The sequence below is a fragment of the Amblyomma mixtum genome, chromosome 5 (assembly GCF_055824585.1).
Source record: "Amblyomma mixtum isolate Tamu chromosome 5, ASM5582458v1, whole genome shotgun sequence".
Lineage (NCBI taxonomy): Eukaryota > Metazoa > Arthropoda > Arachnida > Ixodida > Ixodidae > Amblyomma > Amblyomma mixtum.
The window spans coordinates 70,371,952-70,443,524 of record NC_143016.1 but is presented as its reverse complement, the minus strand read 5'-3'; the positions used below and the strand labels follow the sequence as shown (position 1 = coordinate 70,443,524).

The 71,573-nt window shown below is 46.9% G+C and overlaps 3 protein-coding genes across 4 annotated transcripts; 1 reads left to right on the top strand and 2 right to left on the bottom strand.

Annotated features, from left to right (window-relative positions):
* Positions 1–19,127: 19,127 nt before the first annotated feature.
* LOC149342585 (uncharacterized) lies at positions 19,128–19,784 on the top strand. Its single transcript, XM_089546817.1, has 2 exons — positions 19,128–19,284; positions 19,390–19,784. The coding sequence occupies exons 1-2, from the start codon at positions 19,128–19,130 to the stop codon at positions 19,782–19,784; spliced, it is 552 nt and encodes a 183-aa protein (XP_089402943.1).
* An 11,505-nt stretch (positions 19,785–31,289) lies between these two features.
* Positions 31,290–70,393, bottom strand: LOC149342583 (potassium/sodium hyperpolarization-activated cyclic nucleotide-gated channel 2-like). Of its 2 annotated transcripts, XM_089542192.1 has the most exons (10): positions 70,243–70,393; positions 66,764–66,996; positions 44,798–45,086; positions 44,021–44,184; positions 42,310–42,581; positions 41,001–41,147; positions 40,305–40,523; positions 39,548–39,694; positions 34,325–34,568; positions 31,290–33,537 (listed from the first exon to the last, which is right to left on the bottom strand). In XM_089542192.1, exons 1-10 carry the CDS (start codon positions 70,257–70,259, stop codon positions 33,338–33,340), a joined length of 1,932 nt encoding a protein of 643 aa, XP_089398318.1. In that variant the 5' UTR covers positions 70,260–70,393; the 3' UTR covers positions 31,290–33,337. The 2 variants fall into 2 exon arrangements, with proteins under 2 accessions (XP_089398318.1, XP_089398319.1); XM_089542193.1 differs by lacking the exons at positions 66,764–66,996; positions 70,243–70,393 and adding an exon at positions 46,324–46,493.
* LOC149342584 (uncharacterized) lies at positions 35,321–38,330 on the bottom strand. Its single transcript, XM_089542191.1, has 2 exons — positions 38,134–38,330; positions 35,321–37,984 (listed from the first exon to the last, which is right to left on the bottom strand). Exons 1-2 carry the CDS (start codon positions 38,281–38,283, stop codon positions 35,321–35,323), a joined length of 2,814 nt encoding a protein of 937 aa, XP_089398317.1. The 5' UTR covers positions 38,284–38,330.
* Positions 70,394–71,573: the final 1,180 nt, after the last annotated feature.

Here is a 71,573-nt window from a genome sequence, read left to right as displayed (position 1 = left end):
ATAACATGATTTTGCTTGGTTAGGCCAAATGTGACATACCTGTAGGTGCGCATGCACTAGTTGTGCTTAGTTTAACTTGATTATTAAGGGCTCCGCCTTAAGGGTATAACCCGAAAGCATCAGTGTGTTAATGCCCATGTATGCGGAATTAGTCATTCTCTAGTTTACATTCATAGATCACTGGGAGTTCTCACACCACTCATGGCGCAGTGGTGCAGCGGTTCAGCGATGCGCGCCTGCCCAGTGATGGCAGGTGCTGGCACCGGTGGGGCTTGTGAGACCCAGGTTGCTCTTGCCGAGCAACCTACCACGACCAGTCGTTAATTGAACTACCACCTGCAACAGTGGGCAGTTTGCTCACAATTCGGCGGGCAGGTTGTGGTGACGTCACATGGTCACTTGACCTAGGTGGTCCACCTGCCACCTAAGAGGGCCGCCTAGGTGACACGTGGGGCACGTAGAGCAGGTTGCCCACAACTCAGTGGGCATACAGAGGAACCTCACAGACAATGGCTAAGCGGCTGAGTGGAAGCTCTAGTGCTAACGCCCTAAACTACTGAATAAACAGGAGAAGCAAGCGCGCAAAGTGGGAGGCGCATGAGCTCACACAGGGCCACACGCAGCAACAGTAAAATCCCCAGTTGCCAAGCAACAACCATTTATGGGTCGAAACAATTTAACGTATAATAACCCTAAGCGACCACAAAGGAAAGGACTGCGACGTTAAGCCACGCCATTAGAAAATGAGCCCAGAAGAATGTGACATCTAATGAACCTTGATGGCGCTTTAAGAAACATGTTTTCACTTTATGTACATGCATGTCAGTTAGAGCCAGTACCGCTACCAGTGGTACTTTGAACAGATCCGTTTCCTGACTAATTCTTTTCCCTCTTTATGACTGGCCAGGTGTCGTTGTGGAGTCAAAGTTCATAGTCGTCCACTATTGACGCTCGCCGGCTCTGGCATTGAATGCGGGGGCTAACTAGTGGCGGAAAGGCAAAAAAAAATCAACAGAGGAAGAGACTTCTTACAGATTACACCCTGGAACACAGATTTTGTCTGGTTCCGGCTAGTAACAGCGTTTAATTTACCAAAGTACACAACAACATAACCATAATCAGCAAGCAAGCATCTTGCGCTCACTATAGGACACCTCTGCAAGCATGGCTAATGGCCGCCACGAAAGTCCAAGCTTCAAAGCCCCCGATCTCTGTACTTTCGCCTAACTGCCACTGTCACCGCTGGTTGCCTGCGGCGGGCCAGCAGCACGGCTCAGGACGCGTTCGAATGTCGATGTCCCTCCATCCGCTTCTTCTCAGCCGATGACAAGATGTGGCTGCGTCGGCACCACGACGGGAGCAACAACCTTCCTGGCATGATGGAAGTCCGACGGCGACTCAGGCAGCTGACGTCGCATGCCCGAGCCGATGACGATGGCGACCAGGCAGACGACTGTAAGTATCATCACGACGTACATCACGACGCAGACCATAGCTACGAATTAGAAGCCTTCGTCCAAATGTGTGATGCTTGCCTCCCTTAACCCGTGGGCTGCTTCGCTCTTCAGTGTCGAGGGATGGATTGCTGCTGGTTCTGAGCTTCAATTTCGCGTTGCCAGCGCATTTTCAAGAGACCTCTGGGATACCAGTGACTGTAGTTAGTAGCCTTCTTCTCAAAAGGATGCTCCGGGCTGGTTGGCTGGTCGCTTTAGCCTTCTCGAAATGACACGCTGTTGTTGTTGTTCACCTCGTAGAATGGCGCATGCACTCACGTACCCAACTAGTGAGCTCGTGTCACAGCTGCCTTCGTCCCCTTCTTCATTGCCGTTTGAGGGCTAGAGAGCGGTTTAAGCAGTTGGGTCATTTACCTTGGCTCTACTTCAAAATGTAATGCAGATTAATTCTGAAGCGGCAGGTAAAAAAAGGAGACCATGCATTAGCAGAACGTGAAAAAGAAAGACGAGTATAGAAGTAAATAAAAAAAATCGCAGGAACGTTCACTCAAAGCGATACGAGGTACAGTGAAAGATGGCGCTGTTGCCGTTTCTGCTGTTGTGGTCTGAATGCGATAAGCCATAACCAGAAACGAATAGCGAAGTTCCGAGAAGGGAAGTCCTTGAGGACTTCAAGAACTTCACCTCACCTCACTTCACGACTGACTGACTGACTGAACGACTGACTGAACGACTGATTGATTGATTGATTGATTGATTGATTGATTGATTGATTGATTGATTGATTGATTGATTGATTGAAAACCTTTATTGAGCAAAACAAATAGAGGACTTGGAGAGGTGGGGGTCGGCGTTCTTATTCCTTAATGCCGCTGCCGCCTTGAACCACTCGACCTTCCTGATCATTGCTGCACAGTGCTCTCTCCCACGGCTCAAAATAAACATGTGGCGTTTTTAGGTGTGGTAGTTTACCAAAGCAACCAAATAAGACATGAAAGAATGTTGGCGGTTGCCGCGCACCAGGGGCATGAATTAGGGTATTGGTAAAAGATAAACTAACTGTATAAGTACAGGTTTTTTGCAGCTTGGTTTTTTACATATTAATTTTTAGACCCACCGTTCTGCTCCGCCTGTCTAAGTCATTGATCATACTTTGCAGTTCATGTCCCGAGTGACTTAGCAAGGCAACGTCATTAGCGAATCACAGATTACTAAGGTATTCTCCATTAACTCTTATCACAAACTATTCCCAATCCAGTCATCTGGATACCACGTGTAAACAGGCGGTAAATAGCATTGGCGAGATCGTATCTCCCTGCCTGACAACCTTTCTTATTGGAATTTGATTGCTGACTTTAAGGACGACTATAGCAACTGCGTAGCCGCTATAAATATCTTGCAGTATTTTTACATAACGCTCTTCTACACCCTCATTCCACAATGCCTGCATGACCGCTAAAGTTTCGACTGAGTCAAATTCCTTCTCGTAATCTATAAAGTATTTATACATAGGCCTCATAAAAGCCTCACGTCAGCTACGACCTTGTAACACTGAAAGTCCAGTGCGATGATTGGCACATCTGCGGTTACAAACAGCTAGCGAAATGTACGCCTGAGGCTGGTGTCGAGTGTAACTAACTTCTGATTTATGTCTTTATGATCGGTCTCTTGCCTGCGGTGAGAGGTGGCTAGTCGTGAGGACGCCATTGTTCAGCCAGCATAGGGTCAGGGACGTGGGATAGGCGACTGGTCTTTGGGCCGAAGGCACCGGTCGCCTGCAGTGCACGACCCGACCGTATCTGGCAAAGTAGCAGGGCGGCGGCATTGACGGGCGCGAGGTCAGTAGCGATGGTGGTATCAGTAAAATGTGACGTATGACAATGTTAATAAGGCAAGCTCGCGACTTTGGACGGGTTCGGTTCTTCCGAATAGCACCAACATCGGCAGGAAGCCGCGCATTGTGCTCGGTTAGCTCCTGGTTAACAGTGAGGAGACGCGGACATGCAGCGGCCATCAGCAGCGGCTGCATCTGATGACGGAGAGTCACGAGAGGGCTGAATAGTATCCACGAACGGAAAACCAACGTCCATGATTTTGCCGGCCATTTGTGTCAAAGAGTCGAGTGTCTGTGATGATGCCATGCAAAGCATTATGTTATCTTACTGCAGGACGCGCTGCAGGAACATTTCCCGCAGGAGTGATGTGTCAGTGGCAGTAGGAAGGTCCAAAGCAAGAGCCATCATAAAATGCCGCACATCCATAAGCTTGGGATTGCTGAGCTTCTCTGAAGTGAGCAGTTGCGGGAGACGACACCGCTTTGATTTGGAAGTGCTCTGTATCAGCGAAGTCTTGAAGATGGTCATAAGACCGATCGGTAGACGCGTATCGTAGAATATCTCGGACGACCTCAGCGGTGGTTTGTGTGAATGCATCCATGACGTGGTCGTACACGGTCATCAGGGAACCTAAAAGGAAACTAGATGAACTGAAGAAAGACGACAGAAAGGAAGACACACGCACGATGACTACTGATTCGACTGGACACGACTGGTGACTTCTGAATTGCTGGTATGAGCGAGATGAGAACATTTTTTCTTCACGACTTCTGCTTCATCCTGCAGTCTAATCGTAATAAGCTTTGTTGCATGAAAGTAAATAGCTGTTGAGCATTTCCGGGTGGAGCATTTCCGGAAGCAATAAAGTATGGTTCACTGCTCCGGCCCTTGCTTATGTGATGCCACGCGGATTTCGTAGGCTACGGAGCTCTCCATAGCTGAAATAAGCGACGGAAGTGACACAATAATTACTCATACGTCATATACGTCTGTAGCTGATAATGGCAAGTGCCGAGTAAATGTGGTAAAACTGTGCGTTCCACTCGGTGGGCTCCGCTGCTCATCACTTTCGTACAAAAAGAGTTTTTTTTTTTTGCTACACTTAACACTGTCGGGAGAATTAAGTCGTGAAGAGGGGATGATAAATGGCTGCCAACTAAGCAGCTAATCAGGTCCGAGTGCAGGGAGAATTCATTCCGATGAGTCTTTCGCCTTTCATTAAAGGGTTTCTCTCTCTCTCGCCTGTCGGTAGAAAAGACGCTGCTAACGAAGTTCACGTTAAAATGATGATGATGATGTCCTCACGTTATTTTCTGACGCCTGCTCATCCTCTTCTTCAATCCGGTGCAGTCACAGATCCGGTGCGAACTTTGACTTCTTTACACTGTGCTGTTTGTATCCGCTATGCAACCTAGCCAATCCCCGCCATGGGTATCTGCCATTAAGCCTGAGGACATCATCATCATCATCATCATCATCATCATCATCATCATCATGCACTCTCTACAGCGTCTTTTCATACGGTGGCTCCTATATCAGCTTTTTCGCTTTGTCGGAACGCTGGCTTTACCGTACTAAATAAGCCAGTTTATTCCCCAAACATGTGAATGCATAGACCCATATGAACTTAAACTTGAATAGAAAGATGAAAACAATCACAAGCTTTTGTGGTCGGATTTTTTTGTTCTTTCTTTCTTGTGTTTGTACGTGTGCTGCTTTTCACACTTTTTTTTCATCGCTCCTAGGCTCCCTCGCCACGGGAGCGGACGCAACATTCGAAGAGCTGCTGGAGGGGCTCATGAATTGTGTAGAAATAAATAAAAAAAGAATAATTTGCAGGTTTCAGATAAAAATCACGCAAAACGTGGCTGGTCGACATCTTTAACTTAATTTCTTCTGTTGCTGACTGGGCATTTGAATGAGTAATCTACAACTAGCTTTTGTACACGAAAAAAAATCTCTAAACGAAAGAAATGATAATGAAGAGGCACATACCGGTCGTAGGTATGTGCCATTAAGCCTGAGGACATCATCATCATCATCACTTGAGAAGAAATCCTGGACCGCCCTCGAATTTGAAGACGCTTTTGACAGCCTAGAGGCGGTCAAGAGCCTTTCAATCCTCAAAGGCAAATATAGCATAGATGCATTGAATGGTAACTTTACCGAAGCACGCCCACAGTTCTCAATTCAAGTGGGAAGCTAGGTAAAAGGGGCGGAAGTTGGCAGGCTGAACAACTAGCGTAGTAGACAAGCGCCAAAGCATGCGGGCTTCAGAGCTACAGCGGGATGACCCCGCAATGGCGGTGTTAGGTTTCAAACTGTTCTCTTGTCCTGCTCGAGCAGCCAGGCCTGGCGCTGACTTCGTTCTCAACGGGTGTAGCAAGTGAACGCGAGAGGCGCTACAACAGTTTGGAAGGAAGGTGGAAGTATCACAAGTGTCCTTCTTTCTGTCACTTGCGGAAGTCTATAGAGACGTTATATGTTTAGCCCCCCCCCCGCCCCCTCCCCCTCTTTCCCCCCCCAAAAAGTAAAGATACAGACCGTTTTTAATTATTTCATCTGCGGCAATGAACCCGCTTTTCAATGCCAGGTGGCGCCGTAGTCAATCCACCTCGTGGGTGCGTGCCACGTGCACGTGAGCTGAAGAAGCTCTGCAGCGAAAGGTCAAGTTTCGATTCTATCGCTGTGTGGCCGATTCCCCTAGTGGTTATGCGTAATTAACCAAGGACCAACAACGACGAGATTGCGTGGACTCCTCTCAGCTATGAATGGAGCCCAGAATGGCAAGCCCGAGACTTCCGCCGTCGCAGCTTCCCCCATCGACGCTCATGTAGTGCATCTATGTTCCAGCAGCCAAGTGCTCTCGGCCATCACGGCTAGCGCACTCTTGACGTTTCTCGTCGTCGCACTCTTCTTGGGCTACAAGCGACTGCGGGTACCCTCTGCAGAGGACAACAAATCTGCCTTTTACTGTGGAGACGAATTAGGTGTGATCATACCGCTACTCAACAAAAGCGTTGACCCCTGCGTTGACTTCCAGAGCTACGTTTGTTCACACGCGGGTGAACCGAGTTCACCTTACATGGCGCCGGCATTCAGGACCGCCACCGCTTGGAAGCTCATCGAAGGCGTCCAAATGGCAGTTGACAAAGGCAGAACCAGCGAGACGCTGTCGTCACTGCAGAACACCTACTGGAGGTGGCGTCAGCGAGGCATACAAGAACGCGTCGCTGATTTTACAATGGCCCTACTTCAGGCGAGCAACATCACCACGTCGATGACCACGTCGCAAGTGGTGCACCTGCTCGCGGAAATGAGCCTAAGATACGGCTTGCCGGCTGTCTTATCCTTCGACGGCGCGTACCCATCCTGCCCACAGCCTTCGACCACCGTAAGTCTCGGAACCAAAACGCACTGCCTAGAGACGCAAAATCCGCGAGAGGCGATTGCTTTAGCAGTTCGCGAGTTCAACAAAGCGCTCAACAGCACAGTGGACGTCGATGACGTCTTGACTGTGGACAATGCAGTGAAAGCTCTCTTTGGAAGAACTGCAGCCAGGGAAGCCCCTTCACAAGCTGTTGAGAATGTATCAATACGCGGCGTCCACAAGGCCCAGTGGAGGTCTATAATGAACGACCTACTCTTCTCAACGCTCCCTAATGTGACCATACTGTCGACAAGAAATTCGGACCAACTCGACCTGCTGATTCATTTCCTCGCCAACGCCTCACACCAGCCGGCTAGCATTGCGTATGCCATTATTTGCACGGCCATGAACACAATTGCAGCTGCAGAGGCAGAAATGCTGTCGCAGAGTCCATGGCGCAGGAGAATAACAAGCGGATTCCTAGACATGTGTGAGCTGGACGACATTATAAAAGCTGAATCACTGTGGAGCCCTGCGGCCGACGAACGCATCCGGGATACGTTTTCGAACATACTACAGGAAATTTCGTCTACGGCTTCGAAATCTTCTTGGCCTTTTGACATTAATAACGTGACATTACTTGTTGAAGGGCTGAATCGAGTGAAACTTTTGCTACCCAAAGATATTTCGATATCTGAACTTTCATTCCCAACTTTGTCAAAGTCCTTCGCAATGAGCTTGCTGGCCGTTCGTTCGCATATTTTTGACATCAGACGCGCTAAGGTTGCGCGCAATATCCCTGACAAAGCGGAGCTTTTCTTGCCCATGGTCTTCAGACGCGAAAACGTCATCTACATTCCTGCGAACCTATACTTGTTCCTCGGGCCTCGCTCGTCACGAGACTGGACTTTCGACCTTGCAGACTTGGCCGTCGGCCTGGCCACTGAACTGTGGTCTTTTCTACTGGACTTCTCACTGTCCGAAAAGGAAGGAGGAAACATCGCACCAGCTTACGCGTGCGTCAACAAATCCCACTTTAACAACAGCCTGGATGAGGAAACAATGGTGACTGCATTTCAGACTGTGCTGGGTCTTGCGTCTACAGTCGCTTTAGGCAACCTCGAGGATTGGCACAAGAGCTGCAGCTTCTACAATGACCGCTTTTCGAAGGCGCAGGTGTTTTTCCTCTACTGGGCCTACAACCACTGCGCAGTGCCGTCGAATGCGTCGTCAGTAAATGCGATAAACGTTGCCTTGAGAAACGCTCCACTATTCGCTGAGGCGTTTTCGTGCGGGCCCTCCACAGCTATGGATCAACGGTTGTGGTGTCCGAAAATTGTAACTGAATAATTGCTCGGTACCTTGTGTTTTGCGTAGTAAATATCGCCGAATACCATTCTATTTCCATCCATTCTGTCTTTGATGAACCGCCGCTGAACCTTCTATGGAACGAATATATATGAAAAAAAAAAAGCGCTCTGACTGGCACCTCATTGCAAGCGACGTTAAGTTAGCACGTAACACTAAAAATTAGCCGAGCCGACGACTCCGCTTCTCGGAATGCGATCTTTGAGCGCAGCTACCTAGAGCCGCCTCCATTGGGTATTGAGTGTCCCGTATAGGGTTCCCTAGGTTCGTTTACCGCAGCAGATGCGGTACACGAACCTATAGGCAACCGTATACGGGGCAATCAACACCAAATGGAGGCGGTTCTAGGTTTCGATTTGAGCAGCGTGCACAGCCTACTGCCACAGCCATACAGTTAATATGCCACAGCTCGCAGCGCGCTACTGTGGCGCCATCTGCCGCGGGCGACACATACGTTACTGATGACGTCATCGGCGAGCGGGCGACGGCGCGCTGCTCTGATGCCGCAGGTCTGCTTCAGGAATCAGTATGCTACCATCGTACACTCCTCCTGCACTTTCCTCCGTTGCGCTCCGCGCTCGTCTACGCCAAGCAGGGTTGCCGTCGGGAATTTTTCAAAAAGAGCCAGAACTGAAGCTAAAAGTAGCCAAAAGTAGCCACGCCACCTGATCTTGGCGCCAAATTTGTAGTCAAGTAGAAAAGAACCATTATTATAAGCCACTTTTATTAATGAACAATAAATATCATTTTGAATCAACCCAAGAACACAGAGTAAATAAAGAGCACGGAATTTTGGGCCTCTTGCTCGGCCTTCAAGTACCAGGTACGTTGCAAATAAATAAAAGCTCAGTCCGCGTAGTTTATCTAGAGTAGATAGTGTTCTTGCCGGAGTAATTTTGGCACATTCTATTCAATCCCTCAGCAGGAACTTTAAACGATGATGCTGTTTTTTCTTGGAGTCGTAGCCCAAATTTGATTCGCAGAATCGCCATAAGCAAGTCCAGCTTCATTTTGTTACGGATCTCTCTTTTCGTCAAGTTCACTCAAGAGAACACGCGCTCTGCATCAGCATTAGAAATTGGAAGGAAAAATTTTCAGTGCTCCTTGCGCCAGGTGTTGAAAAGGGCATTCGCCGCAAGTGTCTTTGTACGATGCCGCTGCGTTCCAGAAAGTCAAACATGATGTGCGATCAAGTGCTCCGCTAATTCTCTCCTGCTAGCGTATTTCAGACTCCAGTTCGTTGGAGGAATATATGCGTCGAGGACGCGCGCACGCATCAAGGCGACCAGGACAGCAGTGAGGACAGCAAAGCTTGGAAATAATTGTTCTTTTCTGTTTTTGCTTGCTATTGTATATGCAATCGCAAAAAAAAATGGCTAGTAAATGCGCCAAAATAGAAGTTCAAAGTAGCCAGAAAGTAGCCAAGGAGCCAGCGTGAAATTTTCATCGCCAGATGGGGTCGAAAAGTAGCCAATTTGGCGCAAAGTAGCCACCAACGGCAACCCTGACGCCAAGGCACGTCGCTGAACCCGAGAACGGTCGCCTTAGTGCTGCGTTTTAAAATAGACTACGCTAAGGCATTTCAACTCGTGCTTCGCGTTGCGTAACGGAAATAGGAAGACTTGATGCCTTTATGCGGAAGCGTAGATATGACTTTTGGTTTGGTAAGTTTGAAACACTAATTATTGCTATAGTAGGATACAACTTAAAAAAACAGCACTTGCTAACACTGGGCCGCGGTCCGCGGCGTCTTGTATTACTTCGCTGGCCAGTCGCAACAGTAAACGAAGAAATCTTTTTAATGTTTGACTATATCAAACAATCCGTGTACCAAAATTCTAAGAGCTCATAATTTTTTTCCATGCGATAAATTTCTTATTTAGGTAACAAGAAACGTATAAGCAGCGGACTGCTTTTTCGTCGTGGAGGAATTCTGTGCGCAGAGGCTGAATCTGGGCGGAGCTTGACTGCAGACTTAAGCTGTATCCGACTATAGGTAATGTCTCCGAACAGCTGGATCGCAGAAGCGTTGTCTATATTTTCACGGCTAACTGCGGGAGGAGACACATTAGAGCACTCCGCAATCGGACAAGAGCGGAAGTAAATTGTTTCCCAACGTCGTTTACATACAGAGAGGCAGACAGGGCGGTGCATTAACGAGCGACTCAGGGAGTATGCAAATAAAGTTAAGAACAGCACAGACAAAGGGACGCACCTTGCGTCCCATCTTAGTTCTTGCCGCAATTGCACACCGCGACTTGACGAGACCGTTACACTAGGAAAAAGCAAAAATGAACACGCGCGGTTGGCTTTGGAAGCTTTCCACATAAAGGAAAACGCAGTAGACTGTATCAGTGATACGTCCGTGGCGCTGTACGTAGCTGAAATCAATTTTTTGCGTTCCCGTCTGCGTTAACAGCCCTTGGCATGACTATTATTGTTAAAGATTGCGTTTGAGCATGCGTGGCCAGGTGTATAAGTATGCGCTCCCAAGAAGAAGTAAACAGTTGTTAGTGCGCTTGTGTGTGTCTCTGTCTTTTCTTCGTGGTTCATCCCTTGGTTGCGCAACCTACACCTTCACAACATTATGTACCAACTAGACCCAACGGAAGTTTAATTGATGTACTGCAGCAGCTCTGGGCGGGAAGGCGAAAAGCGCCCTTGCCCCCCCTTTTTTTGTCTAGTTTCGAAGAACGTGACCAACGGTGATTTTCGGTGGTGAAGTGTACGCGACAGATAAAACGGTTTAAACCGATAGATACTGTCGTTGTTAAGACGTAAACGTGCGATTCTTGAAGATAGCTCGCATATAAAGGTTTCTTGCGGGCGCAGAGCAGCACGGTACAAATGGGAAATGTTGAAAGACGGCACATCGTAATCGGACCCGCCGCAGTGGCTTACTGGTTGTGGCGTTCGAATGCTGAACCGAAGTTTGAGGGATCGAATTTCGGCAGCGGCGGCCGCATTTCTACAGAAATTCTCAGAACTCTCACAAACTCTCGGAAATTCTCGTTTCATGCTTCTTGGAATTGTTAGTTAGCAACGGCGTTAATTCGAGCTGAATGTGCGACCTACGCGGAGTTTTAAATTATCACCTTCTATAACAAAGTTGCGAAGGCAGATATGCGCGACATTCCAAAGGGAAGTGCCCGCGAGCTGTGCAAACGCCATTTGAAAACCGCGTGCTTGTGGGAGGGCGCAAAGCGACGTCGATAAAATTGCGACACTCCGTGACGCACGTACGACGCCAAAATCTCAGCCCCACCCGTGCTGCGGTGCTCCTCGCTCCTCACCACTTTGCTGCTCAAGCGAGGGCAGGGCGGGATCAAAAAACTGATCTAGCTTTTACAGACGGCCGGCTACAAATTAACCGGGAGACTATAGGTTATAGTCGAAAAGTTAACAATTTAAATAGAGTTAATTATTTACAGTTTAACATGATTGGTCTGTTTTTTGACGTTCGCCAACACTGGCATCATCATCAGCAGCAGCCTGCCCACTGCAGGGCGAAGGCCTCTTCCGTGTCTTTCCTATAAACCCTGTCCTTTACCAGCTGCTGCTTAATCTCATCCGCCCACCTAACCTTCTGCCACAACCTGCTACGCTTGCCTTCTCTTGGAATCCATTCCGTTACCCTCAAGGACCAGCGGCTATCTTGCCTTCGCATTACATGCCCCGCACAGGCCCATTTATTCCTCTTGATTTCGTCAAGGATGTCATTAACTATGCCGCAAAAAGCTACTCTTTACCTCAACAACCCTATTTTTAAAAATTGGCGGCGGGCTTCCTAGAAAAACCGGGTATATATATTTACAGAGAAACAAAAACTTTTTTGCTCTGATAAACCAAGTTCGTGCTGAAGTCGTCACAGAGGGGTCCTTAATCCAGTACCCCTGTAGCTCGAGCTATCACCCCAGCTTAGATATGCAAGATGTCGTTGTCGTCAGCTGCATAGCGGTCACCATCATCATCACCACCATTATGTTTTCGTCATCGTAGCTTTGCTCACGTGGAACGTGTTCTCGGAACGCTCCCCGTCCGCCATTTTCCTTAGCCCTATCCCGCTCAGGTTGGCCTTGCATTCCGGCGTTTTGACACTGCCACAGCATTTCCCAGCCTACTGCCCCAGCTCTTCAATGACAAGACATGCAGCAGCCAACGGACCAGCCGCTGCAGAAACATCCGGCACATTCCTCTGGTACATCGCACTCGCACAAGGCCGTGGGTTTTCCCGCATCCCACCCGCCACAGCGGCCGCCGCGTCCTGCAGTCCCTCCAGGAGAACCTCGGTCGACCGCTTCTGGTTCCAACAAACCAAAAGTGGCTGCCAGTGCAGATGGAGAAGAGATCGTCGCCGTGCCATTTTCTCCGCAGGAGGCGAAGCCGAATCTCGCCACCGTGAAGACGGCGCCATTGGTTAGGTTGTCCAAGGGCATGGACGAACTCTTCGAAGGCGGCTGGACGCAGTGCGTGCTGTACATACTCGGTTTGCTCTGCATGCTGGTAGCGGTCGCTGCCATAGTGATCGTCTACCTGTTCTTCAAGGAAGCGCAAGCTGGCGAGACCCGGACACCGGCTATGCAACGGGACGACACACACCGCCACTCCGCTCCTCTCGTGACCACCAGCCTCGGCATGTCGACTTCGGACGCGAGCTTAGACGTCGTCGGAGAAAACGTCACCCTAGCGGAGACGTCAATGACACAAGGACATCATAGCTCTACCTTGGCACAATAGCGAAGGCAGACTGACCGCTGATGGCGCAACCTGTGCCATTTGATTACTACAGGAAAGTAGAAGTATTATTCGCAAGTTGCTCTCATCTATCGAAGAGTAAAAATAATTATCTGGTTCGCTTCGCCTAGTGAGATATTTTTCCATGGCACACTCTGGCTTTTATGGGCGCTATCTCAGTTTCAACGATGCTACATGCGGTAAATTGCCACTGTGACCATTGCTTTACCTGGAAGCTGTTTTTACTGAAAATACAGGAGAAAATGTTCACACCGGCCTACCTTTTGGCTTTTCCCCCCAATGTTTCTTCTCGGCGACCTGAAATCTCAGGGTAAAGTGATTCGCCCTCTTGCTAGATTCCTGTGTTCTGTTATGGCATCAGACGTTATGACATACAGAGCGCAGATAGACTCTTGCGCCACTCTCTGAGGGGATAAGTAGCTTGCGGAACGCTAACGTAATTTTACTTAGGTCTGCTTCACGCTAACTGTGTGCTAAAATTCTTCAGGAACATACAGCCGCACCGCACTGCTAACTTCAGATAACTGCGTCCGTACACTAATGCTATATCCCCGTTAGCGCTCTGCGCATGCAAACTTTGATTCCGCTATTCCGCGAAGCACGCAATCGCGTAAAGCCCACTATGTCGTAGCGACCGTGTGTCAATGAAGCTGTTGAGCATGGCTGGAGCTGTTGTCCTCGATGGATAAATGGCGTATAACCACTGCGGAGCATTGGCCAAGATACCGGTGGCAATTACAGATGCTCAAAAATGTTTTGCGCAATAATATTTGGAAGACGACTGGCTGATTAAAATTGGGAACAAATTGGTTCTTGCGTGTTCGATCTAGGAAGAGGGCTTTTGGTGCTGAAAACTGGAAGGTTTGAGCAAGAATGAATTTGTGCATGAGCTGAAAGAAATAGAAACTAAAACATTTATAGACTGGGAACCGTTTTATTTTAAAAGAAAGTTTGGTGATATGGAGTGTGCATTCCACATATTGCATCCAAACATAGTAGCTGGAAGGGAATTAACAACATCTGTATACAAACAAACACAAACACAGGCTCACATGTTGAACTGGATTTTCTAGAAGCTGCCACTGTATCCAAACAGTAGCTGCATCCAGACATAGCAGCTCGAAGGGAACTAACGACACCTGTATACAAATAAACACAGGCTCACATGTTGAACTGAATTTTCTAGAAGCTGATACTGTAATGAGATGCGGCGGCAGGATAGCAGAAAGTGATTAGGAGTCTCAGGTTGAGCATAGAAAGGGCACAAGCCGGAGACCACCAGACCAGTTTTGTGCAGGTAGAAGTTTAACTGAGAAATACGAAAGTGTAGTTGTGTCAAGGAAACCTCAAGCTTGTGGGAAAGCTATTTCTTAATGTTTCAGGGGAACAGACGAAGCTGATGCTGGACAGAAGAAGTAAGGGCTGCTGCAGCAAATTCTTCCAGTAACATATAACAGCGAAACCTAGCTGCAGTAATATATACGCAGGTCGGTAGTAGAGAAACAACTGGACCGTAAAGAGATTCCTTCGTCAAGATATTTGCACCTTCATTTAAATTTAAACATCATTGCCCAGGCACCCATTCGAACTGCACTGCACAAACGTGCGGGGGTAACGAAAACTTGAGAACACGTAGTGCTTGGTATTCCGTAGGCGCTTTTAAGTAAGAACACAGAGATAGTGAGTTTGTAGTAACTCAGGTAGAAGAAAATGATTCATTCCAACTTATGCAGCGTCAAGAGCATTAATAGAAATTCAGCCAAATAAATAGGGGCCAAGTCAGGGTAATGGAGCGAGAACAAGCAGTCGAGGGACAAAGTGAAAATGCCTTTGTCTCTGCGTGTGGAGGTTTCAGTCATAATTACTTCATATTTATGAGAGGAGATCAGGTAACCTTTTCAAATAAACTTTTGAGCATACGGAAAAGCGATAATTCAGCATTGTTTTGAAACGTGTCATGAAGAAAATTTCAACTGATGTCAAACTCCCCCAGACTGGAAGGATTTGCGAAATTAAGACGTTTATGGGGTGACGGAGTGATTGCACAGAAAATGGCTGGGGTTCAACGCGGCTTGAACCTAGTTATACGAGCGAAAGCTCTGCTAAGCATGGTCTCTACTGTATCAAATTAAATGTCAATGTTAAGGTGAACAGTCAAGGTCAAGGGTCAAGGTCAGGTGCCCAGTGGCCATAGTCTTAAGATCAAGTGATCCTACTACCATAGCTTGGGCCATACCACCACGCAGTTAAGTTTGGTTTGACCTTGTGAGGCACTGAATATCATTGCCTCATCCAGATCAAAATCGGAAGTTGTACCCTGAGGAGTCTAGAGCTCTCGCTCTATAAGGTCTGCCCTTCACTGATATTCTACGTTGTAAATAAACTATAGTAAAGGCCACGAAGATGTGGTGGGTGAGATCGTATCTGAAAATAGCACATCCAAACGGAAAGTTTGAAATCAGACCCCGCTCGTTCTTCCACTCCCCACATCAATCTTCCTTTCTCTGTTAACGGAATTGCCACACTCCCGCTACGTAAACGGCGCAGAGATTTGATTGGTCTCTCATTCCCGGACACGCACTCGTGAACTTGCGTTTTTTCAACGAAGGTTGAAAAAACTAGGTATATCTAGGTATTCATCTCGACGCCAACATGTCTTGGTCTTTTCATGTTGAGCATCTCATCAAACGACTCCGTGTAACTTCTATGTATCTTTACAGAATGAAATTCAATACTTCTGTTAGGTTGCGTCAGCTTGTGTTTAAGGCTATAGGAGAGTCTATATTAAGGTATGGTGTCACTGTTTATGGCTCATGTGCGTTGTCTAGAAGGAGCCAAATCGATAGATTACTACACAGAATTTCCGCAAACATTTTGTATGGCACGTCTAAGGAGACCTTAGATAGTGCTGAAAGAATGATTGCAGCTGATGTGTACTTCATTCAAGATTTATTTACACATGTAGTAATTAGTAGAAACTACTTTTCTAATAACTTTAAGCTTCCTGTGAACAAACCTAAAATACTAAGAAAAGTAGAGTCGTTTAAGCTTCCCAAGATATATACACACTATGGAAAAAGGTGCCGAATCTTCTACATCCCATTCCTTTTTAACCAGCTTCCAACAAAAATACTATCATTGCAGACTATCAAAGAGGTCAAATCACAAGTAAAATCCTGGCTAGTTACGTCTAGAACCTCTAAAACGGTACACTGACATAATGGCTCGAAACACTTTGAAGGTCTTGTTGATATGTGTTACGAAGCACGGTTGCTTTTTTGTTGTTGTTGTTGTTGTTGCATCCTCATAATCTATGTATTTAACCTACCTTTTCAGTGTGTACAAGTGTGATTGTTGTTCCTATCAATATATGTTTTTTTTCTTCTTTTTTTCTCTCTTTTATATTGCAAACCATGTAATTTTGTCTGTACTGAGTCTGCACTTTGTTTGATTGCCGTGGCCCGCCCACAAGCGCCCTGTCTTGCGCTTCCGCGGGCACACATACTTCCATGTGTAAATATGACAAAATAAATATGTATGTATGTATGTATGTATGTATGTATGTATGTATGTAACAAGAAAAAAAAAACCCGTCAACGTGTCACACGCCCGGAAAGTCTGGGGTTAGGATACTTAACACATATGTTAAATTCGGCTACACTGGTGGATTTTGAAAGAGGATGTTTCCCAGAATTTTGTCTGCTCGCAGAGATTATTGTGCGGCCTACAAAATCAGAAATGAAGCCCTCCATTTGATTCCCTTCATTTAGATACACCTTGCTGCAAAGATGTCATCATGTCATTTTTAGAACTTTTAATCTTCCTTCAATTAGGATGATTGAAAAGTGCTAGGTCGGGCTAGGTGGTTCATGTTAAACGAAACGACGAAACAGCGCTGACAAACGGGAACAGAAAAAAGGATGAAACAGACACAAGCGCTTTGTCTGGCTCTTCTATTCTCTAGTCCCGTTAGTCAGCCCTGTTTCGTCGTTTCGTTGATTGAAAGCACCTGGGTTGTATTGGCGAGCGTGCAGGCAAATGGAACTGATTTACTTGAAACATCCCTAGTCTCCGACGTCTTCACAACTGACAGGACCATTTCCTTGCGTTCCTCCAATACATATAGGCGTAGCCGTCCGCACTGGAGTCAGCCAGCATCTCTCGCGTAAAGACAGGCATAGGACTCGGGATGCAGTGGGCCGTAGATACAAGGAACAAGCCGGGGTGTGAAAATGAGGGCTCGCGCATACGTGTTTGCGCATCGAGATACGATATCATCATTCAGGGTGACCTGGCGCTTGGACTCGGCGCCGGGATTATTAGCTACCTGAGCCGACTGCCGGGAGGTCGCAAGGACGGGATGGCTAGCCGCCGCGGTGGCTGAGTGGTTAAGGCGCTCGTCTACCGAGCCGGAGTACCCGGGTTCGAACCCGAACCGCGGTGACCACGTTTCGATGGAGGCGAAACGCAAAAGGCGCCCGTGTGCTGCGCGATGTGCACGTTAAAGATCCCCAGGTGGTCGAAAGTATTCCGGAGACCTTGTTGTTGTTGTTGTTGTTGTTGTCCTCTAGAAAATGGCGCATCCCTCTCCTACGGCACCTCTTTCTCTCTTTCTTCTTTCACTCCTACCTTCCTCCCTTCCCTCACAGCGCGGTTCAGGTGTCCACCGAGATATGTGAGACACATACTGCGCCATTTCCTTTCCGAAAAAAAAAACCAATTTTACGGTATGGCTAACCCTTCCCCTCTCTTCGCAATTAAAAGGAAAGTAGTCACCGTTACTTTCTCCGAAAAGAAAAGAAAGTTAAGAGAGTTGAACTGATCGCCCGCCTCAGCCGCAGCTTTCAACAGTTGTCCATAAGTACGCGTTTGGGCCAACCTGAATAACATTATCGTTGTCGAGCATGTCGCGGATTTTCCGTAACTGCATACAACGAAGTCAACACTGTTTCCCTCAGAGAATTTTCCTATGAAGTCATCGTTGTAAAATGCATGAACCGTAAAAAAAAGAGTCGCGGAGATGAGGCGCTCCTTGCTTCAGCGTCAGAGGTCTCATTTCCATCGAGTCAGCAGGGACCAGAGATCCACTGGAACACTGTACGGCGGCCTTTTCCTGAGCAGTGGTCTGCGCATAGCTGTGCCGTTCTCTAGACCGGGCACCACTCGTCTCCTTTCGGGAGCTAGGAGGAGTGCGATGGCTAGATACTGGGCCGTGCCAGACACTCCACACATCCGCCTTAAACGGCTGGATGCGGCGATGGCCTTTTCTGTTCCTCGCGGAATTCCACGCCCCATTGCATGCCCAATTCATAGGTTACGTTTAAAGGTCGCCTTCACGCGCTATTACATGCATTTAATTGGACAAGCGGACTCTCCGGACTGTTCCAAATGTGGCGTGCTGGAAACTGTAGAACATGTTTGAGTGGCATGCCCAGCATAAGCACGATTAAGACTCATGCTAGCATCTGTTTGGAAGTCTTTTAGACACCAGGCCTCTCATGGAGGACTTGATCCTCTGCGCTTCTCTAGATAATTCGAAGACTCTGCAGGCAACGCGAGCGCTCTCACGCTTTTTAAGCGATACGGGCCTTGACTCGCGTTTGTAATGTTAACAAGTGTGCCTTGTCTTTTATCATCTGCCTCCTGCCATTATCATCATCCCCCATAGTGACCCCCTTTTTTCTCCTCTTCCCTTCCCCACTGCAGAGTAGCAGGCCAGATATTAATTTTTCAGGCCAACCTCTCTGCCTTTCTTGTCAATAAACCCCCTCTCTCTCCCCCTCTCCGTAGAGATAAGCAGTCTAGCGCTTACTCCTTATGCAACCACGGGACTTCATCATAAGCCGAGCTGAGCTCATTCAGAGACAAGAACGTGCCCCAATAACCTAGTTTCATTACTCTTTCCCGTCAGCCGCACCATCGGCATTCGAGTGAATATCCTAATCTTGCCATCAAGTCTAACTCTTGGCTGTCCGCAATGACCATAACAAATAGACATAGAGGTAACATCAAATTTATTCATTATTCATTCCCATTAAAAGGCACTCATTTTCACATGGCCATTTACACACGGCGCTATATGGTTCAACACAGGTCGAAGTACGCGTCAACAGAACGGTGTAAAAACGTCGTTTTTGTCGCCACCAAGACCTAGAGTGATCACCATCACCAATGACATTACTGTCTTTTTCACCAGTTTCTTCCTCAGCGCTCGCGCGACGCGTTCTTGAGAAGCCTCGCTCGCTTAGTCTTGCCCACTTGTGTTGGGCCTGCGTTCCGCCCTTCTAACCCTGACAGAGCCTATTCTATTCCCAGCCAGGTATTCCAAGCCTTCGAAGTCAAGAAATGCAGATTCCAACTGGCCAGCCCGAACGCAAGTATCATGAATCGGCCACCAATTATTTTACGTCGTTGTCACACAAGGCCCCTATGCATCCCGGTGTCGAGCAGCGGCCACCGCCACCACCGCTGCAACCGCTGCCACAGCCTCAAGGTCCTCCCGGTCAGTTCATAGCGCCCATTTCGGGCCCCAGCAAACCGAATGCGGCTGCCCCCGCCGGTGGAGGAGGCTTCGTTTTCATGCCATTTCTTCCGGTGGTGCCAACAGTAATGCACACGGCGCAACCGAGCTACGCCACGTCAAAGACGGCAACGCCGTGGTCTAAGGTTTCTAAGGACGAGGACGAGCTCTTCGAAGGCGGCTGGACGCAGTGCGTGCTGCACATATGCTTCAGCTGCTGCATGCTGGTGGCGGTCTTGTTCGTCTTGATCCTCTACCTGTACATCATGAGACTGCAACAGGCACGGATCGAAGAGAAGCGAACGGAAGCGTGGCAGGGGAACGCGAGGCATTGCCAATCAGTTCTTCCCGTTACAGGACACCTCAACGCGTCGACTTCGGACGCGAGCCTTGGCGCCGTCGGAGACAACGTCACCCTTGCGGGAGTGCCCACGAACGAAGAACAGAATTATTCTAGTCCGAGGCGGAAGCAGACTGAATGATCAATGCACAACTGTGGGATTGCGTGCACTTTATGACTCGAGAAATATTTGCAAGCACATCACTGGACCTACTGGTATAGGTCAGTAAGAATAATTCGTCCGTACTCATTGTGTTGGATATTCTACTCGGTACAGTGCAGCCTTTGGTGTATGTTGATCTGACATTTTTAGACTGCCGAATTGCAAGTAACTGAGGGCAGCTGTTAGCAAGAAGGTGCATTTGCAAATTACAAATCTATATAATTTATGCAAATAAACATAACTACGGAAATACAACATCACGAAAGTAACACCAATTTTCGCACACAATTCTGCTGAGTAATAACGAGACAAAAGGGAAAACAATACGCAGCACATTAGATTAACAGACACTGCTTTCATAAGCAAGCGGACGCTGAAAACTGTGTATCATAGTGTATCAAGTGTATCAAGTGTATCATAGGTGCACAGAGAGAGAAGTGAGGTGGAAAAGAGAAAATATATATCTTCACACAACATGGTGGCTTTGAATAGGGATCAGCAATGTCATTATCAGAAGATGCAGCAGTTTGTCCTATGTCGTTGTGTGCTCACGTTTATTCATTGACCTCGCATCATAATTGTCGTCGGTTTTGTTCATTAAGATTGTTCTCTTCGATTTTTTTTTATCTAGATCTCTCAAGAGAGTGTTTTCATATTATAAGGTGCTGGGATACTTATGAGGCTTGCTTGCGTTGTTTAGAAAGCCTTGAGACAAGTTGTCTTTAGTGGCTGCATTGGCGAATGCATCATCGGAAATTGCGGAACCATTCTTTAGAGGGAATAAAAATGATCTCTGCTCTAGGCGTGCCCTGTAGACAGCGAGAGGGACAATGAGTGTCCTGTCGACAATGAGAGAGAAATTTTTCCTTTCAAAACCAGGTATGTTGTGCTTACGCAACGGGTCTACATGTAAACTCTCTCCTAGCATAAAATGAACGTACCCCACGGAGAGAGAGAGAGAGTAAAGAATTTATTGTTGCTAATGGAACCACTTTCCTTTAAAATGTAGTGCGTACATTCTTGCAGCAGGAACCGAATCAAGATAGGGCAGCTCTGTGTTTAAAAAAAGCGAAGGCGGTAAAAATCAAGCCATTTTGGGTAAAATGGGGTGAAATAAAAGGATGTTCTGTCCCGAAAGCAACAAAAGCAGCACCTATACCCTGTATTTTCTGCCATTGCTTTGTCTGTCCCATTAATGGGGGTCAATTTGTCCTGGTTTCCTCGTGCACGAAGCTATTCGAAATTCAGGGGGGGTTATAACATACATATGAAAGAAGCGAACCGTAACGCGTGTTCGCCAAATGCAGCCGGTACAGCCAGCGATGACAGCGCCGCCCACCGGTAGGTAGCAGCCACATTAAGGCTGGTTATAAATATCCATTCAGAACGACGGCTTGACATCGCCGCTATGGCGCAGTCAATACCACTACCAATACCACTAGAAGCATCCGTTCGTCAAGGATGTCCACTGTCTCCATTGTTGTTTGCCCTATATCTGGAACCCCTCTGTCTCAGTATAATTAACAGCGTAGCTATCCGCGGTTTCTCTCTGGCTCGATGTGAAGTTAAAGTTTTAGCCTATGCTGACGATGTCGCCCTCTTTTGTGCTGACAAAAAGAGTGTACTTGAGGCTCTAAACTTGACTAAACAGTTCTGTGATATATCAGGCGCGGCTCTTAATTTAGAGAAATCCAAAGGCTTTTGGTTGGGTTATTGGGGAACTAGGCCAAGCCAGTTCGGTGGCATATGCTGGGACTGTAGGCCTCTTGAATACCTAGGCGTTCCGCTGCACCAAGTTCGCAACAGTACAGCCTACTGGGATTCACAAATTGTAACTCTACGGCGGCAAACACAGGCTTGGATGGGTAGGGAACTCTCAGTGTTTACGAGGGCACAGGTCTGTAACATATTTTTGTTTGCAAAGCTCGCGTATGTCATTCAAGTCCTGCATTGTGCGAGGAGGAAGGTGCAAGCAATACACAGAATATTTGCAACATTCGTTTGGCGCTCTCAATGGGAGCCCATGAGGCGTGACAACTTGTTCCTTCCCTTATTTCACCACCCTCTAAGGGAAGGAACAAGCAAGGGAAGGACCCACTCCACAGACAAGTGGAGTGGGTCTTGTTCACCTGTTCGTGCATCAACTTGTTTCCCGTTTTTTCTTTTTAAAATCGGCAAACCACCCGTTTCTGGTAGCTGTGCTCATTAGGCGGCTTAGTTTTCATTTGCCTTACTTATTCGCACCGACTGTGCTGGCTCGTGAGGGGACTTTGTGGGGATTCCTCAAGGAGGTTGCTGACACTTTCAATTTCCTCACTGTGCGCTTCTCTTTAGATTACCTGTATAGCCTCTCGAGAAAACAGATGACCCAGGCTCTCACTGAGTCTTTGTTCCCTACACCATTGTATCGGCAGCCTTATCTGGGGTCTTTGGACATCAGTGTTCTAAAGCGTGTTAGGCGGATGTGCATTCAGGCAGCCGCTAAAACGTTCTTTTTCAAACTACACACAGCGACGCTGCCTGTCAAGACATTTCTTAATGACAAGGGGATGTTTGTACCTTGGAATGTGAATTGCCGTCTGTGTTATGTGCCTGAGACAATTGATCATTGTTTTATCCTGTGTCGTGATGCCATGTTTTTTTGGGACATACTACAACGAACTCTCAAGAAGGACATTGAAATTACACCGTACACTATTAGATTTCTGCCTGTTGACAAAAACTCTGTTGTGCCTTATGATCTGTTTATGTTGATGGGACTATTCAGTCTTTGGAAAAGCCGTATGATGGACAGACATGCCGAGCCACCAAGATCGTCCAAATCTGTGTTTCGAGAACAGTGTGCTTTGGTGAGGAGTGTATATGCTGCACGCGAAGAACCTCCAAGCTGGCTGCCGTGCCTAGATGCATGTGTGTGCCTCCCTGGATTTTGATGTTTTGATGGGGCTGCAGTGTTGAGTTAGGGCAATGGCGGGCTCCTATTAATCAGCCCGGCAACTTGAGACGCGATCCAGTCTGATTGAAGTTTTCCTAATTTCTACGGATGTTCTTCCATGCAATAAAGAAAAAAAAAAGCCGCTATGGCGCAGTGGATTAGAGGCACGTGTTGCGAATGGAAGGTCGGCCGTTCGACTCCGCTCTCTGTACTGTAATTTTATTGTTTTTTTTTTATTTCATTTTTTTTTTCAATTTTCTTCCTTTTAGGTCGCAAATCGTGATGCTTAGTGGCATATGACGCCGTTTAAGAGAATTTATTATCCCTTTTAGGTAAGCCGTTGTGACAATGTTCAGTCACCGTGATCAATTCACCGTGGTTTCAAGCCTTGTGGCTGTACAGGCTGCAGTTGGCGAATACGCAACCGTAACCGAAACCAAGGAAAGCCTAGAGGAATGTTTTCACTTTTTCTTTTAATTTGTAGTGTTAATCAAGGGAAAATTGATGGCGTAATTATTTTATGGCTCGAAGAGAATAGAACAGAATTTAGTAGAAAAAACAACTATATGCCAGTGGTGGGATCCGAGCCCCCGACCTCCGAATTTCGCGTACGACTCTTTGCCAATTTAGCTTCGATGGAGGCCTTCCAATGTTCTACTTTCGGGGATACTTATCATAACCTAACCCTGGATAGATGGAAGACAGGACAGTCCCTCTTGAAACGGGGTGGTGGCAACTGCCACCATGCTCGCCTTATTTTCATTTTTCTTTTTCCTTTACATTTCTTTAAGCAATCTGTCAAAATTAACGGTGTTATCTACAAATTCACCATTTTTTCCTGAAATAGCTTCTTTAAGCATGAACTTGTAACCTGCGTCACCGCCCTGCTTTTCAGCCAGCAATCTTCCAGTCGCTTTTTGCTAAGTTCTACCGCAGATTCATTCACATTAACATTTTTTTTTCTAAATCCTAGGGTCTCAAGAAGAGTGACTGTGCCTGCATCGACATCCGCATTGATACTCCCATATTTTAACATACGATTTTCAACAATTTCAACAAATTTATTATCAATCGCACATGTGTCATCTTGGTTAAAATTCTTTTTCTAGCTACCCGTGCTAAGACATCTTGATCTAGCTTCAATGAGTAAGGCACTGCCTCTCCAGTTATCTTAGGACGATTCCTTCCTGATTTGTCTTTTCCAATTTATTTATTGTCGTAGGGTCTGATTCTTTTTCATTGCATTAATCCAGTTTTTATTTTCTGCGTTTTTACTTGTCCTATAAAACCCTTTTTTTTCTCCATCCTTGTCTTCTGCATACTTTCTTACTAATTTTTCTAGTCCTTATCCGACACTGTGAGTCAATGCACTTTCTGTATTATAATTTAAATATCTTAGCTGCCCGCCTGTTATTATCTAATTTTCTCAGGCGTTCCTGATATAACATTTTACTCTGAGCTTCCCGTGCTTCGAACGATGTCTAGTCCTTGTCTCCCTGTACTTCCTCAATTGTGGTTTTGCCGTGGGAACCTAGTGCTAACCTTCGAACAGCTCTGTGACTTATTTCTAGTCCCGACTGAACTTCTGCCCTTAATCACACAACCGTATTCCCAAAAGTAAGCCCTGGCACCATTATTTCATTCCTAATAGCTCTCAATATTTCATACTTGTTGCACCGCCATAATGCACTGTGCTTTATTACATCTCTTCTCCCTTATGTCTTAACAATCTGTTCGTGCTTTTCTGTATATATCTGTCCTTTTCTGCGTATACCCATACCCCAATATATTTGCATTTTTTCCGGTCTGGGAATTTCATGACCTCGTAAGCATCTGATGAGTGGAATTATTGAAACTTATCGGACCTGGCTTAACTGCGTTTATAGTGAAATCTAGAGCATTTCCTTCTTCGCCACAAGAATTAACTAGTGTGTAATATAATCTTCCTGGCTATCAGCTAATAGTACAATATTGTCAGCATGCATTAAACCGGGGAGCCGCTGCTCTAAGACCTTGCTGCCTAACCTTTACGATAGATTATAAAGTTGATTACTTTCTCCACATTTATCATATAAATTACTAACAGAAGTGGCGATAGAGGACAACCCTGCCTTAATCGTTTGTATACATCGGCAGTTATCGTACTTCTTATCACTTCCCATGCAATTTGATTGGTTTCGTTTATTGGGGTTTAACGTCCCAAAGTAACTGAGGCTATGAGGGACGCCTTAGTGAAGGGCTCCGGAAATTTCGACCACTATGCAATTTGAACTTCATTATCTGTGTATATTTAATTTAGGAAAACAATTATCTCATGCCCGATAACTTCATGTGAACACCTTGAGAGTGTTCGCCATCTGCACCCTCATCCATAGCGGCGGACGTAGTACGTCCTCTATTAAAGAATACAGAAAAATAACCCGATGCTTTCCTTGGTTTCGATATGTGTTGGCTTCTTTCATGCATTATATATAAGGTTTTCCGAAAACCAGGTAACGTCTGTCTCGATTCCCTGAGTGAAGTGGTAAACACATTTGGGCTCACAAAATCTCCCAAGCGGTTCCCTTTCCCTCGAGAAGAGGTGACAACGCCTGTTGCGCTATGTCCCCTTGCATCCTCTCCCCCGTACGTGGTTGTGAGAGCGACCATTCAAGTGTCTGATTATTCTAGGCCAACCTACATGAGGACACGGGTGCCCACTCGAGAGAGAGAAAGAGCCCCCTTCCCAAGTGGTGAAGCCCGCAGCTTACGGTTATTCGGAAGTAGCCTAGCAAGAGACGCCACCCACTAAAAAGTCCTTTACGCAGTTATCGTTGTCTATCGTCGTTAAAGATGCGCAAGTGCTGCAGAAAGTTAAATGACCAGGTCAACAGTTCCCCCTTTATGTTGTTATCCTCAAGGAGTTCATTGCGCGTACCCACTGCGGGGAATTGGTCAAGACACAGGGGGCGACCGACAGATGCTCTACATAAACGGGACGCATCATCGTCGTCGTCTCCTTCTGATGACTTTGAGGCATAGCCTACAAGCCCTACTGAAAATATGACTTTCTATTTCAACTTCATCGGTGCATGTCACTATACCAAGACCCAACGTCTACACTGCGTGGTAACGGCGGCAACAATTCTCGTGTAACAGACAGTCGGCAAGACGTCGTCGTCGTCTACACCATGATCACATTCATCGCCACTATGATCATTTCATGCTCGTAGCCATATTCCACGCGCGACGCGTTCCAAGAAAGTTCCCTGTCCGCCATTGTGTACGTCTTTCCCCGCTTGGTTTGGCCCTAATTTCTGACACCTCCGTCCCAACTCTTGGCACTGCCATTCTAAGCCGACTGTACCAGCTCCTCGATGTCAAGGCATGCAGCGGCCACAGGACCTGCCACACCAAGGGCGTCCACACCAAGGGCCGCCACACCAAGGGCCGCCACACCAAGGGCCGCCACACCTTCGGCCGGCACGCCGCCATTGCGCAAGGTCCCCCCTGCTCTTCCCGCATCCCAACCGCCACAGCGGCCGCCGCATCCTCAAGGCCCTCCAGGAGAACCCCTGTCGCCCGCTTCTGGCTCGAACAAACCGAACGTGGGTGCCAGCGCTGATGGAGAGGGCTTCGCCACTGTGCCATTTTCCCAGGCGCCACCGCGGACATCGCATATGAGTGGCGCCGCCACGAAGGCAGCAGCTCCGGCGGCTGGGGCGCCCAAAGAGGAGGACGAACTCTTCCACGGTGGCTGGACGCAGTGCGTGATGTACCTGCTCGGCCTCCTCTGCATGCTGGTGGCGGTCGCCTCCGTAGTGATCGTCTACCTGTTCCTGACGAAACAGCAACAGGAGGGCCAGGACAGCCGGTCAGCGGCCTGGCAGCAGGACGAGACACTGTCGCTCCCCTCCTCGGACCTTGACCAGGAATCCCTGACGTCTACTTCGCAAGCGGGCTTTGGCGACTTTGGATACAACGTTACCCTAACGGAGGAGTCGGAGAGCGTCGGCGCTACGGGGGAAGCAGACTGACCAGCGATGCGCAACCTGTGCTTTCTTATTACTGATTAATGGGAAAATATTGCATGTGTCAATACTAAAGTAATTACCGGAAGCACTTTGTCTTTTGGCTTACTCTATACGGTACACTGTCGCTCTCAGCTGCTATTTGTGTCAAAAATTTAAAGATTTTAAATGTAAGAAATCTTCACTGTGACCTTTGCTTTCTAGGCATCTGTCTACAGCTGTTACAGTAATTTTGGAGTGTGGACTGGAAGGCGCGAAGCATGCTCACACCGGCCGACCTGTTCTGCATTTCCCCTGTGAAACTCTTCCTCCTATCCCACCCTATTAAATCTCGTCCTTAATATTTGTGTTGCAGTGCCCTTTTCCTACTGTGCAAAAATAATGACGCCAAAACCCTGCGACCTGCAGTGCAATTCAGCGCGGCTTGAGATTGACATCTTCATTTTCGGTCATGCATTTATTTTGTCTTCATCTTTACTACTCAGATTTTTTTTTCCGCTGGCAGCCATTTTATTTAGCGCTGCTTGGGCTTTAAGACAGGACGGGTCGACTCAAATTAGTGCGCTCTGCAGACAAAGGAGCTGACCTGTGGAACACTGCCCATCGCGCGCTCTTGAGCGGATACGATTACACTCCCAATATCCTGCTTATACGAGCACGCAAATGCTACACTGCGAAACTCTAAAGAGTGAGAGAGGGTGAAAAGTCCCGTCGAGCCAGTGGTCATAAAAAAAAAGACTACATCTAAATAATCCCGCGGAACATGCCCGCGAAGCTGAAGCCGCAATACAAGCCAAGTGACGAGGCGCTACCGTAGTATTCAGTGCTAGTTGAATGAAACTCAATTCTATTTCGCGTGTGCTGTGCGTTCTGCGCAATTGGCTCTGATCCTTTAAGGACGTCACCACACTCCTGGAACCTCGCCACTCTTTTCTGCCGATGGCCTTACCGCATTGAGACCACAACAGCTACAACTTCGAGTCGCTTTGAGTGAACGTTAGTACAAATTTTTCTAATATTTGCTTCTCTAGTCATCTTTATTTTTGACATTCTGCTACGTATGTTCTCCCCTTTCTCCATGTAGCTTCAAGATGAAAATGACTTAACTGTGTAAATTTCCCTCCAGCCGTCAGACGGCGATGAAAACGAGAACGAGGACAGCTTTAACACGATCCCTGTAGTTGTGTACGCGCCATTTCGAGTAGGGCAAAGCGACCTGTCAACCTACCCTGAGCCTCCATTCGAGAAGGCTGGGACAGTCATTGAGAGCCCAGAGGACTCCTGAGAAGGCGCTGACAGGACGAAGTTGAATCTGACAGTCAGCGGCCGGGCATCCCTCAACATTGCAAAGTGAAGCGTCACGCTTTTGGACGAAGGCTTCAAGCGCACAGCTATGGTCTGCTTGGCTATGTACGTCGTGATGGCATTCATGCTCATTTTCCTGTTCATCGTCGTCATCAATTCCAGCACGCGCCGTCCGCTGCCAGAGTCGCCGTCGGATGTCCATCCTACCAGGAAGGTTGTTGCAGCCGCCGTTGTGCCCACGTTGCCCCATCTTGTCGGCAGCCGAGAAGAAGCGTATAAAGCGACGCCTACATTCGATCGCCGCCTGAGCCGTGCCGCTGACCCGCCGCAGGCCATCGGCGGTGACACTGGAGGTTACGCGAACGATCAGACATCGGGCGCTTAGCCAGTTGGACATCCGTGGCGCGCATTTATCATCCTTGTAGAGGTGTCCAAATGATTGAGAAGTGTTTGCTAGCTTATTCTCTATGATTATGTTGTCGGAGGCTTTGGGAAATTAAATGCTATTACGACACGGAGCCTGCCAAAATCTGTATTTCGGGGCCGTAATCTGTAAGGGCTCTTTTTCTGTTGACTTAATTTTTTGTCCTCTTTGATTAGTCAGCCCCGCCTACACTACCCGAGCTGGAGAGCGTCATTACTTAACCGCTGTCAATCCGGACTCCGCAAACGACAGCTGTTCAGTCAAAAAGAGAGGAAAAATTTGGCTGTGGCTAAAGGCACTTCGGATGGCCAGGGGAATTCTTTATAAACTATGAACTTTCTGCGTGGCAAGCCGAGTTCTACAGTCGAAGTTGAGTGCGCGCGCCGCGTCTCTGCTGACGTGTTACAACGGCTGAACGCAACCGTGGCAGTAAATTACCCATACGCGAACTTTCGCGAGGCGACAAAGCTGTGGGTTGGGTGCTTGCCTAGTCTTTTCTAAGCTACCCTAACTACGTCACTGTTTACCCAGGAGCGGATGGTTCACACCTCTGGCTTTTCGGCACCTCCCCCTAGAACTGCGGTGAAGCACGTATTCGGCTGGGCAGGCTCGCTGGCCTGTTCATTACCACTGCACTAGCGTAAGCTTCAAATAGATTCGACATGCGTTATCCCATGACTGTGGCATAGAATCTAGAAATTTAGGCGATGAAATCCTATCTGCTCTGTTTAGCGGCAAAGAAGAGCTAGCATAACATTTATTTCTTACGGATTGTTCTCCACGGTGAGATGCGTGACGTATCGGGTATAACAAGCGCTTGATCCGCACTGCCTAAACTCTAAACCTGAATGCGTCTATATGGGAGTGAGAAGGGAGTGTGCTGTCCCCTTTTATAAAAGGTAGTCCACTAGAGGACAACTTACTCCCTTTTCAGCCCTTTCTTTTTAGAGTGTATGCACGGGCTTCAGCGGTCGGTGCAGAAGAGCAGGTGGCGCAAATGCTCTGTACTGATAGCGGGCTGCTTAAATTACGAGTATATCGAAGTGAGAGATTACAAGACTTCGGGACTGCTCGCTACGCGCAACTGGGCGAAAAGACGCCAGCCTGTGTTATATGTGGGAGTGTGGAGATGTAACAATGGGAGAACTTCTGTTTGCAGCTCCCTGAAAGTCGCGAAGGCTGAGTTCCAAGTATATGACGTAGCAAGCAGCACGATGGGCCTACGTAGGATGTTACTTTATCAGTGGGTCTACAGAGACGTCCGCCATACCTTTAATCAGAATGGCTTTCGAGCGTCGGACGCATCTTCATTTCGCTTCGAAAGAAAAAATTACTGGGGAAACGAATTTGTTCCGCTGCTAACGGTATTTGAGCTGTCTGAAGTGCATGCGAGTGAATGAATGAATGAATGAGGCCGCCGCGGTGGCTCAGTGGTTATGGTGCTCGGCTGCTGACCCGAAAGACGCGGGTTCGATCCCGGCCGCGGCGGACGAATTTCGATGGAGGCGGAATTCTAGAGGTCCGTATACTGTGCGATGTCAGTGCACGTTAAAGAACCGCCAGGTTGTCGAAATTTCCGGAGAACTTCACTACGGCGTCTCTCATAGTCTGAGTCGCTTTGGGATGTTAAACCCCACAAACCAACCAACCTAAACCAACCGAATGAATGAATGAATGAAAAACTTTTATTCCTCCATAAAGGTCTTGACGAGCTTGGTGGGCAGAGCCCTTTAGTCCAGGGCCCATCGCCGCAGCAACCGCAGTGAAAAACATCACCGCGTTTTATATAGCGCCATCTATGCCTATAGCGCCATCTTTACTAGGGGACACTTTCTTTAGAGCTCATACACTAATAGTAGGGTTTAGAGTCGCACGTACTCTTCCAATTCCTGATCGCTTAGTGCCAGTCCACGTTATAATGCCGCGATCTACAAATTGTTGTTCGGCAACTGACGATTTCTTACTTGTTGCGCGTACCCTTTGTGGGCGCATGTACATTGCACTACATGCACTTGCTGCTCCTGTTTATTCTGCGTTTTTAGCCGCCGCGGTGGCTCAGTGGCTATGGTGCTCGGCTGCTGTCCCGAAAGACGCGGGTTCGATCCCGGCCGCGGCGGTTGAATTTCTTTGGAGGAGAAATTCGAGGCCCGTGTACTGTGCGATGTCAGTGCACGTTAAAGAACCCCAGGTGGTCGAAATTTCCGGAGCCCTCCACTACGGCGTCTCTCATAGCCTTAGCCGCTTTGGGACGTTAAACCCCATAAACCTATTCTGCGTTTTTATTTACGAGGCATTTACACATTGAACCGCGCTCTTTTCAGTATACATATTGACCTAATCATTTACTACGGACCGTCCGCTTCCGCAAGAGAGAGCGAATTGTTTCATTCAAGAGCACAAGTGAAGCGTTAAGAAAAGCTTGCGCCAATAGTGTTCGAGTCATTGCTTTTGTTGATTATGGTGTCGTGTTTAAAAGGTCAGTCTTTTCGCGGTGTTTCAGGTTCAAAGTGAGCAGTCTCCTTCGTCACCACATTTCTGTGTGAGGGGAGAGGTGGTCGCCGAATAGTTTTGGAGACGTACGCACATGGAACAAATTTTCGCTGCAGTTAGGCAGTGAATAGATTCGCATAAAATGCTATCGACAATCTTGTTAGGTAACGGGAAATTTGTGCACATTTTTAGAGATTTTGTGTTCACCAACTTCTGCGCTGTGGCAGGTTGCACAACTGCGATTCCGATTCTTAACTAACGTCGCTTTACTCTGGACAGCACAGGTGAGCGTACGTATAGAACTAAAAATGCAGACAAGGTTTCGTGGATCATCCTCCTTTTAATTTACAATGCACCGCTCACAAGGAAACAGCCATGACGAAGACTATACAAATTCGTGCCACATTTATAGCACATGTGCAACAGACAACGGCGTGTAATATACCCACATGAAAACAATAAGCGGCATCACTGGCAGTAAGAAGTTGCTCATACGCGTGTTAATAATGTGCGCAGCACAGGGATCCACGACAAACACAATGCACATAAACAAAGATCTCGTCTGCCACTACCTGCTCTAATCTGACCTTAAAAGAGACAGTGAACACGTGACGTTGTTGAGCATTCAAGTCGCGTAAAATTCTACATTGTACGCTGGAATAAGTGGCGTATCTTAGTTCTTGTCTGCAGTGTTTGATTTTCATTGGGAAATTTGGGGGAATGATTGCGAATTAATAAAGGATGTGATTGTGATGATATAAAGAGTGAAAAAAGGTGGGCTATTCTACGCCAATACTGCCTATCTTGTACGCAGACATTTTCAACTACCGCTCAAATAAATGACTAATGAGCTTTCCAAATGCGAGTTAAGCGGCGATCTGCGGCGTATTAGCGGCCCTACACTGTGTGGGCACAGTTCAAGATTTTCATGAGATATACGGCCCACTGCTAGTAATATTATACTTGTATTCTGTTATTTTCAGCCAGCACTCATTTCTTTTAGAAACTGCAATTTCTCCACGACTTTCGCCCATTGCCCACATTGCTGTTTAACATGGTACACAGCCGGGGCGATCTAATGAATGCATGTTCGGCATTAATTAAGTCGAAGTTTTCTAATGCCGGTCTGCAACGTTTCCTGTTGCAGATTTGCGTCATAGAAACCAGTCAGCGATGCTCTGCGTAATAAGAGGACATATGACAAAGATAATGTCAGTGAGTCGGCCAGAACGAAAAGGAGGTATAGGACATGGGGGGGTGGGGGGGCTGCATTATAATCAGTTCAACTGGACCATTCAGCTGGTGCTACCATCTCCTCAAATGGGCTAACTGCTTTGGAGAACTCAACGATGGCTGTCAGTGCTGTTAACACCTAATTACCGCCCTTCAACTCAACTGCAGTTGAAAATGCTGGCATAACAAGATGTAACAGTCGGCTCCTGTATACTTATAACCAAGTGCGTAATCAGAATCTAACTAGCCTGAAAATTAGGGCTCCGATATGCGGTACATCTGAAATACTTAAATGGCACAGTTTCTTCTTCACTCAACCACCCCCATCTGAAGCCTGTCACATTTTAGCCTCCCCATTACCCCCGGTCAAAAAAAAAAAAAATAGCAGCGAATAAATCTTGGCTAAGTCACAGGCTTTCACTGACTCGTCGTGACTTCTAACTTCACCCGTTGGGAAATATTCAGGCAGGTAGGGAGTAAGTCTTATGCTTTGTGTTCCTTTGCCTTTACTCGCGCGAATCTGTGGCTCAAGCCTTGTGGTAAAGAAATGACAATAAGTTCAACAGTGGGGTTTCTCCTACGAGCACAGCCCCTCAATGTTGCACTGAATATAAAAACACAAGAAAAGCGACAAAAAAATGTCTTAGTGTCGTTACAAAGGCTCTTGTAGCCGAGTGTCAAGATGATACTTGTGTTGTGTGCAGTGTCGTATGTACAGAGAAAATGAAATGAAAAAGGAACTTTGCGTTTTGTTACACCTGCGGCAAGCACTGTTCATTCCCAGCCCTCACTGCGTCACTGACAACAGTGAAGGCGGCTCCCAATGGTTCTATTGCAACAATGAAGGCAGGGTAGCATGCCCATTGAACTCTGAAACCTCGGCGAATGCCAGTGTGTCGCAAAGGACGAACTTATTCTGAAGAACGTGACGCCGTTGAGACCATAATACTCGGCGAAGCTATGTACAAGCCCAACCACGTTCTAGCCCCAAGCGCAACGTTGACCTGATTCTTTACGCGCTGTCCTACCCGCCGCTTTGTGATTGAGCACACGGCTTTCGCTTTCACCGCGTTAAGGTAGTACGTAGCATTTGTGACGTGCGAGAAAAGCATATACACAGGAGTGGTGGTCTTCGTCATAGGTGTTCGCTGTCGCAGGCCCGGAAGGCTGTGTTGTGAGCGATGCGCTGTGCCGCGGTGGCCTCGAGGGAGCTCCGCATCAGCGGGTACTGGAGCAGCACCTCGTTGAAGTTCTCCACAGAAAGCGAGAAGAGGTCGCAGTAGGTGTCAGCGATTACGCTCGCGTTTCTCGTTGTCTTTGTGAGCAGACAGATCTCTGAAGAGGGTAAGGGAAGGGGAGCGAGAGAGAACAGGAACTTTTTTTGTGAGAGGGCGAGGCTATACACTACACACCGCATAATTTCTTATAGCAGGGCAAATCCTCGATATTGAAACGACTGCTTGCAGAAAATTGTTCTGTTCTCAGACTGAGAAATTTTGTGATTGAGGTGCGCTCGACACCCCTTTCTGGCGCTGATGTAAACCAATGTTGGAGTCTCTAGCATTTCCGGGCTGCTGTGAGTTTAAACACGATTATTCGCGGAAGCGGTGTTAGGAGGGGACACAAGCAGTGAGATGAGTTATAAATAATAAATCTTATGTTGTTTCTGTCCAACATACCACGCGATTATCACACCTTGAATTCTTATTCACAACCCCAAATGTGTATCAGTTCATCGATAGATATGCACTGGCGTTCATGCAATGTGCTGCCTTTTCCTTTCATGAATAAACTGGTTGAAGTTAACTGAAATACATCTGTACAAGAGTACAGTTGAGCATAAATTATGTAAATCGCTATGATATGCGCTTGAATGGACACCAGCTGCACGGCAAAGCACGTAATAAAGTAATGTCCCCTGCATGATCACATAAATCATGTATGTTAACTTCTTTCCTTGCACACCGTCCTTCATCTTTTAAAGAGCTTACTCAGCGCTGCACTGCCCTGCGTACTGCACGTCCCTGTCCAGAGTCACACACTGGGGCTTGCGTATAGTGGGAACACTCTGCGGAATTACGCAGGGTGTATGAGCGTGTTTTCGTCAGGTTCAGACCCTCACCTCCAAAGTAGCTCCCCTCGGACAGCGTGCCGAGAAATTGCGTGCCATCCAGCAACAGCTTAACCGTGCCCGACTGTATAAAGTACATCTTGCGGCCTACAGATCCCTGCTGGATGATGACGTCACCGGGTTGAAAGAACTCGTAACGAAGCCTAGTCACCAGGTCGCTGACGAAGCCAGGGTCGACGTTGGACAAGAAAGGCACAGCGCGCAGCGTGGCCCGGCAGTTGTGCTTCATCACGTCCTGCGCCGCATAGAATGTCATCCCGTTAGGCTAGGGCAAATTTATTCACAAAAAAAAATAAGAATAATAAAGAAAAATGCTGCCTAGTGCATGGTGCAAACTGCAACTTGTGTTCACTCGCTCGCGAATCAAGTCAAAGCCACCTAGACTTACTCAAGGCCTCTCCGCTTGCTCCGTGACGTCACGCTAGTTGTCCGTCCTCCGCTCGCGACTGCGGGGGTTCGCCGGCAGTTTTAAGCGCACTTTTTTACTATCCGCGGTACAATGGCTTTAGAAGTGAGTCAACAAATATGACTTAGCGACTAAACAACAGCTTTTTAACCGCGAGCATGATTTCGCTAAATATCTTCCGTGTTAATTTATAATTTATGCTATGTTTCGTAGCCCTTGCAATATACTTCGCATTGCAGCTAAATGCTTCGTTTTTATAGCTGCATGATAATACTTGTGGCAGAGCATTGGACTGCTATAGTTCCTGCTCTTCAGTTAATCGCATTTAGTTCATATTAACTTCAAAATATTTTGTTCCTAGACAGAAAAGCAGTAGAATGAAGCAGAATGCATGAGATGCAGTACCTGCTGCATCTCATGCATTTTGTTGCTTTTTAAAGAAATGTACGTTTTTTTGTCATTTTCGAAAGCGGATGGCGTGTTAGACATCAAAATAAACAAAATGAACGAAGTCATGGAAAACAGTAACATGAATACTTTATGGACATTTTATTGGTCACAGTGCTCTGCAATAAAATATTTCAATTCTTTAATTTTTTTAGTTTCCTGGCAGCCGCCTTCTTCTGACTGCTGTCCTGAATGGCGTCATTCTTTAGTTTACAAAAATTACTCAGCACTGTGTTGGCTGCGGCTTTTACCATGAGCTGCAGAAGTGAATTCCCTGTATGTCCGTTTTCGCACTCGCTGACCGGAAAGTCTTCTTGAACCAGGGAAGACACTAAGGAAGCTACAATGGAGTGTTGATTGCGGCTCAACAAAAATCTCTCTTCATTTTCCCCTGTTGAAAGCTTTTCAACGACGAGCTTGCAGACAAGAACCATGTTAACAACACAAGGCTGCGGAAACTTGAGTCCACCTCTGGAAAGGTGGACGATCATGCTCATGTCTTCAGCTTCCAGGATCCTGTCCTCAACAACAACTGCGTTGGCACACGAGGAACAAGACAGTTTCTTAAGGGCAGCATGTGCGCAATAGCCAGCTATGTACGCTATCACGTCCATGTCACACTTTGACCGAGTAATGTCGTCCTCTGTAATAACAACAGAAAAGTTATCTGTGTCCACAATTGCTTGTTCATCCTCTTTGGTGCTTGTTGAAGCCGCTTCAGTTGGCAATGTCAGAAGCTTTTGTAGCCTCAGCTTTTTTTCCGACTCATACAACTGACGCACCGAAATATGGTAGTTCCTGCCAGCCAACCTGCGATAACTACCGAAACGCTCTTCCAAAGCGTCTGTTTGGAATTTCCCAAGCAAAACATACTTGAACTTCAGCTCCTCCAAACAGTATCGGCACACTTCCACAAGAGAATAGCAGGTGAGCCGAAGGGCAGTGTGGGTTTCCCTGGTGAGTGTCCCACTGGACATAGTTACTGACTTCCAGGCGTCAAGCCAGTCTATGATTCCGCTGAGAAAGGTCAGCTGTTGATCATTGACTGATTGTACCCGTTCTTGCAGGCTGTCCTTGACTCTTCGACCCTTGTGAGGAGTTTTCACGTTCACTATTCTCCACCACGCCAGCACAATGTCTATGAATAAGGCGGTTGAGTCAGCAAGCGGGATCTTCAGTAGTGATCCACGAGTTCGGAGAGCATTCGAGACGAAAGAGTTGATAACATTTAGGACCAGTTTCACGTTCTGGCGCTCCATAACTGTTGGATTTACAGCTTTCGCGTTAAGCCCATAAGCAGCTTTCACGAGTGCTGTTTTTTCTGATGAATAAAGCTTCCTAACAGCTTCGAAGGATGCCGCTTTCATTCGGGGGGGCCCGTCAGGCATAACACCAGACAAATCAATTTCTGGGAAATAGAAGCATGTTGCAGGGTTTTTTTGATTAATCCAATTATTTCTTATACATTTCAGTAAGTGTACCGGATCCACAATGTAAAATAGCGGACGTTGGTTGTCTACCGGGTGAGGGTACACAATGCTCAGTTCGGGCTCTTTTGAAAATAGGGACATCATTTTGCGGTTCAGAGAGTTGTTGTCCGTTATGACAGCTATTACTTTTAGCCCCATTTCTTCAATGCCGACTATTATCTTCCTCGTGTACTGGTGCAGGGTTTCAGCATTCATTCTACACACAGGCAGAATATGTATGACATCCTTGTTCGAGGAAAGCAGTGACTGTGTCATGAAGACATGGGCGGTTGTTGCTGGCTCTGACGAATGGGCTGATGCTCCAACTATTGCTCCTGCCTTGAAGTCAAAGAATGGTTTAAGATGTATCTCGTCAATCATTAGTGTTACGGTTTTTTCGTGGGGCTTCAATAACTTCGCTCGTTCCCGTATGTACGAAAGGAAATTTACTTGTTGTTCCTCGCTGGGGTCACCTTGGTATTTGGAACAGACACGGCGTAGAGTTGATGGATGCGGCAAAATTAAGCTAGATGCAGATCTTGCAAAGTGATAAGCATGGGGCGAAATGGAGTGAAGAATGCTGGCAAAAACTAACATTTCTGAACTGTAAACACGCTTATTCGTGAGGAAAAGGCTGATTTGTTCATTCACAAATTTTAACAGCGCAACATCTTCCGTTCCTTCTTCAGTGTCTTGAATAAATTCGGATATCAGGAATCGAAAAAATGTCAAAACATCACGTTTCTGGCCGCCTGATTTTTCGGCACTTTTACGCAGCTGACCTTCAAGATTTTCAAGCAGCGCAGACAAGGCTGTTGCGTTGCAAACTGTGTCTGGAACTGCACTGCCACATGCTAGTGAATGCAGCCTCACCATGCCTATAGTTACAGATATTGTCAGATCTGGAAGGACTCTGACAGCACATTTCACGTATGGAGATGGCTCAGGTTCTACACGAAGAAACATGACGGACTCTTCGTTCGCAGTGACTGTCCAAAACTTGGTGTCGCAGATGTTGGCTAGCTTGCTTTGCAATTCTTCAAACGAAGACACTGAATTTTTGCGTTTTTCTTCCTCGCTTGCCTTTGAAGAATTCTTGATGGCTTCCTGTATGGCGTCATTTTCCCGACGTGCCCTCTTTCTTGCTGGGGACTCGCGACGTGAAGGTGTAGAAGAAAGATATGATGGGCAATTGGGGAACACCGAAGGCACTGCGCCCTTTTGAAGTTGAACACGATCGCGCTTGAGCTCTATGGTTCTTCCTGTTTGTTTATCATGATGTGAGAGCTTGGTGATGAAATCTTGCTCATGGAAATGGAGCTCGCATACCTGCATGAGAAAGCTTAATTATAATTACATCCGGTTCTCTCGAAGCTATTCTTCAACAACTTTTAAAGTTACGGAAGGTTTTTGCTTTGTGTCGGGTTTTATGGTACATAACCTAAGGCTACCAAAGAAGTTAAATTTCAGTTACTTACCTTGGAATGTATGGTTGGCGTAAAATCCTTGCGAGGAACTGCTCTCATCCAAGCTTTTCTGTGAGCTTCATCTTTGGGAAAACCAAACACTCTAACTTTTGGGCCACCGTCATAATTTCCGCGGCACCCCGGCACACAGCAACGGCCCATGTTGCAGCGATTACAAAATGTGCTTTTCTTTAGCACCACATCATGATTTCAACGTGCACAAGCCAGGAGAATACGGTATGACGCTACTGCAGCTCGAAAACCTAGAAGTCGGAAAAGAGAAATGTCAGCACGTTCGCTGCCTAACCTAACCACAGGCCTGCGTTTCTATGAGCCTGTGCTGCGTTCCACGTGCGCTCTCACCGTCGTTCGCGGCCGGACCGGTCGGGCGGGTCGGGCAACTAGTGTGACGTAGGCCCCTGTGGAGAGGAGGAGCGAACAGGCCTTGTCTAGTCTAGGTGGCTTTGATCAAGTACCACTTTGGGAAGTTACTTGCACTAAGAACGAGTCCCGATTTGGCACTGCCGAATCGGAACAATATGTGCAGACAACAACGAAGCGCGAACCGTTTTCACTTTTGAGCAGTTCTCAGAACTCGGTTAGAAGTCACTGATGCTGGCTGTATTGCTGCCACAGTGATGTTAGGTTTCGACATCGCTGCGGCAGCAATACAGCCAGAAGAGTGCACACTGCACCATGATGTACTGAACTGTATACCCTTGATGTAAGTCCAGTTCATGGCTGTCCGGCGCCTTTCCTATCGGCTGTCATGATTGGACCACAATCTCATTGGCGATTGGCTAGAGTTCTGGGCAATCACACAGCGCTTTTACACGCGACAGCAGTCGACAAAAGAGCGGTCGTCGACCATTGCTGTGTTTCCAGTAGCGAGAGGCTGGCCTTAAAGGGACACTGAGGACAGTAAGAAGTTAGCCTATATAGGTATACGGTACGGCGCTCTAATTACAAAGAGACCACTCCTACCGAAAACGGCTTAAGTTAGACACTACTAAAAACGAAAATACAGATGTCGTCATTACAGGCCGATTTCGCAAGTGAAATGTATGCGGCGAGCACGAATTTTTCTGCCCGGATCTCAGAGGCAAGGCTACACCACCGTTCACTTCTATATGATGGTAACCCGTCCTTATCAGTAAGGACGTCACAAGTTTGCATAGACTGTAGGGAAGATTTTCAAATCCAGTTTTCTTGCCAGAAAATGTCTTTTCCTGCCGAGGAAATGTCAACATAGCCAGAAAGAGCCAGCAAATCAATTTTTACTGATAATAATAATTCGACGAAGTTCTCTTCAGTGTCCCTTTGATACCTGAACTGCAAGAACTCACATCCTCTAAACTTAATCCGCTAAGTTGTCAAAGAATAGCGCATCATAAATATTATCACAACACGGCAGATGCACGCTCACCTCTCTTAGCGGTTGCGACAGCTCGGCGAGGATGGCGTCTTCATCGAAGGCCTTTCCTTCGTGCCGGTGCTCGAAGTAGTTGCGCACGCGGAACCGGAGCTCTTTTGGCATGCGCCGGTACTGCATGTACTCCTCCACACGTTCCATCTGTGTGCGACAGGAAAGAAAGGCGTCATAGCTACCCAAGGGACCTTGACGCTTGGTTCCCCGTCGACACGTGACACAGGAATCATGCGACATCTCCTCGATATTAACAGTGACATAACGTGGCAGGTTTTTTTATGAACGAAGTTTCTCTAGATTATGATGCGCAAACCGCAAAAAAATTAACTGGAATGAAATAACTTTATTGTTGGTCTTTGGTCGGCTGGAAGGAGATGCCTTTATGCTATTCGAAATGCCTGTCTTACTGCGTGTCACTTCTCCAGGCTCCTTTCAGGGCAGTGACGCCTGCCATGCAGAGCCCCGAGATTTCAAGCAAAGCCGTGAGTTCCGGTTACGGTGACCTGAGTTAAACGCGAGCATTCAAAGCAAAGGACAAGTCATTGTTTCCCTAAGACTATTAGTGCGCGTCAGTGCTGGTGGCTATTTACATTATATATCAAGTCACCTGATCCCGTTTGCTCCAGATACAATTGCGGCAGTGCATTGTAGTTGCCAGCGTGCAAGAATGCGCGTAATGACCGTGTCGTCAGTGCGCCACCTGCAGGCTGAAACTGCATCTATGAATGCACGTAACAGGTGTGCATGGCCGCACCTTCTCCCGGTGCAGTCTCTTGGTGTAGTCCAGGCTCTGGATGAGAGTGGTGGCGTGCCCGATGAGCAGCGCGTAGCCCGTGGCACCGGTGACCATGCCAAGCGTGACAAGCCACATGTCCACGACGGTGGCCGGCGCATTCTGGCCGTACCCAATCGACAGCATTTGAGACAGCGCGTTGAACATAGACCACGAGTACTGCTCAAACAGAGGCCGGTGCTGCGATAAAAGGAAAAAAATTAATGGAGATTTAATATTTCAGGTGTCCATTTTTCACAAGTTTCCTCGGGCAAAGGTTATCCCAAATAGAGTAAAAATTAGTTGTTTTTTTTTTATTGAGCCAAATCCACCTAACTAAAACTCAGAAAAACGCCAAAGTTTCTTTTCTGCATTAACTGTATTGCTTTTCAAGATATGTTTTATACGTAAGTCACAGGAACGCTACACCGTCATGTACTGAAAAGTTACGCAAATAATTTGGTCAATATCAGCATGTGAACTTTGGCTTTGGCGCTTTTCGATCTGAAACTGTGGATTTCGCACTGTTTTCATCCGGAAGCTTTTTTCCAGCAGTAGTTAAAACTCAGGTTATGAATATAATGCCTATATGACGTACGCTAACTTTACCGCCCGGCGGTGCTGCAATGGATGACCACCACAGTTCTTCAGTGTAGATGCATTCCTCAACACACGCACCTGTATGCCGTCCCTCTGCACCCAGCTGCCCTCGGGAAAACCTTGCATCATGGCCACGAAAAACTGCAGGCAGCCGTTCCAGTGCGCAATCAGCAGCATTAGGCCCAGGATGTTCGCCAGGCTGACGTACACTGTCGGCGAAGCGAACTGCGAGATCCAGTCAAGAGAATACTTAAAAATCGACAAATCGACAAATCAACATACTTACACGTCAACTTTCGCTTGTATTGATCGCACAATAGCGCCACCTTCTTATACTAAAAGTGCACCTCCACGTTCCGCGCGTGTCCCTAGCTCAGAAAATGCCATTTCTACTGCATTCTACTACTACTGTTCCATTCACTACATGTCCTGCCCCTTGAACATCTTCACAAATTTCAGGTCCTGGTTTTTCTTTTCAAAGTCATCAATAAGTACATATGTGTTAATTTTGTCCCTGAAAATATAATTACAAATAATAACATCACGCGTTTTGCTTTGTCGAACAATTTATTGTTGCCAAAAGTACGGACTAATTATGGAAAGCAAACTACATCGTTCTTTGCCATCTCCACTTGGAATAATTTGCTCCCTTCACTGAAAACCCCAATGTCATTGTACAAATTCAAAAAAATGTTAAAACACCACTTGTTTGAATCCTTAGATGTTTAATAACGTTTTTGTGTTTGCAATCACTATGTAACATTCATTTGCTGTACACTTCTTTCTTTTTTGTCGCTTTATTTGCCTTCCTTTTTTTTTTACCTCGAATTGTTGTGCATGCGTCGGTTTATGTATTCTGTTCATGTAGCCATAGGAGGCCCTATTTGCAGTCTCGACTTTTGGGCCTCCTGATGTATATACCCCATAAACCATGTACTGTAAATATGAAATAAACTTGATTTGATTTGAAAAATTTGAATGCTTAGGATGAGTCAGGCCTACACTTACTTTACCGTAAATGACATGCAATGTCCATAAACTCGGGCTTCACTAAAACGTGTACTATTTTTTCATGGAAGAGGCTCATAGCAGTAGCCTTTTCCATTGCTTCGGTAATTCTTAAAGAGGAGTATTATTGCACTTCAGCTCGCACTGAAAGCAAAAGGACAGTTAAGTCTGATGACTTAGCAGGAGATTTGGACTGGAAGGCTCGAGTTTTTGGGCTGTCTAGAGTGAAAGGTCAGTCTCTAACGACAGATAGCCTCACAAGAAGCTCATCAGCTCGACGCATTCAACTGTTAAACGTAGTTTTTTGGTGCGTCTGGAGGCTGCAACAAAGGAAGTGATGTTCCTAAGGCTTCACAACACGATAGCAGTTCGAACGTACCGAGTGCTCCTGGAGGCTGCTCAGGTACCTGCACAGCCTGGACAGCCTGAGCAGCTTGAGCAGCCCGAGCAACTTGGCCAGGTGTATCAGCCGGATGGCGGAAAATGCGCCCGGCCGACGCAGGCTGTCGAACGCGCTGTCCATCAGCACGCAGATGTAGTCGAACGGCACCGTGCTCAGGAAGTCCAGCAGAAACCAGGTACGTGCGTAGTGGCACGCTATGTACTTCGGGTCCAGGTTTACCCGCTCCACCCCTTGCGTCGTGACCACTCCTGCGCCCGCGTGATTCCATCAGCGGCAGTCTTGTTTTCGGTGAGAACAATAAGATCGCATAGAGGAGGATTTGGTGATACCACATGTATTTAATTTTAGAAGCCAGGTTTCTTCAAAACCACTTTGCAGAAACGGACAGCAAGTGGTAGGTTATTGGAAGGCTGCTAATGAAAGAGTAGCATACACTATCGTTGTTTGGTTACAGGCCAGGCAGAAGATCGCCACTGACCGGGCCGCCCACGTCATGGAACTCCATGAACTCATGAACGTTTAGCGCAGTGGGGTCGTGCGGGGCCCAGATCCCATGGTCAATAAAGTTATTTCTCTCTCTCTCTGCAGAAGCAGGGAGAAAGCGCTGAAGTTATTAGAAGGCTGCTTATGGGGGAATAGAATTCTCAGATCTGAAGTTTTTGTCACAAGTTAGCTGAAAACCATGATAATTTTGTGAAGGGATTGTCGGCATATGGCAAGCGCAATAAATTGCAAAGGGAAATTTTCGATGTATTGGTTTTGAGTCACAACTTCTCTACAAATATTTTTGCTGTTCACAGAAGAGGCATGTCCGTTTGTCATGTCCGTTTGTCGAAGCTGTACAACAGAGAATAAGCTTATCTTTCTAGTTTCTTGTTTCGAGCTCATTATCTTATTCTAGAGTCTAAATCAGCAGCACTTTCGTCTACGCAGGCGCCAGCACATCACCGCGTACTTGTTCTCGAGGAGTAACAAGGCCTTGGACATAATTTCTTACAATATTGCCCCAGAAATACTAGCTTGGTCAGTTCAGTTATATTAATTATTGTGGTTTCAAAATTGTAGATGTTTTCATCGTTCTTATGAAGGCAAAATTGATTTTCGTGTCTTTTGTAGAAGTACTGCGTTTCGACCGAGCTTGTTGCGCCGTTAACCTCACCGATGGTAAGTATTGGAAGAGAGACAAGCACAGATCGCTTACTCTTTCTTTCACCAGTAATTAAGCATGTACGATTAAGCCCGACAAAGCGACTCTCTCATCCGAAAGTTGAACACCAGCACACGCACACACAACCGCCCGCAGGGCGGAGATTAATCTCAGCCCGTGACATTGTAAGTGGTCCTTCGGCCTGCCAATTTCGTCACTTTATAAAACCTCAACTGTTGGGAGGAGCAGACTGATGTTCCCATCAGCTCTCAAAAGATGCGATGGGTCGTACATGGCGGCATATCAAAAGTATCGTGATGCAAAATGTTATGCCAGCCTAAAAGGTCAAGACAGGAAAAGTTTTCCTCTTAATTAGCAAAAATGGTTTGCCAGCCTCTACCATTCTGCCTCTTCCTCCATACCCTTAACTTCAAAATAAAGATAGTACGAGCCTGGCACCTTCCGAATTACAAAAGGCGAGAAAACAGCCTCCCGGAGACATTGAAAGCGCCAGTGTCATGAATGCAACCCTGCACCTACCAGTGCGGAAGTTGAAGACGATATCCACAAAGAAAATGGCGTCCGAGGCTAGATGGAATGTCATCCAGTAGATGTCGCCGGGATCGGCGAAGAAGGCTACGTCCACCGGAATGAGCACCAGATTGGCCACCAGCAGCACCGTGAGGCACAGATCCCAGTACATCCTGCACGGGGAAGAACTCATTCCTTATACGAAGATGGTGGTAGTGGTAGTCGTGGTAACAGCTTTTACCATCTTTTAGCTTTTAGCATCCGAGTGCCATGACCAAAGAGCCACCACAAAGGGTTCGGAAGGACGCTGTCAATTCTGATTTGTACCACTGACGGCTGCTCTCGTTACCCTTAAAGCCGCCTACTTCATAGCCCGATCATGTTTTATTCCTAATGAGAGCATTTCGGTACAAAGCGCTATAACCTTTCGCTCATCGTCGACGGCTTTAGGCGAAACATGTCTGCACGCCATAGTCTGTCTGTCTTGTGTCTAACCAGATCGCTTGACGGCGAAGTCTATCTCAGTCACGTCACATTATCTGCTTAGAGCATTTGGTCTCTATCCTACCAGCATTAGCTCCGTTCGTCCTTTTCTTCCGTGTTTGCGCCATGATCTGTAAACGAGGTCAAGTGCCTTTCAAAGGAACTTGCGCTACCAGGTTCGGACACGTCTACTCTATCCAATACGATTGCAAACAGTTTTTGCGTGACATATAAATTGCACATGCAGCTGTAACAGCGATAAGTTTTCAGGCAAACTCGGGCTCACTATTCGTCTGCAGTTACCTGAAAACGCTGCACGGGTGAATCACCCAGTGCCCCGATGACTCCTGTCGGCTGCGCTCTCGGTTGAGCTCCTGGGTGCTGCCGAAGAAGCTGGCGTTGCGGCGCCTTCGTGACGGCAGGCACACAGAGCTGGGGTCGCAGCAGTCGGACGACCATCCGTTGCCCCGCTCGGTCTCGCCCGTATCCTTCGGCTCGTCGGAGTGAAAATCCGGCTCCTGGCCCGCAGCAACGCCGCCGTTGTACTGGCTTGAAGGCAGCTTGCCATTTGCTACCGTGTGAACTGGCTCGACTGCGTAGAAAAGTAACAGATTAGTGAGCAGAACGTACACAAATTAATTAATTATTTTAATCATTGTTACGCACGTCAAAGGTTATGAGCGTTCTAATATTCCAATACGGAGACCGTTAACAAATTCCTGTGTAACTGATGCATGTGCGTTGTGTACTCGCTTCCTGCATTTGGCGTAATGTTCCCTAGCTTCGAACATCTCTAATCACTTCAAAGTGCACTTGCGCATATATACTTGCAGTAGCCCTTGCAGCATGAATATGAAGAAGTTGGCTGTCTAGCCTCCAGGGAAACAACTACTGAGCTTTTAACTACTCGCAGTAGCCAGTACAGCTACGGATTTTTCAAGTAAACACACAGACTGGTACATATAAGCAAATGATCTAAGTCACAACAGTTACAACTACGACTCGTCGGGATGCGTATCTTAACAGCAAGGGAGGTAACGTTTGGCTTGTATCGCTCATGTCGAGTGGCTCTCAACATTTGTATAGTTGGCGATCAAGCGATTTCATTGGCTCCAAAGGACAACAAGTTTTCGACAAACTCCGTAGCAAGAGCGTTTTATCCGTTAGTATCGTCGTCCCTGAGGGCGACGAATATCGCTAGCTTGAAATATAAAACTGGAAACATTTGTTTTTTGTTTTTACAGTGTTAGCTGTCATTAGCTCTTTTCTCGCTTTCGCGTCGTTGGTGTCGGCGTACGCAGACCTACCACACGGCACCTACCGGTAAAAATTCCCTCCCATCTACGAGCCCAGCACTTCCCACCGAGCACATCTCATTTACGAGGCACAGCCATCAGTGAGAACATTGATAAAGCATTTTCCTGAGTGCATTATTCCTTGTAGAAGACAGTGAAAAGTTGTGCTGCAGATGCCCACTCATCTACTTCGATTTGGTTCCAGGTGAATCGGTACTACTGGAAGTCTGCGCAGTCGCATCCGAGTCGCAGGGTTCCCGGCCGCGGCGGTCGAATTTCGATGGAGGCGAAATTCTAGATGCCCGTGTTCTGTACGATGTCAGTCCACGTTAAAAAACCCCAGGTGGCCGAAATTTCCGGAGCCCTTCACTACGGCGTCTCTCATAGCCTGAGTCGCTTTGGGACGTTAAACGGCCATACACCAAACAAAGCTAAACCGAGTCGCAGGAACTTCGCTACATCAACTGCAGGAAGAGCCCGTCGTTAAGCGGTTCTTCCTTAACACTTCGCACCCTGGAAAAAAATATCCCTTACCGTCCTCTTTCTGTGAAAACGAAGATCTCCAATCCCGCATGCACGTAAACGCCCAACCGTTTCCATTTCCATCAAGCTTCCGCTCGTCCACCACGTGATAAAGCATTGCGTTCCTTGTACTCGCGAGTGCTTCCCGTACAGTGTGAGGAAGACGCGGCTCTTTCCGTTATTCGCTCACGTTCTAGAGCGAGCGCAGCTGCGGAGGCTGTCATTTAAAGGAAAAGTCCCACCCTTCGCAGATGGGGATGAGTCCGGCAGTAGCCGAGCAGCGGCAATGAATTCCTATGTCACTCTGGAATCCCCGCATTCCTAAACCGCCGCTCACCGCTCTGTCAAATTCCCGGTCTCCGTCCGGCTAGCCGGTTCATCGAGAGGAAGTGCAGCTGGCATTTATTGCCGTGCTGTACATGTACGTGGACTGATGAGCTTGAATCCCGACGCTGCGTTAAGAGTGGTTAAACGCGCTGGACTACACACAAGTATGCGGTCCTATTCCCCTCGGTCTTTTCTTTTTCATAAAATTTTTGAGCCAATCAGTTATAGAAACGCATGCCGTCTGGGCAATGTCAGCACGGTACAGCCATTAAGCCTGCATGTGACTCAGCAGCCTCAGTGTCTGCCGGTGACCGCAGGGATATGTAAGCCGCGTGAATGTTCTCTACATGCCGATCTGCGATGCTGATTTCGTGAGGAAGGCAGAGAATGATCAAACAGATCACTGCTTCTTTTTCTGTGCGCACGTGGTATTTGCGTGCACAAGAAAGCATTGACGCATCACACTGCAGTTGAATCAGAACGCGCCTTCTTTAGAAACCAGTGTCGATGTCATTCTCGACAGAGCGTGTGTGTAAAGCATGATTTAGGTCCTTTGCATTAACGACACCAATCATGGCCTGGTCGACGAAGCCATTGTGCCGTCGTCGTACCATCGTCTCATCTTCTTTTTCCTCGCAGAACATCTTTCTAAGCTCCATTCCATGCATCCATAATGTGACAACTTACGTGTACGCTGACGACATCGCATTTTTTGCTTCTGCAAAAAGATATTCACTCTCTGTATCAGGTCTTGCAGGATTACCTGAATATTCTTGACAACTGGTTATGAAGTATTCATCTGTCCCTCAATGTGAACAAATGCGCCTTGTTGGTCTTCCCGGTTTCTCATGCTGTAAATATATGCATTGCTTATAGAAATCATATAATACCTCAGGTTCAAACAGTGAAGTATCTTGGAGTGATATATGACTCTACTCTTTCCTGGCGGGCTCACATTGAGCAAGTTTCTGTAAAAGGAGTTCGGGCCATTGGCATCCTGCGTCGGCTTTGCAGCGCTAGGTCAGGGATGAGAAGGCACATACTTCTGCTGATCTATAAAATGTATGTCCGCCCAATTTTGAAGTTCGGATGTGTTTTATTCTCAGGAGCTCCTGCCTATAAACTTCGCCCGCTTGTGCTCTTGGAGCGTGAGGCGTTGCGCCTCTGTTTGGGACTTCCAAAGTATGTAGCTAATGTTGTCCTGCACCTTGAGGCGCGAATTCCATCTTTATTAGCCAGATTTCGCCTTTAAACAGTCCAAACCTTTTTAAATTTGTGCGACTCTCCTCTCCACACATCCAATGTAATATTTCTTAGTCAACCCGCAGTCTTTTTAAATGCCACCTGGTCTCGTTTGCATACTCCGCAGATATGTTTCGTGCAGTCTCTCCTCGATCCCTTAAACATTAAGCTCACAGATATCCATCCACTGTATAACATCTCACCTTCAGTCGAGACTGCATTTGATAACATTTTCCCATCGAATGCCAAGCTCCAGCCCTTTCCTCTCCTTCACGGTTTGTTACAGGACCACCTAAGGTCTTTTCCTTTTCATATTCTCATTGCTACCGATGCCTCGCAGGATCGTGAAAAGGCAGGTGTGGGCATTTTTTCACCTGCATTGAGATGGTCCGTTTCTCTCCGTCTCCCTGACTTCAGTCCAATTTATCTGGCCGAATTATTAGCTGTAATTCTAGCCTTACGTAAATTAGATCCTGCCGTTTACCAAGTCATGGTTATGACGGACTCTCTATCTATTTGCTTTTCATTATCATCAACCTCTGAGTCTCGGGCATTACGCCTCTTTAAGCAGCTGATCCCGCTCCATCTAAATTCGGTGAGGTTGCTTTGGGTACCGGGTCACGTGGGCAATCAGTTAAATGAGGTTGCTGATTCATTAGCAAGGGCCTCTCTCGGTGGCCCAATAATTGCTGTCCTGCCAACCTGCGCATATACAGCTGCGGTGAGGTTTAGCAGTTACACAATATTTCAGGAATTTTCAGCCTCGGCGCTTACTTCATCTCCCGAATATCAGCACCTTCTGCACCCTTGGAGTAGCAAAGACTGGAGCTCGCGCAGACTGGAGGTCTCTTTCACGCGTTTGTGATGCCGAGTTCCTCTGCTAAATTTCTACCTTCACAGATCTGGTCTGGCAGTTTCTCCACTGTGCCCATTTTGTGCCGAGCATGAGACAGTGGATCACTACCTGCTGTTCTGCCGCCGATTCTCTTCTTTGAGGAGGCGCCTATTAGAAATTCCGTTTCACCAGTTGGGTCTGCCTGTGTCCACTGAGGTTGTTCTTTCCTTTGGCGCTACTTCGCTTGGACGAAGCAACAGGAGTGCGCGCTGTGCAGTTCAAAACTTTCTTCTAGAAACACAGCGACTCCCATGCTAATATTAATTTTATTTATTTATTTTTCTATTTGTTTTCATTTTTCTGATTATCAAACAGTTCATTTATTATTCTTTTTTCTGTCTCTCTTTCCGTCAATACAAAATTGAACCATTCCATTTGTTGCATTCAAATTTGCACATAAACCGTCGTCCCATCTTCGATCTCCCAGCTAACAGGACCCCTTTCGTTGCGTCGTCCAATCTGTCAGCCTATACCCTATTAATACTCCTTTTCCTCTAAAACTGCTAATCATTCCAACAGTTCACCGCCTGTGTCTTGGCCACTCCCCCGTAGTGGGTATGTGCCATTCTACTTGAGGCCAACCAACTAACCAATCTGATTTCACCGCTCTGATGAAGATACTTGTTCTGGGGACTGCACTCCAGCTGTCCACCCACGTGGCGTCCACACTGCTACAGCTCACCTGATTAACAATTCAGTTCCAAGCTCAACTATGGTTAACAGTAAAGGCACCTTGCGGCCCCGCGTAGCGTACTGAGCTTACGTGCAGACTTTCGACAACACCAACTAGCGCCACCTGTGCGCTGCCAGTAGCGAACGTCGAGCAGCTCAACAGGAATATTTCCATTTATGATTGAGAAGAAACTGGAGAATGCGCGGTGAAATGATGAGGGAAGATATTGGTACTGACGTCCTACTATCAGGCTGCACAATCTGACTCATAAAATGCTTCCTGCGCCCATACCTACTAATTCTGACAGCCATAGGGCCATAGGAATTTTATAGTAGAGTGTACCTAGGATTCAAAACACCACCGACGATTTCTGATGTTCAGTGTCATGCAGCACATGGCAGAAACCGCGCATAATATAAGCTTAGTTTAGTTTAGTTTATGGGGTTTAACGTCCCAAAGCGACTAAGGCTATGAGAGACGCCGTAGTGGAGGGCTTCGGAAATTTCGACTACCTGGGGTTCTTTAACGTGCACTGACATCGCACAGTACACGGGCCTGTAGAATTTCTCCTCCAAAGAAATTCAACCACCGCGGCCGGGATCGAACCCGCGTCTTCCGGGTCAGCAGCCGAGCACCATAACCACTAAGCCATCGCGGCGGCTCATACTAGAAGCGTACGGTTGAGCAGGTATTCTGGGCTTGTTCGTCTTTCTAGAGTGAAAAATGCACGAAAGTTTGGTTTGGTTTATTGGGGTTACGTCCCAAAGCAACTTAGGCTATGAGAGACGCTGTAGTGAAGGGCTCCGGAAATTTCGACCACCTGGGGTTCTTTAACGTGCACTGACATCGCACAGCACACTGGCCTCTAGAATTTCGCCTTCATCGAAATTCGGCCGCCGCGACCGGGATCGAACCCGCGTCTTTCGGGTCAGCAGCCGAGCGCAATAACGACTGAGCCACCGCGGCGGGACATGCACGAAAATGCATGTTCAGCAATGAAGAAACGGTTTCTCGTGTTCCATTTGAAGCAGTATTTCTGCTGCTAAGTAATGTGTGCCATCCTTAGGTGGGTTCAGCGGCCGAGGGAGAAATCTTAGACGGTAAAAGACTGGAGCGAGAATAAAATTACTAAAGAAGCGCGAAAATAATTGCATGCTTATTGGCTGTGAACGAAATGTAAGGAGTCAAACGAGGAACAGTCGTTTTTTCAAGACCAAGAAAGCGTGTTAAAGAAAATGAAAAAAAAGAAACAACACGCCACACTAGGAAAGAGTGACGCCTTCAAAACCAACAGTAAAATAATCAAAAAAGATTGCCGCATTCGTAATCCTTTCTCCGCAGTGAGGAAGTTGCAGTGCGGCGACTTCTGACGTCATCTCTGCCCCTAATAATTGATATGCCAGCTCCCAGTCTCGAATGGTTACAATGATAATAGATAAAAATAGGCAGTGGTTTAGCTCTGGTTAAACCTGGAGGATTGCGAAAGCAACGAGGAGAGAGAGAGAGAGGCGATGGAGAGCGCGCGGCAGCGGCGGCGGCCCCGGCACGCTAGCTATGCGCCGCTACTGCGCATGCGCAACTGGCGAGCGCGGCGGCGGCATCTCTGAGTCACCCGCGCAGCGACGGCGGCGGCGCGCCAGCTGTGCGCCGTGTGGCGTCACTGCTCCACGCGCATGCGCAGTATGGCCTTTCGTCAGCTCCGCGAAATGGCTCGGCGACTCGCGTAGTGTTGCTTTCGCAACAAAACGTTCTAAGCATTGCCGACTAGACTGCAAAAGTTGTTTTTTTTTTTTCGCGCATGGTACCACGGATTACATTTTTCCTCGTGCATAACATGGCCAGCAAGAGAGGGCGTAAGTTTTCATGAAGGACATTCAAACCGAAACATACGCCATACGCCGCTAATGGATTCGAGGAAATCTTTTTGTACAGCTCTCTCCTAAGAGACAGCAAACGTACTTCAAGTTGCTCTCTCCGCCGTAAATGGCGCCGCTGTCCATAGGTCAGAACCGTAAATTGTCGCATGTATCTGCTAGCTGGGCACTATGATTGAATATGATCGCCATACACTGGTATGTACAGGGCTCACACAATGGAAAATATTACCGGAACTACAAGCGCTATTCTCAGTCTTCATTCCTTCCTGAGACACATAAAAGGGTGCAATGTCTCGTTTTGTGGTAAACGGGTAATGTGCTCTACTTAACTTGAAATTTTGATATTGTGATGTTTTACATCAGTGCCAATACTCAGTGTTTCTAAGGCATTCCTTAACTGTCTCTTGAATTTGTTTTCAGTAATAGCGTTTGCTGTTTTGATAACAGTCTTTTCATTTTTTAGTATAACAGTGTCAGGTTCTCTTCATTGTCCAGTACATACGTTTATTTATTTGTAATAACTGTAGGGACCCCAAACAATTTTGTTAAGTCCCGCAAGTTCTCTATTTTTGTGACATGTTAACATTTGCTTCTGAAAAAAAAAACGATAAACAGGGGAACCGGGGAGTAGACTTTTTTAGTAGACTTTTTTCTATAGACGGTCTACAGACTATGAATAGACAAAAAGCAATATCTATAGGAAGTCAATAGAGTCAATAAGACGTCTTTAGACTGTCTATAGACCATTTTTGTAAGGGAAGATGCGCATGTACCCAGATAGTAACCACACCGCCTAATGTGAGAACCGGAGACGAATGACATCAGGGTCAAGAATCACGCTCCTTCCATAATATTCACTTAGCCGCCACTTATGACCACCATATGTAATCTTTCCCAGGTGCGCTACAGGAAACCGCCAAATAGGATAGATTCAGTGAATGCGCTTATACATCCGACGGCAATTGTACACCATAGTATTAGTCCTCCGGTCAAGGTAGGAGGCGCAAAACGATATGTGCCAGCCGAGGCAGTTACAGAAGGCGCGCCGCATGATGTTCCCGGTGCCTTGTCGTTAGGCAGCTGCCAAGCAGTGTGCTTTACGACGACACCTTGGGTCACAGAACTGCGCACATAGATAAAGAACGCCGGCGCGGTTTCGAAATAGAAGCCGTGGAAGGTTGCTATAGAGGACTCTCATGGTCGTCGGCAATGCGGAACGTTGGCACAGTGTTCAAACCTTTCCATTTAGATGGTGTCAAAACGGGGTCGTACAAAGAAATGCATCCTAATGCCTTTTTTTGCGGCAGAGACCGCCAGGGAATGGTTTCTGTGGTACTCGCGCCATCTTTCATTTTGTTCGTACTGACGCTCGCGATGCGGTGTTTTTCTTTTTTTTTTAAGTCACGTGATAGTTCAGAATGACGAATGACAAAACACGGAAAAACACCACACATGGTGTTTTTGACCAGACCAGATGACTCCGTGCGAAAACAACGTTTCGTCGTTTTGTTTTTCATGGGGTCCACGTGAGAAGCACCCGGAGCGTTGCTTCAACGCAGTCTGGACGTCGTTCTCCGAATACACGAGCCGTTCGCGGAGTTTATCGCATTTCATCTGAAAGGCAGACGACCTTGTTCACTATACGGCCAAAGTGAGCAAAACGTTACCACGTCATTCAAGGGACCACCTGCTGTTGCTATGCCTTCATGGCTGAGTCACACACACACGTGTGACGCTCACGAACGATCTTCGCTTGTCGCAAAAATGGCGTCAACGACGACAGGTACATAGACACCGAGCTGACATCGCAATTAGCACCAAGCGACCGCATAAGGCGGTTTTCGTGCTTAAATGCTGTGATGTAGCCGTGTAAAACTCCTGGGGTCAATGAAACGCTGATAGTACCAACATAAGCGAGAATTTGCTGCACAGCATTTGGACAGTTTATACAGAAAGAAAGAGGCTTACAGAAGAAAGAGGCTTAAGTTCGTAGTTTTTGAACTACGGAAACTAAAATCTCTGCGGGAGAATAAAACCAACGAACCATGTCTGCTATACAAAAGGCAGCAAGCCGAAGTAGGGAATAGAGGAACGGCAATAGAAATGGCAAGACTGATATCCAGCTGGCTTTCCCCTTTCCGGCGATGGCAAACTAATGAAGAAAAAGAGGAAAGATGGATAATCTGGACGCACACTAAAGGAACCTTCCACAATTCAACAGATGTTAGTGCAGGAGCGCGGAAAAGAACTAAAAGCAGCTGTTTTGTACAATTGTAATGCGAATGCTGATGGTACACACATCGTTTTTGTACACAGGTCAAATTGCCTGGCATGTCCTGTACAACGCCTAACAGATGTCTTCTAATGGTGTAAACAAATTAAGAGCAAAATAGAAAGAACGCTCGATCGTTCCTCTGCGGATGCAGACATCGCAGGAAATTTTACTAGCTGTTCCGATCATGAAGGAAGGATGGAGGCGAAGCGCGATAGACGCCAGTGGACTAGGCGGTGCCAGCGCCCGAATTCCAGAGGGTCGAAAGTATTCTGGAGCCCTCCACTACGGCACCTCTTTCGCTCTTCCATCTTTCACTCTCTTCTTTATCCCTTTCCCTATGGCGCCGTTTAGGTGCGAGCGAGAGTGGGGCAGTTCATGCGCCTTTCCTTTCCAGATGACCAGTTATTATGGAGGAAGAAGGCATGCGAATGGGCCAAGAAAAAAGATGACAAAAAACAGTGGCAGTAAAGAGATGTTAACATGTTGTGACCGAATCACCATCATCACTCTTTTAATCATCCCTAAACAAGAACAAGTAACTACGGTGCACTCAAGATCAGCCCGTTAATTTTGCTCGTTCCGCTCGGTCACCAAGAGTTGAGTAGTTTAAATTTTAAACCCTTAAATTGCACCAAATTTCACAGTGGTGAGCACAACAAAGCTGCTGTAATGTAATGTAAGTATTATGTAATTTGGGTTGGCATTTGGTTTGGGTTTTACATGAGCGGCCTTCGAAAGCGCGCAACAGCTCTCATCATTTGGTTTACTGGGGTTTAACGTCCCGAAACGACTCAGGCTATGAGGGACGCCGTAGTGAAGGGCTCCGGGAATTTCGACCACTTGGGGTTCTTTAACGTGCGCTGACATCGCACAGTACACGGGCCTCTAGAATTTCGCTTTCATCGAAATTCGGCCGCCGCGGCCGGGATCGAACCAGCGTCTTTAGGGTCAGCAGACGAGCGCCGTAACCACTGAGCCACCGCGGCGGGAAGACATCAAGTGCAGTGAGAAGCAACCAAAGGCAGTCCTCTATATGTATAGTGGTTCCATCAGTGGACAGGAAAGGAGAAAACATCATTTCCGCCCTCTTGATATTTCTGATAAGCCCTCCGCATTACGGAACCGTTCTACCGAGCATCATATCGGTTTCATTTTCTTGAGAAATGCGTAAGGCATTGAAATGTAAAGCAATGATGTGATCCACGAACTCTATCACTTTTACGGGGGTAATAAAATAAGGCATTTTCTCTTTAGTTGCACTAATATCCCCTGGATGGGAGATGTGCTGTGTTGGTTTTCAGCTTCATTTTTTTTTACCCGGGTGGGTTGTTTCTTGAATAGCACTGGCTAGCTCCTACACCGAAATACTATTTTGAACCAGAAGCCGAACAAACTTCTTTACTCCAGGACCAGCACGACGCCCCGCGCTAATGTTGGTTGGTTGGTTGGTTGGTTGGTTGGCCTCAAGTAGAATGGCACATACCCACTCCTGGAAAGTGGCCAAGACACAGGCGGTGAACTGTTGGAATGATAAGGAGTTTTAGAGGGAAAGGAGTAGTAATAGGGTATAGGCTGACAGATTGGACGACGCAACAGGCGTGTAGAAATGAAAGAAGTCAAAGTTGCCGCACCGCTCACACAATTAAGAAAGAGAAGACGAGACTACCTTGATGCAGCTGTAGTATAATACTCGCCCCCTTAAAATGTAGTAGCGGCCGTAATAAAATACCTTGAATGGTGATAAGTAAATAATTTCGTTATAACAACGGTCGCGTTTTGGTGCACAGTAGCGATTACACACCAACTCTAGCAATGTTGTGAATACTGCGAGGTACAGCCTCTGTTACCAAAAGTCGACGAAGAATCAACAGTCATTTAACTCCGGGCTACAGAAGGAACACGCCGATTAATTCTCACAACAGAAAGCGGCTTCCAGGAATACAGAAGAGATGTTCGCATTTTTGTCGGGGTAAGTTGCGCACTGAGGATAAAGCAGCATCACTGGTGGTGGCCGGCAGTAAGCAGTATGCGTTTGTTCCGCAACGAGCCAAGTGAGCTAATTATTTAAATAAGAGCAGCTAATCTAAAGCAGCTTGAAAATTAACCACGAATTAACCAGTGAACAACGCGGAAGGTTCCGCGTGAAACAAAAAAAAAAAGTGAGCTTGTACTGAAAAACGTCGGTTTATTGGAAACGTTTCCTGCTTTTTTTTTACACTCTCCAAAATAAAATTCCATTGAACTACACAGGTGCTCGATGACGCATCGGTTCGCATACGCTGACAGCCGGCGCACCATGGCAACGGTTAGAAATAGAGCGCGCCGCTGTGAGCGGTATGTTCGCAACCGCCGTTCCTGCCGCAGGCATTCCTGGTTCTGCGCGGTTTAGTTCAGGGGAAAACCCCATCCCCGATAAAGTTACTACTATATAAATGACCTCATACACATTGTTTTGCGATCTTCTCCAATTTCCTACAGCTGGTACTCTTTACTCATCTGTTCCGAAGCCAGTTAGCTATATTCTGACTATATTTCGAGGTTATTTCAGGGCAAAATTTTCAAAAATTACTTTCTTATTTATTGTTTTGCTTCATTTGCACTCGGCCAGCTCTGGCTCAGGTGCAAAAATTGGGTACGGGCATCGCCTGCTCTAGCTATCTGCCGTAGCATCGCAGGCGGCAGCCATCAATAATATATGGGTCAAAATATTGACTCGAAAAAAAAAATGTATCATACAGTTATAATTGTACTACGTGACCGTCGACATCATAGCTTCAGTCGTATTTCGGTGCATGCGCTAGTTTTTGTTCTCGTATTAATGATCGGCTCAGAATGCCACGTGTAGCAGCCTTTTTGGTACCATTAATGCTATCATTCCAATACGCGACGGTAGAGGGGAGGCAAACAACAAGGCACGTTTGGCAACGTATTAGTAACATATGAGGCACGTGGGTCTAAAATTCTTCGTTATGTGTCAATAAGTTACCTCATCTCAACTGCTCGTGGGTTCTGCGAGTACACAGGCCTCCATTTCGAGAAAGTTTAAGCTCGCCACTACGTTAAATGACAGCCTTATGGCTTCATGTAAAAGGCTGTGTAAGGTCGTATAAAAAAAAATGTTCCTCTAAACGTGTTCAGCATAAGCACTTACTCACTCTCGGTGGCGTATCATCGTCTTGCTGTGGCTGGCGGTCTCGAGCGGGCGTAAGGTGCATTGATTTTTCTTGGGAAACCACACAACGCGTGACAAGTTATCCCGCGCTGAACAGGTATCATGAACCGATCTCCGGCAATTTGCAGGTGTACATCTACGGCGGGCGAAATTTGTTGAGCTCACTAGGAAAAAGGAGCGTCCATACATCAACTCCGGTCCTTTACTGACCTCGCTTACGAAGTTCAGCGATGACGCGCTCGCCAGCGCTAGGCTCGGCGTGCCGTAGCAGGTCTGACAGACAGCCGTCCTGAGTGCTTGGTACTTATTAATTTATTCATTTGCTCATGACGAAACGTCACAGGCTCTTATCACATCTATGGAGCGGAACAGCGTCACGATGCTTTTACTGCACGGCACAAGAAACATGCATGAACCGATTACTCTATGGCAGTTACTCCCTCATTTACACCCTGAGGAAATACCCCCCAGTGCAGCGCAGCAAACTGGTTTCGTCTACCGGTTAACCTCCCCGCATTTCCTCCTTCTCTTCGTCCTAGAGGTCTAGCAGCTGCGAAGTTCCATCGTACTTTGTAAGCTCAGAATCAAAAAGTAGGACTCGGTGTCCACTAGGGACTTGTTTTGAATGCTAGTGCAAAGTCGGGGCCGTTACGCCCTTCGGGCAACAGGAGCCAGACAAAGAATAAAAAAATGAATAGCAGGACAGCCGGAACAGCTGTACAGGAATTCCTCAATGTTATCCATTACCGTAGTGGTGCTAAACGGGCGTCGTCCTACCGGCATGTTGTTCCGCTACGCCTTGCAATTACGCTACTTTCGAGCGCCACAGCTCCAATGCGGTCGCAAAGAGAACCTGAGATTCCTCCACAACTGGGGATCCTGTCATCCCCTACGCAGCGTAAAGTGAAAATAAACTAATAATAAAGAAAAGAAATATATCTATATGTGCTAAAACTGCACGTGGCGTGCGAAAGACGCCACAGTGCAGTGCAGTGCACTGCGTTAATTTTGATAAACTGGCCTTATTCTTCTTTATTTGAGTACATACACTGCAATACCAGTACAAAAGCCCTACAACAAAGGAACGGTGCTTATGGGGAGGATTAGTAGTACTGGTTTTGGACGAGGGCACTTCTGATGGTTGTAGCGATGGGCAAAAAAAAAAAAAGCGTGACCTATCTTCCCAATAAAGTAGAACTAAATAGGCTCAAAAAACCTCATGTCTAAGATATGCCTTGTTGCACCCAGCGGTGGCAAAGCGGGCACAACCCTTCACTGGAAAAGTTTTATTTTTTTTTCCAGTGACTAATCCCGCCTCGCGCTCAGTGGCTGCGTCCACGCGCTGACTAAGAACGGGCACGTGTACACGTCCTCTCGCTGGCGCTCACTTAAAAACCTTTCTGTTGCAATTATTCGCACTGTTTTAGAATTTTCGCAGCACACGCTTTTCAACTACGGAATGAATGCCTAGTGTATAGTACGAAGTACAAGCATGTCAGTTATTTTCTTTTTATTCCGCAAAAGAATGTGAAATCGTCGCAGTGTTAACCAAGTCGCGCTATCCGATACATGTTTCAAAAAGCAGTCGCAGTGTCAGCTTCCACAGACACGGAGAGCACACTGCAGGCTGACTGGCCGCACACGCTAACCTTCATGGAAAAAGCATTTCAATAGGCCTCCTGCCACATTGACAAGTGAGAGAATTTTGGTATTTTCTTCACATACCATGCATATGCATGGTATTAGTTTAACTCGCTAATATCAATTCCCCTCATTTGCCTAATTTCTATCAATCTTCAAATTTCTATAGGTCAGTCTATAAGTTCTCACCAACGTGATATAACCTCAATGGTGGCCTAGATGTTTGTCCATTCGTCTCAGATGCGTGATGGGCGGAGTTGGATTCTGAGTGCCACCGGATAACCACCGGCTCGTGCGCAAACTTTCCCTTAGACTGGTCCTCGGCTTTCTCTGGGGAGATAGGCTTGAAAAGAAAGGGTCTTCGGCCGCATCTCGTGCAGACTGAACACGTCAGCCAGGGTACTTTTTGGCCAAATTTCCCTTGTAACGTTAAAATCAAACCATCATAAGCTCAAATGACTTTAAAGCAATATCTTTCTGATGGGCAGGTTGGCTCACGAAGTTTAAACCTACTGGATGTAAGCACGTGTGATCTTCCCGTGCTCAACATGATGATCCCGCATCTTATTCAGAAACGATTGGCTAACGCCTGTAGCATAGTCCAAGTAGTCCAGCGTCCATATAACACATCTGTCCTGGGAAATAAGTGCTGAGATTGTATTTAACGCCGATCGTATTGCTGGATTTCTACACCGACATTTATCTCAGATACGACCGTACCTATGAAACTCAGTCTATGAAGCACTAAGAGGGCCGAAATTAGATTGTGCATACTCAGTTCTGAATTCTGTGCTGGTATTCTAATGATTTGTCTATTTCCCATTTCGAATCCATTTTGTCTTCTGGGATTGGTCACTGTTGTCAGGTGACGCAACCGTGGCTACGTCAAGAAGCGTCTGTGGGAAGCGACCAGACCATAGGCTGATTAGCTACCGGATCTTATTATTGGCTGCATGTCGCAGCCAATGGTGATCTGGTGCATGTGGCTAATGGCGAAGGCTGCCGTCAGCGTTGGGACCCGTTCTCATGGTTGGCCGCTAGATACTTTCGTCTGATGCTGCCGTCACGCTGACGTCACATAAAATGAAACGGATAACGGGTCCTTATAGAATACAATTCCTGGTCACCCAATTGTATCGCAAGCCGTTGAAATCATTAAGATCCGCACCATCTATAATACGCTAACACAGTTTGGTTCCCCCATTCAGTGACTAATGTAACAAAACTAGAAAAAGTACAGCGTAAAGCATTGCGGTTTATACACAACAAATATAAGCGCACAGATTCACCAACTAACCTCGCGGCTATTTCGGGTTTAGCGACGCTATCATCAAGAGCGCAACAAGCACGGCTAAAATTTTTATTTCACCTGATGCACAACTACTACAAGATAGACGTATCAAAATACATATCTTTCTCGCAATCACGCCCGTCGAGGCATAAACACGCACGCGCGATAACAGAATACTCATGCCATAACGACACGTTCATGTATTCGTACTTTCCCCTCGTGATCAGAGAATGGAATCGCCTTGATCCCTCAATCATAACTGCAACCACATTATCTCAGTTCACGTCACGGATAGAATCCTTATCAATTAACGAATAATGCAGTTTCACTGACATACTCAACCGCCTCTCATCACTTCATTAGATTGTTAATTAATCGTGAAGAAAGTCTCTCTTATTTTTTCCACTGCTGTGTTCCCATGTGCTCTAATTGAATTCCTTATGGCAATGCTCCACCCGACTCCTAGACATGTATTTTTCTTTTTCCTTGCTAATGTTTACCTTTTCTTTTAGTTTGCTTGTTCCTTTCTGTTCACCTGTGTTTGATTTGTATTCACTTGTTTTTTGTTTTTGTGTTTTGAATTCCAGAGTGCACTGCTGAAATTTTTATCATGTTTGTCATTTTTGTTCGCCCACCTGCTATGGTCCCTGATGGGACTGGCAGTATTGTAAATAAATAAATAAATCTGTCTTACCCTGTCACACAACCTAAGAACTGCTACTATATATTCTATGAAAAATATCCGTTAGCTTTTTCCCCTTGTTCCTCCTCCCCATGCTAGAACATGGCCGAAGTACGAGACATGCAAGCCGCGTTTTCTGCCCCACGCAAGTTCGGAGGTTCATGTGCGTCGATCAAGAGTGGATTATAAACAAGAAAAAAAAAACGTTTCAATTGGGTCACACGGGGCTTGCTAGTGCCTGGACGAGGTGCGAGAAGTGCAGTATCGCCCGCTTCCTGCTTTCGGTCGCGATATCATACTGCGCGTGCTTGCAATGTTTCTACCGCCATTTTGGCAATATCCCTCCTGTGTTCGGCCCCGGCACCGGCCCTGTTTCACGGAAATCTTGGTGTCATGGGCGAGTTTGCACAACGCGCGGCGTAGTCGTTATGGTGCCGGCACTTCACTGAAGTCGCATTCGCGCTCTGACGACAACTGCAACGACCAGCCTTCCGAGCTATATATACATGCACCTTGCCAGGACGGTCGACAGAGTTCTCTAGACGTTTTCCTGCCGGGCCCTAGTGACCAGCTCGCGCGGTCATTTCTAAAATTCCAAAACAAAGGTAGTTCGGGCTTAGTGGCTATTGTCAAAATAATACAAAAGCGGCCCGAAATTGGACGTACTCGACAAGAATACTTCGAAGACGCCATAGGCTTTGTGGTGTTGCCATTTGTTCGTGGCACTCACGCCGAAGCAAGTCTCCATACATTTTGTCGTTCCTCCATAATGAGTGCACTGCTTGCTGCCCTCCAATCGACGCTGGCGCCTCGCAGTGGCTGGTTCTGTCCTTAGTGAAGCTTCAAGGGAAGTTTCATAATCTGTAAAAGCTATCGAAGTACTCTGCTAATACCTTTCCTCCATTTCTTCTTGTTCCAGGGTTCCGAAATTGATAATCCAGTGCCTGTTCATAGGTTTCATCAGACTGTCAAGTACCATGCATATACATTTTCAAGGGCACGTTATTACGTATGCCTATTCCACGCTTACTGCCGTTGCTATTCGTGTACCTTTCCCCGGGTCATTTAGCTAAGACACTAAAATGCCAGTTCCTTATCTGTCGAAACGCCGGAGGTGCTCAAGATTACTCCGGACGCCGAGGCGCCCGCTGATAGAGACCATATCTGGGCGCTCCATGGCAACGGTAGGGGAAAGCCCAAAGCTGGCAGTGTTCATATCAAGAGCGCATGCTCCGAATTTCTTGAATGTCGGATGTTCTCTTTACAGCCGAAAATTTTATGTGGTAAAGAAACCCATTCGCATGCCTCGGATTTCCTGAATATCGTGCATTCTTTTCATAACTGATGAGAAAGCTCTTCAAGGTAAAAAAAAAAAAACTATTTCCTGACAGAGAACAGTATGCAAATGCAGTGAGAAAAACAATAGCAAATTAGTTTTGTCATGTAAGATTTTCTCTGTGGTAGGAGCTGCACCCCCCCCCCCCCCCCCAACTTCCTTGACTTAAGCCTGTTCATTGTGCAGAGTCCAAAGTTGATGGCCTAGTGGACTGGTGCTATACTCCTTTGGCCATCGCGGAGAGCCCTGTAATGTAAACGAAAGCACTGCCTACAGTAGAACGATGATATCATCTTCCGCGACTCGTTTCGCCGTAGGATGGACTGTGACGTTATACTTGAACTTCACAGGTTAGACGCCTGAGGGTGTTGGCTTCGCATCTTGTGGAACACAGCGTGAAAACACAGGCTACAGAAAAAAATTCACCGTCATCGCCAGTCATGCATCTCAAACTACTAAAGTAATCTCCGGGGTTCCCCAAGGATCGGTTCTTGCTCCATTACTCTTTTTAATCTTCACCAACGATTTGCCATCTGGTATTTTATCATCTGTCCGTCTCTTTGCGGATGACTGCGTCATTTATCGCCGCGTCAACAATAGCAGTGATCAGGAATTATTACAGGATGACCTAAGCCGAATTCAGAAGTGGTGTTCCGACTGGCTAATGCAGCTCAACGTTTCTAAATGTAAGTTCATGCACATCTCACGTAAACGTTCGATTCTTCATTTTTCCTACTCCCTGAACTCCATAGCGCTGTCTCAAACTAATTCATACCGGTACCTCGGCATCGAGATAACAACCAACCTAACCTGGGCTAATCACATCACGAAACTATGTGCTAGTGCCTCCAGATCACTCGGATTCATCAGGAGATAAATTTCCATGTCCACCGCAGCCACCAGACAACTAGCATATGAAACGTACATTCGGACTAAACTAGAATACGCCTCAACAATATGGAATCCTCACCAGGCCTACTTGATAGATTCACTCGAAGCCATCCAGAATCGGGCAGCACGCTTCATCACCTCACAGTATAAATCTCAGCTCAGCATCACAGCTTTGAAATCATCTCTCGGCATCAAGTCATTAGCCTTTCGCAGGAAAACTTCAATTCTTTGTCTTTTTCACAAACTGTACTTTAACTTTACAGCACTTGAGAAAACCTTCTACGAGCTCCGGTACAATCATCTCGTCGTTTATTTAACTCCTTAAGCATACAGCGTTTGCACGGCTCCACCAATTCTTTCAATAAATCTTTCCTTCCCAGTGTGATAGAAAGCTGGAATAACCTCCCCGAACACATTGCCATTGAGACTAATCCTTCCAGATTCAGACAGCTCCTAATCGACCATCTCAACGACAAGGAATTTTTTCCTGCACCATATATGTCAGCTTCCAAGCCCTGCAAGCTGACCAGCCTGTCTACTTCCAAAGTTGTAATCTGTTTTTGTTTATATTTCTGATACACTCTGTAATGACTTGCTTATTTGAATTTGTTATTTCTGTCTTTTTTCGTCTTCTTTTTTTCTATTCTATATTTTATATTTTCTATATTTTTCTGTATTTCTATATTCGTTCTATATTTATATTCCTTTTATATTTATATTCATGTATGACTGCTGAAGACCCCTGTACCACCTCCACCCTTATGTAATGTCCCTAACGGGACCTTTAAGGGCTAATAAATGATGATGATGATGGTGATAATGTCAGCGCTATTTAAAGAACCCCGAAAGATCTCAATCAATCCGGAGTCCTCCACCACGACGTCCCTCATATCTTATGTGTCGCTTCTGGACGTTAAACCCAACATATTACCTACCATCATAGCACCTTGTCTCAAGGGCATAGTAACCTAGTCATTTTCATCGGTCACGCCCTTAGATACTCTTTAGCTAGAACCTACGACTACTAAGCCTGAGTTGGCGGGTTGGATGCGGGCGCCAGTTCAACATTTCGATTGAGTTGATCAAATACAAAAACAAAGGTGCACCGCGATAGTTCGGTTCAGGTTGATGAAGGGAGCAAGTAGCCGACCCACTTGTTGCATGACTGAGAATTCGCAGAAGGCTAAATGGGACACAGTAGAGGAGGAGAAGGCGGACACAAGCGATGACTAACAACTGGATACATTAGCTACAGCGAACAAAATATGAAGAAAAATATTATGTACACTTTAACAAAATAAAAACGAAAGAAACAAATAGGCTGAAATCAAGATTTCTTCCGAACATGGCCATTCAGAAGCAAAATTCTTTACCCGCTGCGGTGGCTCCGTGGTTATTGGCGTTGTTGTGTTGGGCCTGAGGTTCCGGGTTCGAATCCCTGCCAAGACGGCCGATTTTTAATGCAGAAAAAATGCCAAAGACACTCGCGATCTCTGCGATGTCAGTGAAACTCCAGGAGGTTAAAATTAACCCGGAGACCACCACTACGCTTACCCTTTCTCCCTTCCTTCTTTCATTTCTACCTTCATTCCTTCTCCCACGGCGTGGTTGAGGTGTCCACCTTTAGTTAGACATTTACTGCACCTTTTATGTCTTCATATTCAGTTAACTATTACTGCCAATTTCTTGTCGCAGCTATAGGAAGACTTCTAATCCAGTCTGTTCCTTAATATCCTGCGTATTTTGTATGCCTTACATAGTTCGCTACCGTAGCGCCGGAGATTAATTTATTGAGGACTTCTGGAACGCCGGGTTCGATTCCGGGTAAGGGTAGCATGTTTTCTATTGTTCAACTTTGTCAAATTATTTCCCATTCATAATGATTATCAATCCATTTCCAACCAAAAAGCAATATAAATATTTCCCTGCACTTTTCATTGTTTCTGAGGACTTCTTTCGTACACGATGTTCTTAGTGAGACGAAGTACTAAGCCCAAGCAGGCAGGTCGTCGTCCTCGCTCGGAAGGCGGCAGAGATAAGGCGCCAACAAGAGTGTGTCGAGCGCTTTTGCGTGTCCGAGTGGAAGCGGAGGCCTTTGCTTTCGCATGATACGCAGAGTGGGGTAATGGAGGGGTTACGATTAGGTTACCGAGAATGGAAAGAAGAACTCGGAGAAAGCAAAGGAAGATATACAGGTAGGAACCTACTCATGCAACGACAATCGCTGGTTTCGGCTTGAGTTTGCTTCACAATGATGGTTCCGAAAATCTTTGTTAATGCAGATGGGTCACAAATCACAAAAATCACGCGCCTGAAGCGTCATCTAGCATTAAACAATCACGCGTCGATCTTGCACGCAGATGAGTACAACTACATCTAACACACATGGGGTCCCTTTTTTTTCACACAGAGAAGAAGACCTCGAACGCACACAGTGGTTGTAGGCCACTGTCTTTTGCAGGTCTGGGTAACGTCTCAGGCAATATACGTGCTGTTATTGGGTACACCGGTACGACGCGGTACCGCGTGTGGCAGGATTGTCTACAGACAACGGGGATGCACTGCGCGTTGATTTTGCCAAATAATTTCCCGATTTTGGGGAATTAGAGGAAATTTTTCAAAGTGCTCCTCACAATGGCTTGAGAATTTGTCTGAAGACTTTCTGTGGGCTTCCTGTTCTGTTAAGAACTGAAGGAAAACATAATCGCACTCCATGCTGTGGTCTGCACTCCCATTTAATTTCTTTTCTCTTACCCTTTCGTTTCTTCCAACAGCCTCCCCACGTGTAGGGCAGGCAACCGAGCTTAGCCGAGTAACCTCCCTGCCTTTCCTTTCCTCTGTCTCTCTGTCTAGCTCTCTACAGACAACTCGAAGCGTCGCTAAGACTCAGCACCAAGTGGCTATCGCCATCATCATCAGCAGCCTGACTACGCTCACTGCAGAGCAAAGGCATCTCCCATGTCTCTCCAATTAACCCTGTCCTTTGCCAGCCACTGCCTGCCTCTACGCTGGTCTGTACATAGGCAAACCCGTTTCAATGCGACACTTGTCAGTCGTCTGTAGGTGGAAGAAAGCTTCACGAGCGGTCTCTGCAGATGCCAAGGAAGCACTGAATACTTCATCCTTCGCTGCCCTAGCTTACTTTGGCATCCAACTAGTGTGGGTCTCTGCCAGCAAACTGCCAGCCAGCAAACTGGACACTCAACAATTACCGAAGCCAATATCTTTACACCGTGGTTTTATCTTTCATTGGCCAGGCGATCCACCTGATCACTTTTTCAGCGTTTGAAGGCATTTGAATGAGAGTATGCAGTGTACACAACGCGGGTGAATTTTTTGCTCTCGCCGATTGCCCTTCGCTCCGTTTGTGCCCTTTTTCCACGTGTTCGACGGCCGAACAGACGCATGCCTGGCTTAACCTTCCTGCCACCCTCTGTCCTCGCATCTCGTGCTCTGCGTGTTTATTGCACGGTTCTGCCCTTACTGCACAGTAGGCTCTGCTGCTAACTGAGTTGCAGTTTAACTTTCTACTTAAACTGTTGCGCTTTCATCGTTTCCGTCGTCATCATCGTCACCAAAGCTTCCTCCAGTGTGCGATAAAACCTCGGCAAAGAGATCTAAGATAAGGTTTGTCTTAAGCCACACGTGGCACTCTATGTCAGCCCTACCGGAAACGTAATCACTTCTCACTGCTTACTAGCGTTCCGCGATCAAAGGACTGCTGCTGTGAAGAGGAAACGCCGAGAATAGTTCCTACATTGGTCTCGGAGCCGAGCCTATCGTACGGTGCACCTGCTCTTTAGCTCAAGTTTGCGGTACATTTCTAATTCTACGTTTCATAGTCTAAAGCGTTTGTTACTGTCTGGTTTGGTTGGTTTGGTTTATGAAGTTTAACGTCTCAAAGCGACTCAGGCTATGAGAGACGCCGTAGTGAAGGGCTCCGGAAATTTCGACCACCTGGGGTTCTTTAACGTGCACTGACATCGCACAGTACACGGGCCTCGAATTTCTCCTCCAAAGAAATTCAACCGCCGCGGCCGGGAGTGTTACTGTCTACAGTCTTATGCGGCTCGACGTGGTCAGGCTTTAGCTGCACCCAGACTTTGAGGCTCCTCAGTCTCCCGTTTCCCGCGACGAACGCGCAGCTCACCGACAACGACGGCGGAGGTTCGGTCCTGGACGACCTTCAGGAAGTCCCTGTGCAGCGGGTCGTCGATGTCGAAGGTCATGAGGCGCTTGCGGTACGTGCTCGCCTCGGGCTCAGCGATGCACCCGTCGCCGTCGCCGCAACTGCAATGTAGGGCGCCCTCGAAGCCGCCGCCGGTTCGCGGCTGGCCCGACCGCCGAGGCGGCGTTTTGCCCGTCAGCGAGGCTCCCAGCTTCCTGCACGCGCAATGCGATGCGCAGGACAGATGAGCGTTGGCAAACCTCCGCATCCTCTTCGCTCCCATCCTCTTACACTCGCCTCCGTGGCCCGGATGTGGTTCCTGTCCTGTATTGCTGAAGCAAATGATTGCCTCCCAGTGTGATACACCACCTTGAGAGGCGTATAAGGTACTCCGAAAGGTGTCCTCATCTTCTCGTGCGCTTTTTTTTTCTTGGAAAGTAAATTACTATATGCATTGACACACTCTTACGTCCCCTGCTTTCCTTTTGTCCATACACTGCTGGATGCGGTTCCTTAAGACCACCTGCCTTGCAGATCTCCCGCAACGCAAGAGTGGAGCTGTTCCATGTCTTCGCTATAATTCACTTTGGGAACTTCGAATGCGACAAGTTCGCTTCGGTGGTCCATCTGCAGCACATTTCCTCTTGTTATTTAATCAACCGTTTCTTAAGTTCGTCCCGGAATAGTCGCAGGGCGTCTAGTTATTCGAAGGGCCTGTCTCAGAGGCTGCATTATCAGCAGGCAATATTTCTGATACACTGCCACCATCAACACCGTCGTCAACATTATCATCAACAACATAATAACGTTTATTACACCATTAAAGACACATCGGGCAATGCATTTAGGAGTCGTGCAGACTTGAATGGACGACATAGTACCCCTGTTGTCCTTTGTACTGTCACAGGTGCTGTGTATAGGTTCTCTAGTGCCGCTTAGCAACGAAGACCACCCCGACATCAACTCGTAACGAAGTTTCATTTCGGCACGAGAATATTGACAGCAATGTGGAGAACATTCCACACGTGTCCGGAACCCCGTTGCAACGATGCAAGTCGCGGTGTCACTTCGCAGGTACAATTTCCGTTTCCTTTGCGGCGTGCAGATTAGCGAAGCGCGCAGACACGCAGTCTGACAATCTCCGTTTTATTTTTTCCTGGCGCGTGTGGCTGTAATTGCGCCTTATCTCATTGTCAGAAAACAAAAAACAAAGAGGGAAAAGAGCGGTCGGTTTCAGTTCACGCCGGCGAGAGCCTGACGTTCTGGACCGACAGGAATTCAACAAGTGGGCCGCAGTGCTAGGCAACTGCAAAAGAATGCTCCCATTCACGGCAGTTATTTCTTTAGTTATTTGCTTCCTTTGTTGCGCGTTTTTATGCGCATCCGTAGATGTTTGCGTGTGATGGCGCAATCTCTGTCACTGTACATCTGGCACAGAAAATTCCGCGTACCTCTTTTTAACAGCGTGCGTAAGTAGTGCGTACTTGCGTGGAAAACACTGCGTGAGGCAGAATTAATAGAAAAAGTGTTCTGCCTTCTGAATTTGCCATTGCGCTTAAATTTCAGCAAAACTAAAGGTCTTCAACAGAACTGCGGCTCTACATTGCGTACACACCATTCCCTGAAGCATTAACTATCGTTTACACTGCTTAAGGCATTCGGCCTCGCAGTAAACTCAGTAAGTTCTGCTTAAAGTTAGGGAGTCGCATGGTTTCTCGGACCCCGCACGACTGTTGATAAGGGATTTGAGACCCTCCGAACTAGAATGCAGGGATTACATGAATCCGAAGCAGGCAACCATTTTTTATTTATCTTATAACTGGTGGTTGAAATATTTCTTCTCTATCGTTCAAAAATTTTACCGCAAGTTTTAGTAAGGATCATTGACATGTTTTCTAAAACCTGAGACGGAGAAAAATAAAATGACGCAGCACTACACAAAGTCTGGAAGAAAAAGGGAAGCCCGCGACCTCACACCACGAGTTAGTCCAGAGATGGCTACTCAGCTCCAAGGCTAAACTCTTCCCCTGACAGCCTTCACGAGTAAAGAAAGCTTCCAGCCTCCTCAAAACCAAAAACGTCTCTAAGCCGTTTAGAATCCTTTTTCTTTCTTTCTCTTTCCCGCCTTTCGGAGAAGATTAGCGGTGTTTCTAGTCTTTACTATATTTACTTAGTTTCATTGTCAGTGTAGGCAGTTCTTTGTACACTATAATTGCACCACTTTGTTTAAAACGATATGTAAAACAAGCTGCCAGCCACTTTCTCTCTCAAAGCCGCCGTGGTGGCTCAATTGTTAATGTGCTCGGCTGCTGACACGTAAGACGCATGTTCGGTCCCGATGGCGGCGGTCGCATTTCGATAGAGACGAATTGCAAGAGGCCCGTGTATTGTGCGATGTCAGCGCATGTTAAAGAATCGTCTTCGATCACAGTCCCAGTGCATTGTTTTATTCTCCCTAAATGTCATGCGGAGCCTATTTTTGCAAAAGCTTCCAGTCATATGCTCTTATCGGGGAGTTTAGTCGCTGGCGATCGTATTCAGAAAGCCTTAAGTGGCTTAAGCTACCGAAAGCGCTTGCTATGTGCAATAGTAAGCGTTCATTCCGATGGTCCTTACTCGATGATAGCGGGACACAACACGCTACATTGCTGCCCGGAATGTTTTAACAATTCCCCATATAATAGTCATTATCATTATCCTAACCGCGTCTACTCTAGAACAATGGCCTCCCCCACTGATCTCCAGTTAAACCTGTATTCTTCCAGCTGCGACCACCCTATGCCCGTCAACTTCCCTAATCTGATCCGCTTATAACTGACTCTCTCAACAACATCTTCGCAAAGCATAAGCAGTGTGGCATCATGATACTACCGAATTTTGGAACGAAAGCTCCACTTCTCGCGTACAAACCTTGGAGGTCATGTTGCGGCGCAGATATGACCTTGAAGCGGCCTCAGTTAATAAGAAAACAGAAGAAAATTGGGGTGTAGACGGGAATCGAACCCGGGCCTCCGGAATGCGAGAGGGAACGCTTACACTTGTTCATTGTTTCCTTCATTGCCAATGGTCAGCCACGCTTTCGAGCTGGCAGCAGACAGTACGCGTTTAGCTGCAAGTCATGACGTCACACGCTGCAACCACCAGTGACAGAAGAGTGAAAGAATGAATTCAGGGAAAGATTTGCTCTAGCAATACGACCCCCGGTTTTCGTTTTTAGACGCAGATTCAGACAGCTAAACATATACTCAAGGCTCACGATTGACGAACGTCAGATCACTGGCCAATCCCATACGAAAACCAAAGAGACCATAGGCAAGAATCCGACCAGTCACAGACTGCAGTCTGGCCTGCAACAATGTTTGCATTTATGCCATTTGACTGCCATTGGCATACATCGTGGAGAATCTCGGGCGCACACGAGTCGTTTGTTGCCCAACAAGCTTCCGGCGCCCATGGCTTACCCTGACACAATGGCCATGATCCTGCGCTGTTCAAGGTGCCGACGATGCCTTCGCTGCGAACCTTACGACAGGCACCGTTGGCATACGGCGATGCTATGGCAAGCCACTACATCTCGTCCTTAGCGGCGTGTCTGGGACTGTCACGGCGTACCGGCCACTTATAAAGGAAGACATAAAACAAGCTCGCACTCTCTCTGCCTGAGGGAAGCGCTTCCCGCCTTGTCCTGATAAGCACGACCGGTTCGGAATGGACGCGTAAAACGCCGCGAGTAAAACACGAGCACAGAGAGTGACAAGGCAGGCGCTTATCTAAGACTATGGACGTACACGTCACACGGGCGGCCACGTGAAGATCTGCAGCGCAGAGGGCTTAAAGGCGGCCCCTGGACAATTCTCGTGTCCTGTTCCCGTGTCCTGTTCCTGTTCTCGTGTCCTGTTGCTGGCGCGTGTCCTATTTCGTGGGCTCCGTTGCGTCGCAGGTAACGAAATGTTCCCGTTTTCTGGTGTCCATGGGCTAAAAATTTGTGGAAGTACATCCAAATGCCTGTTTTCAAAAAGCAAGAAAGGTTGTAAAACGTATACATGTGTATCTACGCGGGCCCGAAGGAAACAATCCCAGTTTTTCTTTGTACACCTTTAATACTGAAAAACTCCATTTTATTGACTTCTGTTCATACCAGTTATTTCACTCATATTGTTGCTTTCTTTGTCACGCATCCAAACATCAAAAATCTGATGGCCGAACTAAATAAGCGGACACAGCAGTAAGCCTTCAGTCAAAGAAAAAAAAAGCGCAGTGAAGGACAAGACAGAACAATGGAAAGGACAGAAGCGACAGGCGGCGTCTGTGAGTTGCAGATTCACCGGAAAATATGACAGACTTATTAACACGCGTCAAAACACCGACTGGAGGGGTACAAACAGCAAGAAGAACCCGTGAACAATGGTATGGAAGAGGCCTAAGCTTTGGCTAGCGCGCGGATAGGTAATCTTTTTATCGCTGAACACTACGCCGAAGTTTCGCTAGCACATGTCTGGCCTCTTCTATTGTATGGACGACCTCCATAAACAGACTTGCATCCTTGCGTATATTCCACAGACTTGTTTATGCTCCACCACAATGAAACCGTGAAAAAAAGTGGGTCGTAGGCATACGCGTGCATTGCCGTGCGCTGTGACGTCACTGATCTGACGGCGTTGAAAGCATAAACATGCTTGTTTTGCTGACATTTCTAGGCCTGAGAGGCCTCTGTCGAGTTCCGATTTAGGTCATTACTAACTGATGACGAAACGTATGGCATTCTCTTGTCTCCTTGCACCTCAGTAAAACT

Coding starts and splice junctions, on each gene's coding strand:
- LOC149342585 (XM_089546817.1), top strand. CDS start 19,128: ATGCAGATTCCAACTGGCCAGCCCGAACGCAAGTATCATGAATCGGCC. Junction 19,285..19,389: donor ACAGCCTCAAGGTCCTCCCG/GTCAGTTCATAG, acceptor TGGTGCCAACAG/TAATGCACACGGCGCAACCG.
- LOC149342584 (XM_089542191.1), bottom strand. CDS start 38,283: ATGGGCCGTTGCTGTGTGCCGGGGTGCCGCGGAAATTATGACGGTGGC. Junction 37,985..38,133: donor CGCCAACCATACATTCCAAG/GTAAGTAACTGA, acceptor TTTCTCATGCAG/GTATGCGAGCTCCATTTCCA.
- LOC149342583 (XM_089542192.1), bottom strand. Junction 44,185..44,797: donor CACCCGTGCAGCGTTTTCAG/GTAACTGCAGAC, acceptor TTCCCCGTGCAG/GATGTACTGGGATCTGTGCC. Junction 34,569..39,547: donor TGTCGCAACCGCTAAGAGAG/GTGAGCGTGCAT, acceptor TATGCGGCGCAG/GACGTGATGAAGCACAACTG.